Here is a 60,948-nt window from a genome sequence, read left to right on the forward strand (position 1 = left end):
TGGCATTTAAAAATTTGCACCAGCTGTTAAGCTGCTCTAAAACTGCTGTAAAGTTGCACCTGTGTTTCAACTACCGTTAAAACCCTGACATGCACATTTTAAAATGCCGAAAGTCTGCAGTGCCACAAGTCAAAATGCCAGAAGTTGCTACTTAGACAGAAGTTGAATTTCGTTGACTTTCGTCATTTCAAAACGCGCGCGCGTTTCGTGTTTTAGGCATGGTTAAGTGACTCTGCAGAAGTCACTTCGAAATTCTGACTTAATATCTGGAACCGCGTCGCGGTTCTCGATAAACGACAGAAGTTCTCAGTGACTTCAAGCAGAGTCACTTAATCATAACTTAAAAGGAGTGATGATTCAAACAGAAGTACTTGCTTAGCTTATAGTTGCAGATGCTGATAATATAGAGCCTCTGCTCGAAAAAGAAGAGTATAACGTAGCTGAGAGTCCCGAGCAGCAACTCAAGTCGAAACTCTATAATCTTCAGCAACCTTCCAGCCTAAAAAAAATCGACACGCACAACTCCATATCGTCGGAAAAATTTTTCGAGTTATTTTTATATACCACATCGAATTAAAGCCTAAAAGGAAATTACATAGCATTTTATGCCGCGGAATGTTTCGAAAAAAGCATTCAAGCTATCAACAGCAGTCTTTTCAACATAATTTTATGTCAAAGGCAATCTGATTAATCTTAGATCATCATTAGGGGCACCGCATGAAGGTTTCAGACCCTAAACAAGCCATAGTTACCAAAACAGAGCAATGCTAAACTATAATGAGATGAATAATTAAAACAACGCAACGCTGGAAGCTTCAACAATTGACTCTTATCAAAAGAGTCAAACAAGGAAGAGTGAGGAACGGGAAAACGAAACAAAAACAACCCATTTGCAGTACATAAGCAATAGAAGTCAGTCGAATGGGTTGTATGAATCTGTACTTGTGCTTCAATCACTGGCTGGCACGTCATTGATGAACAACAGAGACATTATTTCGAAATTTACTGTCTGGGATAATATCATATTCAGGAAAATCAGCTAGAAAATCAATCGATGGTTCAGGAGTTGTCTGTTTTTAGCAGCTACCACTACCCTCCTAAGGAGAAGAGGTAGAAGCAACCAAGGCGTGGTTCAGAACACCAGGGGAAAGTCAGGTCTAGAAGCCTGAGATGGGAAACAACCCTTGCAAAATAGTGGCAAGAGCTGGTCGTAGAAAAACAATGAGTTGAGTATCGATACTAGTAACTCGTCACCTGACAATCTGGTGATTTTTGCTCAAGCGCAGCTGTATAGAATATAAACAATTCCTCAATAACTACTCCCTCTTTTGAGGAAAAAAAGCTCACAAGACTATATTTTTGAATGATGATCATACAGGTCTCATCAGCGTGCAACCAACCAAATCCTAAATTAGGATTGTGTAAAAGAAAAGTTTTGTTAATGAACATAAGAGTGTGCCAGAATTTATGGTTCTAATTTTTATTGCTTAACTGATATTACACTTCAATTATCATTTTTCAGCTATTTTTTATTTGTTCAAAAACATAATGGTGTACTTTAAGTAGCGATCTTTTGTGATACTTTTATAATTCTAATTTGCAGCATAAATTTTTCAATGGCACAATTCTTCAATTTTTCAAAGGCAGGTCAAACTGGCAGATTAGTTGAAAAAAAATCAGTAAATATAATTAGTGTTTGGTTAAAACTAAAACAAATATATTTGATAAATAAGAGAACGGTCGAATTTAGTACTGAAATGTTAAGAAAACTTGAAACTCATATTTGATTTTTCACAATTAATCTTATCTTTTGACAGAAACAACTTTAATCCGATTCCGATTTTTGAGCCATAAAATAGTTTTATCTTTGTTAGGAACAATAAAAGTTTCGACTTCGTTGTATGATCATACTGTACAACATATAAAATGGGGAATAGACTTGGGTTTCTATTAGCAAAGATTAATTTCATTTGAAGTTTTACCCAACAAAATTAATTGAAAACACAACTGTCAACCAAAATCTCCACATTAAAACAATTAGACTCAATAATCAACCTACAGCAAAAAAATTTCCGATATCTACTTTGACCTCAATTTAGAAGCAAAATTTGACTCTTATATACTCTTATACTATTATACTTGTGACGTCTTGTGTTCACGCTTAAGCAGGAGCTACCTTAAATTTACTCTTCAACGTTCTCTTGCAAAACCCTCCGCAAAAAATTAACATCATTTTTATTGCAGGTTTTTATCATGGGAGCGCAACCATGAGTTCAAATTCAACTGGAAGTGTTTGATTGATTCTTTTTGTCAGGATTAAACTGTGAATAAGTTAAATGTCCTTATTTCTGCCTGAAAGTATATTCGGTTTAATTTTTTTGTTTTAGTATTAATTGACATCTTGTTTACAACTTCAAATAATTTTTGAAGTGGGCTTTCCCTTCATATTTTGATGTAATCAATCTTTCCAGGACTGTTAATTTTTTGAGCTTTACGGTGGTGTCTCCCTACCAATTTTCTCTGTCCTCTCTCACAATATCCTTAAAAAATGAGTCAAATTTTGTATATTACGATTTAAAAGAGCATCCAGTGTTTATTGCATACCTTACATATCTTTTTAGCGGCCGTTTGCAATGCAATTCTTGTGACTGGCTCAACTGAATTTGTAACAGCTTGATGTGTGCGTTTGACCGTCTTCAAGGTTTCTTTTATCCGTGCCGTTAACATCCGCATCACTTTAATTGAAATCAAACAGGAATGATCTATACACAGTTTTTTCCACTTTCCAACGCCTTAGGTAAAGATAGTAACGAAAAAGCTTGAAGGACCTAGTGAATCTACAGAACAGACTGTTTCCCAGAAATCTGAGCCGGGAGACAAAATCCTATCTCTTAAGGTTCCTGATTTCATTGCAATCATCGATGTATAAATTTAGTAACTTTAGAAAGACTTTTTGTAATTGGGGATCAAAGTTTTTTTTCTGCATAACAAAAAAAATTCGGGACAATTTTATTTGACAAATTATTGAGAAAATGTTGTAAAATTCTTTCTGAAATGGCAAATTTTTCAGGTTATTACTTCAGGCCTTTACAATGTTTTTGAAATTTTTTCTCCCAAGAAAAAATATTATCGAATGTTTTCATCAGATAAGCCACCGAAAAACTTTCGGAGAGAACTTTGATGGCCCTCCGAAAGCACGGTTGCTGCCACAAATTTTTCAACAAAATCTCTTGCAATTGAGTAGTTATTAGAGAGGCTTTGCTGCGTAATTTTGAGAAGTGAAGAATAAAACGCTATGAAAGTATCTTGCGGTTTCTTGCAGGCATTTACGACTTCAAATACATTTATGAAGGTGTCTTTTGTTTCTCGTTTTGTTGCAAAAATCCATAGCATGAATTTTAATGTTTCCCGGGTTTACTTGGCTCCCTACCATTTTCCGGCCTCCTCTCTTTTTTTTAGCAATTGTGTCAAATTCTGTATGTGACGATTTAAAAGAGCAGCCAGAGAATTAATTTTGTACCGGCCGTAACAAATGCAGAACTTCTGACTGCCTGCAGAGACGTTCTAACAGCCTTACTTGTGCAATTGACCGCCTTCTAGGTTTGCATCATCCATGTTGTTAATATCCTTTTCACTTAAACGAACCTCAAACGGGACCGCACTATACACAATTTTATCCTTTCTCCAACGCCTTAGTTAAAGATGACTTAAAAATTACGAACCTTGAAGGACCTAGTAAATCCGAGGCACACAATGTTTCACACAAACTCTGCGGGAAGAGAAAATCTTATCCACTAATACTCCATTTTTTTGCCAATTCATCTAAGTACAAAATGAGTAAACTTAAAAAAATTGAAATTGGAGAGCAAATTTCTTTCTGCCGAACGAAAACAATGTGGACAAATTTTTGTTGACTTTTTTGAGAAATTATTCAAACCCTATTCTGAAAAGGGCATACTTTGCAGGGCTATCATTTAAGTCCTTGACAATGTTTTTTGAAGATATCTCTGCCGTGAGAAAATGTCATCAATTGTTCCCATCAGACAAGCCATCAAAAAATTTTGCAAAGACATTTGGCTGCATACAACGGTTGCTGCCTCATATATTTCAAAGAGATCTCCTGCGTTGGAGCTTGCTGCGTATCAATGGGAAACGAAAAATAAAACTCTATGAAAACATTTTGCTGTTTCTTGGAGGCAAAAGCCGTCTCTGCCAAGGTCAAAAGACTTCGAATATGCTTAACATTCAATACGGACTGCTTTTGAGACTCCCAAAAATTAAGTAGCACTCCTAATAGAAGCCAAAAAGCAACCAAATTCTTCAATCAACATTTAGCTGCCCAGAAGTTGAAACCAGTTCGTCCAGCAGTAAGCTTTTGTGCTCAGAACTCATTCACAGTCACATCTGAATTTTTTGTAGCAAACACTTAGCGGCAGTCCCAAGAAGGAAAGCCAAGGAAATGAGTTCAAGTTTCCATGGTATATCCTTTTGCCGTCTGCGTTTTTAATACCTTATAAAAGCTCGAAAATGAAAATCGCTCTTTTAAAGTCAGGATATTGCGGTAATGTTTAGCATGAATCCATCTCAGCAATCACATTAAAAAAGTTTTCACATCTGCTTCAGATAGTTTAAAAAAATTCTCAGACGTCTCCTGAAAACAACTACCTGTGTTTCATGTTAGGTGATCAGCAAAGCTTATTTTTCTTGCTTAAACAACTCCAAACGTTTTAAACGTTTCCGTGAATGGATGAAAAAGTCTCTGAAAAAGATTGTCGCAATGGTTTTTTGGCTCGCAGGTGACCAGGAAGCATTCCAGTTGTATTTGCTACCAACCGCTGGGACGCTTTAGTATCATGGAGCCAACGGAAAACAAAACTCACCTATCTGCCTTGCTCGCTGCCATCGAGCCTCTTGGTAATGATAGTCTCCCAAATATTGACTTTATGCAGAACAAGATTAGGCAACACATACGGATTGCTTGACCATAGAGGAAAAAATCTCGCAAATAAAAAGTTCTACTTGCTTCACTTGAAGACAAAGGTCACGATCTTGGCTTGGCAAAAAAAGTTTTAAATTGCTCTTCAGATGACCCTGTACTCCTGTAGTTTGTTTTTTGACAAAACCAAATCGGCAATCGTTTTTGCATTTGGTACAATCTTGAGGAAAAAAGCCTTTAGACTGCCCTTGTGAGGAACGCTCACACTAACCCATGATCTCGACTGTGCAAAGAGGGGTTTATACCAAACTGAGGCACAAGTAAGTCGGAGACACGTTAGCAAACATTTTTCATAACGTACACTTTGTCACCGAAGCTGAGCAATCAATTCAGTTGCAAAAAGACAAAAATTATTACAATTAATTGTTACTGGATTTGAAGTGATTTCAAGAACTGGCCGTTCAGCCTTGTGTGTCGTTAGTCACAAGGCGTTTCAGTGGTTAATCTAACTACGTTGCTATAATGCTTCGTAGCTGGAGCTCACTTTTTGCTAAAACAGATATATATTATGGAACACGAAATCTCTAAATTGAAAAAAGATAATTATTGCTACGTCAATTATGGGATTCGATTTTGAATCTCAGCAGTTGAAATAATTTCGCGTTCGAATGATTAATTTTTGCTATGTGTGTGGCTCGATAGAAAACATATGTCCGATGAAAATAATAGGACAGATTAATTCTCCCGTAAAAACTGTCCGATGGAAATAATATGACTTATAGGCTCATATTTGTTGAAATACAATGTTATCACAATATTTTAACCGAGGCATACTTAAAATCATGGAACTTAGACGTTCGCGAAAATTAAGATATGATAGGATCTGTTTAGTAATTTAGAGTTGTTCTTAGAGTTGGATCTCAGGCATCAAAAGCATATAGGTCAAATATAGATAAAACTAGTGCCATATGTTGACGTTGGAATACGCGTATTCCTATAGAGATTTAGTTTCATAGTAAATATTAAGAGATTTGATGTGTTTCTTTTAACTTGCGAAATGAATTTATTTGATTCACAACTACCCAATTCCATATGCACCTTCCAGGTAAACTCAATCGCAGTGATTCCATGGTTCCTATAATGACGCCAAAATATTGACTTAAATTAGCAGTACCAATGATTATGGGTTAAAAAAGTGAAATCGCAGTGCGAAACAAATCTAAGAGTTGTTCTCAGATCACTGAGGACTCAATCTAGGTGTAACAAAATTCCAGACGATGAAATTGAATGGCACGATTTATCTCGAAGAAGCGAAGCAAAAAGTGTGAACGCTTGATGAAAACAAAAACTAGCAAATCAATAAAATCATACTTGAGACAAATATATACATGAAAAACAATGTATTTCCGGGGCAAACACAATCATGAACCAAATTATTGAAAATGAGATGCAGAGTGAATAAAATTAGTATAAACAATTTTTAATTTTCTGAAAGACTTGAAAAAAAAACAATTATTACAACTGTAATGAGTAGGTAACAATAGGGAAACGTTTACATAACAATAATGGCAGGTTATGATAACTAAAGAAGATTTTTTGCTGGTTATGTTAGCTAGAAAAAATTAATGACAAACAAATAAATAGTTTGACAACTGTGTGCAATTTTTAAGGTTTTTTTTTGAAATTCTGATTATCCCAGCCCTGTTGTCTTTCTCTTTTTTCGTAAAGATAATAACTCTGATTATGGTAGCCTAAATTTTGCAGCCTGGAATGCGTATGTGACACAATTTTGACTACCAAATCGATCTCATTTGGAAACCCTGCTGTAGCTTGTCTTGATCGGATTCAAATGAAAACCGATTAGTGGCTATGCCATGTTATGTTTCTGCCGTGTGGGAGGCGGTATCACAATCAGCAAAAAGAGTTTGCTGCGTTAAAAAGTTAAAGGATGTTTCGGTCCTTGCAATTGCTCATTAATTACGTCGTTTTTTTTCTGGCAATTTAAATGACGTTTAGTGCTTGAAGACTTGTCGTAACAGTTGTAAAAACTATGGAGCACTTATATGTTTTTGAAATCGAAACAATTGAATTGTGATAAACTGTTGACTGAGGAGCTTGTTGGGGATGTTGCCGAATTTTAGTTGTAGAAAATTGTGTTCCTTGCGGAATCTTTTCTTTTCATTGTTTTCTGGAACCTTGTACCTTTGAATTTGTTGGGGAATTTACTGATGTCGTCTAGATACTCTTGCAGCAAATTTTGTTTATGCCCTCCGTTTTTAATTTCAGATGTTTAATACGGTGAGCAATCTCCTCCTCCATTCGTTTTGTTCAAAAGGCAACATCTTCTTTTGAGCATATGTTCATATTGGTGAAAAAGACTCTGCGGCGGTGCCAGAAATAGTGAGATCTCTACTCAGAACCGTCCTTTCCTAATAACCACTGTGACGCCAGGTGCAAGGAACTGGACCAGCCTATCGAGCTTCTTCTTTAAGCGCTCCTTAGCATGGATCTTTCTGTTAATTTTGGCCAGCATTCAGTGGCCGGCATTCAGTTACGCTTGCTACATTGCGTTATCAATGTGCTCGCCACTACGCTCCAACCTTATCCGGCAATTATCACCCGGATATTTTTCTGCGGGTACTGTGTCTTAACCTATATAGTGCATAAAAATATTTGTATATTTTAGATTTGAGCTGCTTAGTGTCTTACTTAGTGTCTTGTTACTCAGTGGAATATGTGGATGCGTTCCAAAACGTGCCTCAAATGGGCTGTTTTTTGCAGTACGTACTTCTAACATCCGCATCGGATGACTTATCAATTCAATTGCAGGCTTGACATTAAAAACTATATCTTGCATAATAACTTTAATGCACAAAAGGCAAAGTTTAGCAGTCTCTACCATGCAAAAAAACAAACTAAAAAATTTTGCCGTTGTCAGGCGACTTGCAGTTGTCAATACTGTTTTGAAAACAAAAAAATAGTTGTTTCTCTGCGCGGAATACCATGAGTATGAACACAATTTCGAAAACCTTTCACTACCTTTTCAGAATAAACTCTCTCAGACACCTCAGCAGACGGGTTTTTAGAATATTGATCTAACAGAAAACCCAAGTTTTTATATGTAATTCATTAGGTTAAACCTCTTCTATACAAAAAAAACTATTTGTATAGATCAAAAAATTCAATTCCACTTCATTGGGTTTAGATCTCTTCATTAAATTGAACATAATTTTTATGAGGTTGCCATTTTCATGTTTGAAAAAGGGAGGCTAGATTCTTACCAAGGTGCTTGTTTGGTGTTGCGTGATTGCTTAAAGGAAGCGAACGTTCTTTCCCAAACTGGCAGTATGAGTGACCCCATGAGACTCTATTACAGCTTCGAGAACGACATAAAAAAAATGCGATGCAGTTGCAATGCGTCGTAACTAGCATGGTGCGCCAGAATTGGTTATTAAGGCTAAATGCCTTGCATTGGGCCTCAGTGTCTTTCACAACAGCATCATATACTTCATTCAAAACTGCATTCATAGAGGTCAAAATTGCCAGAAAAGTCTTGGTTAATAAATTTCAATTGCATTTAAATCGCTCCCATTAAACGAGGAGCGTGGGGCATTGCTCGGAACCATTTCCGGTGTTGACTGGAGTGTTACCTCTGGACAAGAATTCATTGAGATAGCATTGGTATCAGACATTTTGTTTTGATTTTATATTGCGACGCGAGTGTTGAAAACAAAATGAGCGACTTGTTTGCTGAGGAATTGAAGGCAGAAAACGAAATCGAATCGGCACTGTTGTTAAAACAATTTGAGTGAATGGGAATTGTTCGTTTGGAGCAATTTAGGGTACTTTTAATTTCTATTTTTTATTTGAGGCATCTAAAATTAACGGTTGACATGTTGATGCATGCGATGTAATAATGACATTTGAAATTAGGAGTGCAATTAAGTCACGAATGCGGGAACCGGTTGCTACAATTAATTCGCTGCCATATTTTTAGTCATAGTAGGTTTTATTTTTGGTTGCCCGGAAATACAACCTACAAGCTGCATTATGGCACAATGAAAGTTGTTCATTTGAGAGTCAAATGACACAAGCTTGTCAACCCAATGAGTAAATCTGCTACTGTTAGACTTATCTGATGTGTGTTCCTCCAATATTGATTAAATGATCAATGATCAGTGATAACAGTAGAGGATTTACCAAACAAATATCTAAAAGACTTGATGGACCGACATCATAACGTTCATTAACTCTATAACGTTCTCCATTTGAGATAAATGGCGAGTCAAATGCAATTGTTTTTCAGCCCTCGGCAGCTTTTTTTTTAAAGCGGCATTGAGACCAGCACGAGAAGCGTTGCATTTGAAATTTGTTTCCGAGTTTTGTTTTTATTGTTAATTCTGAGTGGTTTTTGCTATGTGTTGTTTCATTTGCTCAAAATTCAATTAATTTTCCGGGGACCAAATGAATTTATTTTCTTTTTTTAATAGTAGACAAAATGGATAAGACAAAGACGTTAAATTGGGAATAAACTTCTCTAAATGGTAGACAGAAACGAGAAAAGAACGTAATTTCTGTAGGTTTCATTTTGGTTTCAACGTCAAAGATGCAGTTGTTTTGGAATAAATCCCTGAGTAATATGATACCCTAGCCACTCAATCTCCGTTTTTGCAATGTTACATTGGCTAAATTGGTTCTAAGATTATCAGCAACTAACTCTCCCGAAAAATTAGAAGTTATGTTTTCCTCAACAGAGCCACAACTTAAGACAAAGTTATCATCCAATTAAAAGTGCCTGTTTCTGAGTCCAACCTGAGTGTTGTCTACGTATTTTTTGAATTCTGCAGGCATATGCATGAGGCCAATGAAAACAGTTTTGAATCAGTATGCACCAGCCAAATTCCAGCCAACTGTGTTGAAATTAGAATAGCGTTATTTTTAAGCAGGTACATTTAACTGTCCACAAGCGTATTGGAGATCCAGTGCGGTAAAATATGCTGTACGTGATGAGCCAAATTCATTTATTTTTGAAATATTGGGTCGAGTAAACTGTCGATGTTCGGCAGTTACGGTTTACTCTTGTGTATAGATTTAGTAAAAATTTCAATGAACAATTCTAACCTTGTGGATTGATCACGTTTAACGGTAAAAACGATTGAGATATAAAATTTTGGTCTGACCAGCTTTCTAAGGTTTTAAATGAACTTCGAAAATTTGAGTTTCGAGTATTTTTTTCTCTAGCAGATTCATAGGGATTATTTTTTCATTTTTAGTGAATAGGAGTGAACTGTTTCCTGAATTATGTGCAAACAAAGTGCAAAACTTTTCGGATTTTTCAATACAAGTTACAAGATGTGGATTTTTTTTTGGTCAACTTGGTTTTTCAAAAAAATCTCAATAATTGGTTCATCAACTTCCTTTACAGCAGTTTGTTGTATTGAAAATTTCAGTCAACCAAAAACATCTCTACCTACTAGAGGTTCCTGGCCATCTTTAACGTTCATTCCATATGTCAACGTGATTCGCTACTCGATAATTGACTGATATGGAAAATTGCAATTATTTGTAACGGCGTGTTAAAACAAGTTCGCAGTTTTTTTGTATTTTCGCCCGAAATCCAGAAAGAAATTTTGTCGGTAGCAACAGTAAGCTGAGCCAGGCCTTTTTTCTAGTTGTTTTTTCGCCCATAGAATATACAGTTACAACAGCTTTCACATTACCAAATGTCACCTTTTCGTTAAAATTTGTCTAAAATAAGTTTATGGCAACGCATTTATCATCCGAAGATCAGTAATTGAAATCACTTTGGGGAAATTCATTATAACCTTTATTATATTTATCTCAGTAGATTACGTGTCTTTTGTTTCCATATTGCTGACTTCGTTATTTCCTGATTTCTTTTGAATCTGAAATTTGGTTTTTCTGTACTCCTTTGCGAAGTGGGTTTGTATACCGCAGTTTGAGATCGTTTTATTTTGAACTGTGAACACTACTTTGCAATCAAAATTCCAATTTTGGCTTCAGTAAGAACATTTTAGAGCTGGTTTCTGATTGTATATATTCATGTCAGTAAAACTTTGCGTTTTCATTGCTGGTGTGCGTGAAAAAAAATTGAAGCGGAGCCGTTCCGCGAAGTGTTTTTAGCTTAAGATTTGATGTCTCAAAATTTGACTCGGTGTTACCGCACCGTCTCATAGGTAGTATCCAGCTCCTATGCTTTAGCCGGCTCCACTTTTTTTGCAAAATAATTGGCTCAGAAATTATTTATATAACATTTTTGTAAAAAAAACATCACTTTGTTCAGGATCACAATTATCTGCAAGTTCTTTGAATCCACTCAATGTTTTTTTCAATTTATTCGCCTTTCAATTGTCTCTTTGTAAGAAATTGATTCTGATGTTTCGGTTTCTTTGTATACGCCTCATCCATTGCATCAGAAAATTGTTTTTTGGCCATTTCAATTACTGTTTTACGTAGATCATTACTATTGAAAACGCAACGCCTTTCCACCAAAGACTGATAAAAGACAGTAAGGCAGCTTTATGCTCACACAATTACTATGGTTTATCATAACAAATTATGCCTTGAGCTTCCATCTTTTCTCATTTGTTTCTCCAAATTCTTTTCAATTGGGCGTCCCGAAGTTGCAATTTGTGTTTGGCATGAGCAATCAATTGTTCATATTTTTTTAAATACTTGTTCAACATGTAAGGTTGCTCTAATGTTGTTGGAGCCATTACATTGTCAAGCTAAAGGTCTTTTCTGTCGCTCCAGACACTGTGGTGGTCTCAAGTTTAAGGAGCAATTTGCTCAAATGGCGCCAGGCTGACTGCACCATATGATCAGGCCGTAACGTAGAATTATTAGTTTTGCATTGCGAATGGTTAATGAAATTACCAATGTGGAATTGCCGTTCGAAACCAAACAAATATTTGCTCACAGTTTACTGAAGACCCAATCAGGCAGAAAATGAGTTGATGAGTTGATATCATAAAGTCTAAATGTGCGACTTATCTTGAGGAAACAAAACAAGAAGAGTGATTACTTGATCAAATGAAAACAAATCAATAGAAAAATTTTTGAGAGAGCGGGAGAAAAAGATACAAGACAGCGGGACAAATAGATACATGAAACATAATGTTTTCGCGAGTCAAATAGCAGTTTACACCAAATAAATGCAAATGAAATGCAAAACTAACTCAAACAATGCATTTAATCTGGACTTAATGTTAAAGTTGGACTAGATTTTTTTTTGAAAATGAAGGTAATTTTGATTTTGTAACGCCAACGCAATTTTTAATCAAGATTTTGTTGAATTCCGTGTCCTTTTCTAAAATTTGCACTGCGCAATAATTTGAGATCTTCAGCAAACAAAAAGGATTTGGAGTTGAAATCAGTCTTCGGTAAGTCATTACGGAAAACAAGAAAAAGCTGGTGCTATGAGGTTTACCAGAGGTGACCAGAAGAATCCACATTTTCACGTATTTCAGATTGCCACAAAGGCAAACTTTCAAAATCTACAAACTCCTCTTATCACAATACCAAAAATTATTTGTCAGAGTAATCAATGATTAATTTGATCGATAGCTACGAAGAAGTTCCTAATTGTTCTCAGAACTGAATTTGCATATTTCATCTCCGTAGGTAATCATTTGAAGAATCACTGATGTCTTTTCACAAAAATTGTATTGTGAATCTGCCACTAATCTTTCGAAGAAACTGAGAATTGAGCAGTACATTAGTTTTTCTGTAACCAGAGAGAATGCATAACAGTGTTACAAGAGGTTAATATAACACTTACGATTTCGATCCGTTTTCTCTGAAAATTGAGGAAAAATTGTGATAGCTCTCTTGCACAGGTGCTGAAGAAAATTGCAGACAAACTATCTGGGCCACAGGATCACGTTACATCTAATGATCCCAAAATTTCAGCAACAGATTTCTCCTTTACAAAAAAATTGTTCAAATTTTTTTTTCACAGGGTTATTGAATACCAGTGACACAATAAAAACTGAACAGTGAAATTAAAAAAGTTTGAAGCTTTCTCAACATAGCCGTTGGTTGCACCTGTGTTCAATTTAAGTTGCGATGTAACTGAAGATCCCTTCAGTAAGATTTTTAGATAATTATACCTTGCTTGCGAATTCAGTAGGTTTTATTCATAGTATTTCTGATCTCAGTCCATTTTTTTGCCATATTGTTTCTCAACATTTTTGTATTATGTCCCAGTGATTCAATGATGGTTAATAATTTCCAATTTCTCTTAATAGTGTAAAGATTTTTCTTCAGATGTGACGTGGCAGGCGTGATGCACTGAAGCAATCTACTATATTTATGCTTACTACGTGTTAGCACAACTAATGTGATCGCTTCGCTTAACCAATGACACCATTCGCTGAATATTGATTAACAATTGCTTTAAAAGTTTAAAAAAGGATTTAGTCTAATCTTTTCTTCGAAGAAACGTAATCGCGTTTACAAAGGCTCAAAATGTTGCACCTTTCGGGTTCCTAATTTCTTGCAAGATTCAAGTTAAGGCCCAATAAAAAAGGTATGTTAGAAAAAAAACAGATATAATGAGCATACAATCGTTGCGTTTGACGTCGATAACAACACTATCAAAAATAAAAAAGAATTGATCTAATTCGTTCTTACCAAAAGCAGTGAAAAAACAACCGGAACAATTTTTGACAATCAAATGCATGAGGCATTTGCGTGTCATGTAAATAGGCCGACACTAATGTTTCCATTTGCAAGAAGAAATGTTAAAATTACCTACTGATTTGATTTTTTCCCTCTCTCAACTCATAAAATTTTAGGAAGCAAAAAAAGGCGAAGAATTTGTTTTTTGTATTTCGATTTTTGTTGTTAGAAGAAAAATTTTAAAACTACAAATAAAAATCTCATCACCAATGCAAATTTTCTTTGTCCGCATAATTTTAGGCGTGTCGATGTATCGTTAACAAAGCAACTAACTAAATTTTGTCGTCAATGTCTTTATGCGGCTGTTTCACGACGCTTTCCAATTAGCTCGTGAAAACTGGTTTTTGAATGATTTTTGGCACTTTAAGTATAACTGTTTAAAACAGACATCCAGTCTTGAAGCTGCACAAGTAAACATGGCAATTTTTTTGTGAAGCTTTGATTTCCCACGCATGGTTTTCTCTTGTTTCAGAGTTTTTTACAGAAAGACAGGAATATTGTAATTTGCCTGCTCGCCGGCTTCCGTATGATTGCATAAAGTTGTCGCCCTACCCAAACAGCTCAGAGTTACCAAAAACATTCTGGATTGCTTCCCATTTGAATTGAAATATATGTTAAAACTTCAGCACTGGCTCTTCGGTAAACTGAATCCAATTTTATTTTTGTAAATCGAACTCAATAAAAATTAAGCTCTTGTTTGATTCAGTCTGCTTTTTCAACGTTTTTGCTTTGATGCATCAACAGTTTTTAGATTTGACGTGGCAGGCAAGGTGCACGGGGACAATCTACTAGATTTATAATTGCTAAGTGTTTACATGACTTTTGTGATTGCCTCGGATAACCAATAACACTATTCGCTGAATATTTGATCATAAGTGCCTTAAAATTTAGAAAGGAAAAAATTCGGTCTGAAATTATCTTCAAACAAACGTAATCGCGTGTACAGAGACGCAGTATTTTGCATATTTTGGCACGCTTCAGATTAAGGTCCGATAATAGAGGTATGTTGGAAAATTCAAAGGTATTGAGCAGATACTCTTCGCATTTGATGTCGATAACAACAGTATCAATTAAAAAAAGAAGTGGTCTAAGGCATTCTTACCAAGACTAGAAAAAACCACTGGAACAAGTTTTGACTATGAAATTCATGACCCAATTGCGTCTCATGTAAATTAGTCGACACTAAATCTTCCATTTGCCACAAGAAATCTAGAATCACCTACTGATATGACTTCTATCTCTCTCCACACATCAAATTTTAGGAAGCAGACAAAATCGAATAAATTGTTAATTAAATTTCGATGTTTATTGTAAGTAAATATAATTATATAAATAGATTATCATCAGAAAAATCAATGATGTTTTTTCAAGATGAAACGTATAAAAAATTTTACACGGTTTCTTTGAAGAAACTAAGAACTGAGCTGTACAGTAATTTTCTAGAACAAGAGATATTGCATAACAGTGTTACGGGACGGTAAATTACCACTTTCAAGTTCGCAAGACCTTCTGTACAGTTTTAGAGGACATCTATAGGCAGATTATCTGGGCCACCCAACTACGATACGTATAATGATCCGAAAACATCATTAACTGATTCTTCCGTTATTTTCCAATTGTTCAAGTTTTCTATATGCATTGCAGTTGAAGTCCACCGATACAATGAAAATTGAACGAAATTTTTTTTAACATGGGAAGCATTTTTAGCATCCCTGTTGGCTACATCTTTGTAGCATTTAAATTGCGACAGATCTAAAGGTTCTTTCCGTAAGCTTTTTAGAAAATTGTACTCAATTTGAAATATGACGTGAATTGAAAGAATTTGGTTCCTAATTTTTCTGTTCTAGGTCTATGGATTTTGCTAGATTGTTTTTCGACATTTTATCTCATGTGTCAATGACTCAAAGTGGGCTGAAAAAATTTGGTTTCTTATAGTACTGTCAAGACTGTTCTTTTTGATGGGATGTGAGAAGCGTAACAACAGTTCCATCTTGATCTATGCTAACCCATGCTAGCATGCATTTGTGATCGTCTCTGATATCTAACGTCAACGTTTGCTGAAAATTAGATAACAATTGCAATAAATGTTGCGATTAAAAGTAATTAGTCTCAGATTTTCCTTCAAACCAACGTAATTTTATTCTTGGAAGCACAACGGTGTGCCCGTTTTGGTTTTTTTGGTTTTAGCAAGCTCCAGGTAACCACCCAATAAAGCATGTATATGGGAAAAACTGAAAATCTTCAGCAGAAATTCTTTGCATTTGGCGTCAATAACAATACCATCAACAACAACTAAAAATTGACTAGGTTGTTCCTACCACAAATTGGGATAAAACAACGGGAAATAAGTTTTGACCTTCAAATGCATCAATCAATTGCGTCTCGTGTAAATTGGCCGTAACTAATGCTTGCGATGGACAAAACAATTGAAATCTCCTACTGCTATGAATTTTATTTTCCCCATTCATCGAGGTTTAGGAAGCAGAAGAAAGCGAAGAATTTGTCTTTTGTCATTTGGTGTTTGTTCTGATTAAAAATTTCTATGATCACAAACTAAAATTTTATTTTATTAGGAATAATGAACAAATCTGAAAATGCAGACCCTATTTCTTAGTTCAGAAACTAAATATCGAAAGAAGTTGAAGTATATTAGTCTCTTATCACCTATCACCTAGCACACCTATCACTAGACCTCCTCCATGTTTGCTCTTGAGATATGTTTCTCTTTCGCTTTCTTAAAGCTGATAATTTTGCGGAACGAAATTCGCCACTGTTAATTTCAGTTGTCAATTAAGTTTCACTTAAAAGTATGATTAAGATTAGGCCTTGAGTTTCTGGACTCTTTGGGAGTAGCTGTTTACAACGAATATCTGATTTCGAACTTCAAATCTTGCTTTCTCAAAAAATATGCCCTGATATCTGAACAAAACCTGAATATTTGATCATAATTGTTTTAAAATTTAGAAAGGAAAAAATTCGGTCTGAAATTATCTTCAAACAAACGTAATCGCGTGTACAGAGATGCAGTATCTTGCACATTTGGGCACGCTTCAGATTAAGGTCCGATAATAGAGGTATATTGGAAAATTCAAAGATATTGAGAAGATACTCTTCGCATTTGATGTCGATAACAACAGTATCAATTAAAAAAAGAAGTGGTCTAAGGCATTTTTACCAAGACTAGAAAAAATTACCGGAACAAGTTCTGACTATGAAATTCATGACCCAATTGCGTCTCATGTAAATTAGCCCACACTAAATTTTCCATTTGCCACATAAAAGACTAGAATCACCTACTGATATGACTTTTATCTCTCTCCACACATCAAGTTCTAGGAAGCAGTCAAAGTCGAAGAAATCGTTAATCAAAGTTCGATGTTTGTTGTAAGTAAAAAAACTATTCAAAGCGCTTTTTTAGCTCATTAAAATCAGTTCTTGAAATTTTGACACTTTTGATATAGCTTTCTAAAACAGATATCCTGTTTTGATGCCCTGCAAGTTACTAAAGCACGTTCTTGAGAAGCATTAGTTTCTTTTTGTTTTAGAGATCTTTAAAAAAAACAAGAAATTTTTAATTGGCTGGCTTCCAGGCTTCCCGGCTTCCCTCTTTTTGCGATAGGTTTTCTCCCTATCCCAGCAGCAAACAGCTACCAACAACGTTCTGGATTGCTGTGGATTGCTCTCCAATTTGAAATGAAAATTTTTATTATAAAACAATTAGAGTTTGTCATCAAAGAGAGAGTTTTTGGGAGTTGAAAACACTTCCATGTAAGTGATTCAGAAGAAAAGAAGTAACAAACTCCTGGCATTAGAATACAAATCGATTTTAAGCCAGAGTTCTCATTGATCACCTAGGCCGGAAACCTTGAAGCACTCAAAGAAAAATTGGTCTTCTTCTTGATTTTTCACAGCACTGAGTTTGCACTTTTTAAATAAAGTTGATCATTTGAAGAATAAACGAAGTTATTTCACGGAAAACAGATTTTGATTTTGACTCAAATTTTTTGAAGAAACTGAGAATTGAATTGTTAAGTAATCTTTCTATAACTGGAGACTAGAAAGCGTTTTTGAACAAAGACTTTGGAGTTGAAAACAGTTGTTAGTGAAAGTCGTTAATGAATGTAAAAAATGAGGTCCGAGCAAGGAACCCTGGGGTACTAACTAAGTATATTTCAGATATCCCCGAAATGCAGCTCGCCAAGCAGTTAAATCTTCAACAAAAACCTTTTATTGGAATATCAATCGATTTTACGTCAGAGTATTCCGTGATCAACTTGGTCAAAAAATTTGAAGCAGTCAAAGAAAAAAAGTTTATTTGTTGATTTTTGCGTAGGTATATTTTACATAAATAGATTGTCATCAGAAGAATCAATGATGTATTTTCATGATGAAACGTATAAAAAATGTAACACGGTTTTTTTGAAGAAACTAAGAACTGAGCTGTATAGTAATTTTCTAAAACAAGAGATATTTCATAACAGTGTTACGGGACGGTAAAATATCACTTCCAATTTCGCAAGACCTTCTGTACAGTTTCAAAGGACAGTTTTAGGCAGATTATCTGGGCCACTCAACTACGATACGTATAATGATCCAAAAACATCATTAACTGATTCTTCCGTTATTTTCCAGTTGTTCAAGTTTTCTATATGCATTGCAGTTGAAGTCCACCGATCCAATAAAAATTGGACGAATTTTTTTTAACATGGGATGCATTTTTAGCATCCCTGTTGACTACATCTTTGTAGCATTTAACTTGCGACAGATCTAAAGGTTCTTTCCGTAAGCTTTTTAGAAAATTGTACTGAATTTGAAAATGACGTGAATTGAAAAAAACTGATTCATAATTTTTCTGTTCTAGGTCTACGGCTTTTGCTAGATTGTTTTTCGACATTTTATCTCAAGTGTCAATGACTAAAAGTGGGCTGAAAAATTTTGGAATCTCATATAACTGTCAAGACTGTTCTTTGATGGGATGTGAGAGGCGTAACAACAGTTCAATCTTGATCTATGCTAACCCATGCTAGCATGCATTTGTGATCGTCTCTGATCTCTAACGTCAACGTTTGCTGAAAATTAGATAACAATTGCGATAAATGTTGCGAACAGCAGTAATTAGACTCAGATTTTCCTTCAAACCAACGTAATTTTATTCTTGGAAACACAACGGTGTCCCCATTTTGGTTTTGTTGGTTTTAACAAGCTCCAGGTAACCACCCAACAAAGCATGTATATGGGAAAAACTGAAAATGTTCAGCAAAAACTCTTTGCATTTGGCGTCAATAACAATACGATCAACACCAAATGAAAATTGAACTAGTTTGTTCCTACCACAAGTTGGGATAAAACAACGAGAAATAGGTTTTGACCTGCAAATGCATCAATCAATTGCGTCTCGTGTAAATTGGGCGAAACTAATGCTTGCGATGGACAAAACAATTGAAATCTCCTACTGCTATAAATTTTATCTTTCCTCATTCATCGAGGTTTAGGAAGCAGAAGAAAGCGAAGAATTTGTCTTTTGTCCTTTGGTGTTTGTTCTGATTAAAAAGTTCTATGATCACAAACTAAAATTTTCTTTTATTAGGAATAATGAACAAATCTGAAAATGCAGACCCTATTTCTTAGTTCAGAAACTAAATATCGAAAGAAGTTGAAGTATTTTAATCTCTTATCACCTATCACCTAGCACACCTATCACTAGACCTCCTCCATGTTTGCTCTTGAGATATGTTTCTCTTTCACTTTCTTAAAGCTGATAATTTTGCGGAACGAAATTCGACACTGTTGACGATAAAAAACATTTGATAGAATGTGTTCCTAACAAAAGTGAAAAAAACATCCAAACACAATTATGGCAATAAAATGCATCAGCAAACTGCATCCAATTAAAAGTGGCCGGCAAAGCCAAAAAATCCGTCAGTTGTGATTCGGTGTTGTAAGTAAGAGGATTTTTACATAAACATAAGAAATATCTCCTCACAATTAACAATAATTGCTAAATCAAAAAAGTAATGGAAATAAATTAATTATGTGCCGACACGCCAATCATTATACCTGCACGTTTGCAATTGAGATATACTTTCTTGTCGCTACTATAAAGCTGACAGTTCTGCAAAAGAAATTCACTATTACTAATTTTTGTTGGTATACCTTTTAGTTGAAGGTATGATGTCATATATAGAAGCTTTTGTCGCCAATGCAAACATTTTTTGACCTCACACAATCAGGAGACTCCATGTATTATAAAGTAAACAACTAACTGAAACTTGTAGTCAGTTTTTTGATTAACCGGAAATTTCAAAGCATTTTTTGCCCGTTAAAACTAGGTCTTAAATGTTTGGACACTTTAGGTCTAGCAGTTTAATATGAATAACCAGTTTTTACGCCCGACAAATTACTATGGCACGCTTTTTGAGAAGCATTACTTTCTCAATTTTGATTTCTTCTTGATTTGAAGAATTTAATAGATCTCCTTTGACCCAAACAGCTCACAATTACTAAAAACGTTCTCGGCCACTTCCAATTTGATTTGTAATTCGTTAGTCTTCTGATGTTTTTCACATTTGTTTAATTGCTAAAAAATGATTGCAATCTGTGTGTTAGTAATCTGTGTGCTCTGTGCATTAAGCAGTTTTTCAGTCAACAATGTTTTGGCTTTACACCGCTGTTACAAATTTGATTTAACATTTGCGGATATTTTCTCCTGCAAAACTTATGTCTCTCGAGCAAACAGGGAGTTTTTGTTCAATTTTCCATAACCCCTCTCTGTTAAGGATTTTTTGTAGAGCTACTGGTTGGTTTTTGAGCAAATAGCCAAACGTTTTTTAATTACCTCATGTACGGTTTCTTTGATGTCATTGCCTTCATCTATTTGTTAGCAAGATATTGTGCTATTTTTGTTTTGGGTTAAAAAATCACGCAACAGAAAATGATCTAAATTTTTTGCATATTGTGTATATCTTTACTGAGTGTTCACGTCTTCTTTAATAATACAGCAATAATAAGATAGGAGTCCTTCAGTTGTGATTCAAATTTGTTTCGCCAGCTGGATCTGCATTGGACATATTTGCTTTTTCGTTCGAGAAAAAACGAGATTAGTTAGACAAACGAGAGGAAGTCAGGGAAATGGAGATGCTCTTTACTAACACCTACGTGACAACAAATTACCTATTTTAGGAGCCTTGCAAGATAAGAGTTCGAAAACTAACGTTCCTTGCTCTCGTCGGATTGCTCTTCGCTTAATTTCGTATTTATCGATTTTCTTAAGTGAAAGGAGATGAGAAATTCCTTGTTTCCACAGTTAGAATCTTTTAATAAGATTTTTTCAATAGATGTTAACTAGAATTAGATTAAAATTGCTACGTTGACAGCTAGCAAAAAGCGCTGAACCTCAGTTGCTTTCTGTTCCATGGTTGATGAGAGGGAGAAGGAAAGCAATTATCTGTTTCCCGTGATATTTTTGCAAATTTTACAACCATCGTCTTAAAAGTAACACCACATGACTTACACTGCTTTTTCATGTAAAGCAAAAGCAACATGGATCCTAAAGTGATTGACCTGTGGGAAATGCCAGTAGAAGGACCTAATTTGCTGGAGTTAACATCATCAGTCCAACACAACCACATTGCACAGAATAATTCACCATTTCAGAAGAACCAATGATGTTTTTTCATGATGAAAAGTATTAGGAATTTGACACGGTTTCTGAGAAACTGAGCTGTATAGTAATTTTCTAGAAAAAGAGACATTGCATAGCAGTGTTAGAGGACGGTAAAATACCACTTCCAATTTCGCAAGATCTGCACAGTTTCTGAGGACATCTACAGGCAGATTTTCTGGGCCACCCAACTACGAAACGTATAATGATCCGATACAACATGAAATGATTCTTCCGTTTTTTTCACATTGTTCAAGTTTTCTATTTGCATTGTAGTCCAACGATACAATAAAATGAACGAAAACTATTTATTGACATGGGAAACATTTTTAGCACCACCGTTGGCTACATGTTTGTTGCATTTAGCTTGCGACAAATCTGAAGGTTCCTTCCGTAGGCTTTTTAGTAAAATGTACTGAAGTTGAAAATTACGTGATTTGAAAAACTTTGATTCAAAATTTTTCTGTTCTAAGTCTATGTCTTCTGCGAGATTGTTTTTCGACATTTTATCTCATTTGTCAATGATCAAAGTGGGCTGAAAATATTTGGTTTCTCATAGTAGTGTCAAGACTGTTATTTTTGATTGGATGTGAGAGGCGTGACAACAGTTCAATCTTGATCTATGCCAACCCGTGCTAATATGCATTTTGTGATCGTCTCTGATATCTAACGTAAAGTTTCGCCGAAAATTAGCTGAAGCAGGCATGTGGGGAAAACTGAAAATTTTCCGCAGACGCACGTCGCGTTTGATGTCACAATGGCGTAGGTGCAGAAAGACTGCTGCACCACATTCAAATTGTTGATAAGCAGTCTCACTGCTAATAATCTACCGAATTCTCTAAAATAAAATGAATTAACAAAATCATGAATCAACAACAAAATCAACAAAATTATTATTTCTAGATTTTCGAATTTCCCCGGTAATTTGTTTTGATTTCCTGAAAAGGACTTTTACTTTCATTTTTATCTGATGTTATTCTTGACTTGTTGGGGTTGACAAAATATCGAACTAACTTGTACCAGACTTTTTTGTGAATTTCAAAAGTTTCTTTGATGCAATTTCAACTGTTTTACGAAGGTCGCTCCCTTTTTTCATTAGTTGTTCAACCGTGCGCCACGCATCAAATCTGTCCAATTTAATATTATGCACAGTATCATAGCTTTCAATGACGTGTTGTTCCATAGGGGAATCTTACCTTTGATGTTCCGAAATTCTAATGGTACTATGTAGGCTTGGTTTGGCCAGCATTAATGGAGTTCGATCCATTACATATAGCTTTAAATACCACAATCAATTTCAACTTTTTCTCAAAATTTTCTTATGGGATTGGAAAACAAGTTCTTAGTTTTTTTGGTTGTAAAAAGGATTTGAATAACACATATTTTGTTCTGTCTAATTTCAGAATTTGGAGTGATAATTCTTCTGAATTTAAACAAAAAAACATTGGTGATAAACTACATTTGGTTTGCAAGGGGCTGCGGTGACAAATAGCACAAAGCGGTATTCCGCAGTTGCCTTTAGTGCTGCCGAGGATGACGAGAAGAAACAAGGCAAAAAATGTTTTCTAGTGAAATTTATACTAGGAACCAGAGAACCTAGACTTGCCTAATCGGCCCCAAAAACCCGTTTCTCGCCGTTTCATAACAAAGTGTGTGGATGCAGAGAGTGATAGTCCGATCTTAGTTCTGCCGCGTAGAGGCGTTCATAATTGAAAGTCAACTGAGAACGGGAGGGATAATGTCTCCAGCTAAACATTAACCTGAATATGATGTGTAACAATGTTGACAACCACTATCTCAATTGCGAAATGGCACCACTTGAAATAAACTTCTATTTCAAATGAAGCAATATGATTAAGGACCTGAAAGTTACTGATGTATGGGGAAAACCCAGTAGACGCAGCTATTTGGTTGGACGTACTACCATCATTCCAAAATTTTCTCAATCTACTTGCAGAATTTTGAATGATGTTTGCTCTGTATTGAACAAAAACACAGAGGTGATAAATTAGATTTGGATTTTCCTGTTGAAACAATGACAAATAGCGGAAATCGACTGGCCTCAGTTGTTTTAATTGCCGCCAAGGATAAGGAGAACAAGCAGCGCAAGTATTTGATTCCCAGTGATATTAATACTAGAGAACAAAGAGATTGGTCTTAGCTGATCCCGCTGCAAAGACCCATTTCTCGCAGTCTGTTTGTCCGTTAACAAAATCCGTGGATCCGGGGAGGAGTTGTCTTTTCGTAGTTCTGTTGCATAGCGGCGTCCATAATTTAAAATCAACTGAGAACTTCCTACTGCCTCCTGCTACACACTTACACGGGTTCAATAAGTAACAATATTGACAACCACCGTCTCAAATGTGAAGTAGCACCACATTACCTCAACTAGTTTTTCAACTGAAATTATAACACCACGGGCCTGAAAAAGATAGAGCTGTGGGAAAAGCTAGTAGAGGTAGCTAACTGGCTGGACTTGTTACCATCAGTCCAACACGACCAACCTACACAGAATAATCTGCCGTCCTTATTCCTTTCCCCCCGACATTGACCATGCTCCTCCTGGCCCGCGTAGCCTGGGGAACGATTGTAATTCACCATAGCGTAAACACAGAAAGATCGCTGCACCACAAGAAAGTTGTGGTTAGACAGTCACGTTACTACTAATCTGAAAAATTCTACAAAATGAGTTAAAATGTTAATTTTTTTTTAATAATTGACAATGATTGTCCCATTTACATTTTTTTTACCTTCTGTTCTCACAAAGACCTTTCAAATTTTTGTTTTAAATTTTTTGAATTTCCCAGGAACATTTTTCAACTCTTAAAAAGGAGGTTTTACTTTCATTACTATCTGTTGGTATCATTTACTTGCTGTAGAAGAGCATTTTTTTTGAATTTTAAAATTCAATTTTTTTGCATTCGATCCAAACCTTCATTGTCAATTGCCGTCCGCTACAATTGTCACGAGTATTTACATATGGTTTCCACTTTTTTTGTTGGTTGCTTCTATTGCAATTAATTTGTCAACACTGCAACATGCATCAAGTATGTCGCATTCAATATTATGCGCTGTAACACCACATTCAACGAGGTGTTGTCCCAAATTCAATGAAGTCTTGTCCGGTATGTAAATTGCCTTGGCGTATATGCAAAAAGTTGGCTGCACCACAAGAAAAGTGGTTAGGGAATGACACTACTACTAATCAACCAAATGCTACGCATAGAGTTGAAATATTAACCATTTTTCAAATAATTTATAGTTATAGTTACATTTACAACATTTTTCTTAAAATTATTGCACCCAAAAAAATTCAATTCTTGTTTCAAAGTTTTGAAGTTTCCTGATAATTTTTCCAACTTTTAAAAGGGAGTTTTTTTTTCATTACTATCTGTTGTTATCCATTACATTTTGTAAAAGAGCATTTTTTTGAATTCAAAAGCAATTTTTTTTAAATTCGATCCAATAATTCATTGTCAACTCTCGCCCGTCGTCCTCCTCGCGAGTATTTAGATGCCAATGCAACCTTTTTTTAAATATGTTGCTTCAAAAATCCTTAGTTTGTCAACCCTGCAGCATGCATCGAATAGGTCCAATTCAATGTTATGAGTTGTACCTCAACATTGAATGAGGTGTTTTCCCACATAGAATGAGGTGCTGTCCTGCTTGTTGTGGCCAACATTGATGGAATTGGATCCCTTACATGAAACTTTTAATACCACAAGCGTTTTCAGATTTTTGATATTTCCTCTGTGTAAAATGAAAAACTTTGGTAACGAACTAGAATTGGATTTCATTTGCTAAAATGACAAATAGCACAAAGTTCTGGGTCGCAGTCGCCTTCAGTGCCATCGACAATATGGAGAAGAAGCAGAGCAAATGATTATTCCAAGCGAAATTTATACTGGGGATCAGCGAGACTGGCCATACCAGACGCCACTGCAAAACTCATTTCTTGCAGTCTGATTACAAATTGCATAGATCCGGGTAGTGGTTGTCCTCTCGAAGTTTTATTAGCGTAGAAGCTTCCATAATTGACTGGATTTGAACCATCAGTCCAATACAACAACACTGCACAGACAAATCTGCAGTCCCTCTGCCTTTCTACCGACATTCACGATGATCCTCCTGGCCCCCCTAACCTGGGGACCGCATGTAAATCACCATAGCGTAAACGCCGAAAGATCGCTGCACCACATGAAAGTTGTGGCTAGGCAGTCACATTACTACTAATCGAACAAGATCTAAGGAATGAGTTGAAATATTGACAAATTTTTCAAATCATTGACAGTTATTGTTCCATATACAATTTTTTTCTTACATTTACTAACCACACAAAATTTTCAATTTTTGTTCCAAGGTTTTGAAATTTTCAGGTATTTTTTTCGACTCATTGTCAAATGCCGCCTGCTATACTCGTCGCGCTTATTTAAATATGGTTTCAACATTTTTAAAATGGTTGCTTCTATTGTCTTTAATTTGTCAACCCTGCGACATGCATCAAGTGTGTCCCAATCCATATTATGCGTTGTACCACCACATTCTTTGAGGTGTTTTCCCACCTTCAATGAAGTGTTGTACCGCATGTAAATTGCCTTTGCGTATCTGCAGAAAGTTTGCCGCAAGAGAAGAAAAGTGGCTGTGAATCAAACTACTACTAATCAACCAAATTCTACGAAATGAGTTAAAATACTAACGGTATTTTAAAATATTTCGCAGTTATAGTAAAGTTTGAAACATTTTTCTTACATTCATCACACCCAAAAAAATTTCAATTTTTAATTCAAAGTTTTGATTTTGCCGGGTAATTTTTTCAACTCTTAAAAGGGAGCTTTTACTTTCGTTTTTATCTGTTGTTATCCTTTACTGGTTGTAGAAGAGCTTTTTGTAATTGGAAATTTTTTTGCATTCGACCCATTAATTCATTGTCACTTCTCACCTACTGTACTCGTCAGGCGTATTTAGATGCCGTTTCAATTTTTTTATATAGGTTGCTTCTATTGTCATTAGTTTGTCATCCCTGCATCATGCATTGAGTAGGTCCAATTCAAAAATATGCGCTTTACCACAACTCTTAATGAGGTGTTTTCCCATATACAATGAGGTGTTTCCCCGCTTGTTGTGGCCAACATTGATGGAATTGGATCCCTTACATGAAGTTCTTTATAACACAAGCAATTTGAGATTTTTATGAATGGATTATTTCAAGGTGGGCAAACAAAATTTTTATTTTCTTGATGTGAAAATGACTTGAATTATACACATTTTCTTCTGTCTACTTGCTTCACTTTGAATGATGTTTCCTCTGTGTTGAACAAAAAAAATTGATGACGAACTAGATTTGGATTTCAGTTGCTACAATGACATATAGCACAAAGCTCTGGGGCGCAGTCGCTTTCCTTGCCATCGCTAATAAGGAGAAAAAGCAGAACAAATGTTTGTTTCCAGTGATGTTTATACTGGGGATCAGCGAGACTTGTCTTATCAGACTCCAACACAAAAACTCATCTCTCGCAGTCTTTTAACAAATTGCGTGCTTCCGTGTAGTGGTTGTCGTCTCCAAATTCTTTCGCGTAGAGGCTTCCATAAATAACAGTCAACTGAAAACTTGATAATTTCTCCGGCTGAACAATTAATCGAGTTGGTTGTGTAGCAATGTTGAAAACCACCATCTCATATCTGAAGTAGCACCGTATCACTTTCACTACTTTTTCAACTGCACTAATAACACCGCAGACCTGAAAGTGATTGACCTGCGGAAGAGGCCAAAAGAGGTACCTTAGTGGCTGGAGTGAAAACCATCAGTCCAACACAACCAAAGTGCACAAAATAATCCGCTTTCCCTGTTTCTTGTTTCTTTCCACCGACTTTTACGATCATCCTTCTGCCCCCCCCCCTAACCTAGAGACTGCATGTCGTTTATCTTGGCGCGGATGCAGAAAATTTGCTGCACCACATTGGATTGGCAGTCACACTTCTACTCATCTACCGAATTCTACAAAAATAATTAAATTAACAGCGGATATCCGAAACTATTTACAGTTATAATCATATTTAAAACGTTTTTCTAACATTTTATACACTAAAAATTTTTCATTTTTTATCTAAATATTTTAGGTTCCGGCTTTTTTGTTTTCAGTTCCTCAAAAAGAGTTTTTAATTTCGTTTCTGCTTGTTGTTTTTTCTTTCCTGTTGGGGTTGACAGAATTTCGATTTAACGTGTAACAGAGTTTTTTTGATTTGCAGAAGCCAAATTTTTGGCAATTGAACTAATAATTGATTGTCAATTCCAGCCAGTACTTGCTGAGTTTATTTAGTAGCCGTTTCAGCTTTTGAGGTAGGTCGCTTCTTTTGTTATTACTTATTCAACCCTGCGACTTTTTCATTGACTTTGACCAATTCAAAACTCTGTGCATCACCACTACATTCAAGGAGGTGTTCTCCCACTGGGCAATCTTTTTTTTGATGCTCCTAAGTTCTTTCGCGTAAAAGCTTCCATAATTGACTGGATTTAAAACCATCAGTCCAATACAACAACACTGCACAGACAAATCTGCAGTCCCTCTGCCTTTCCACCGACATTCACGATGATCCTCCTGGCCCCCCTAACCTGGGGACCGCATGTAAATCACCATGGCGTAAACGCCGAAAGATCGCTGCACCACATGAAAGTTGTGGCTAGGCAGTCACATTACTACTAATCGAACAAGATCTAAGGAATGAGTTGAAATATTGACAAATTTTTCAAATCATTGACAGTTATTGTTCCATATACAATTTTTTTCTTACATTTACTAACCACACAAAATTTTCAATTTTTGTTCCAAGGTTTTGAAATTTTCGGGTATTTTTTTCGACTCATTGTCAAATGCCGCCTGCTATACTCGTCGCGCTTATTTAAATACTGTTTCAACATTTTTAAAATGGTTGCTTCTATTGTCTTTAATTTGTCAACCCTGCGACATGCATCAAGCGTGTCCCAATCCATATTATGCGTTGTACCACCACATTCTTTGAGGTGTTTTCCCACCTTCAATGAAGTGTTGTACCGCATGTAAATTGCCTTTGCGTATCTGCAGAAAGTTTGCCGCAAGAGAAGAAAAGTGGCTGTGAATCAAACTACTACTAATCAACCAAATTCTACGAAATGAGTTAAAATACTAACGGTATTTTAAAATATTTCGCAGTTATAGTAAAGTTTGAAACATTTTTCTTACATTCATCACACCCAAAAAAATTTCAATTTTTAATTCAAAGTTTTGATTTTGCCGGGTAATTTTTTCAACTCTTAAAAGGGAGCTTTTACTTTCGTTTTTATCTGTTGTTATCCTTTACTGGTTGTAGAAGAGCTTTTTGTAATTGGAAATTTTTTTGCATTCGACCCATTAATTCATTGTCACTTCTCACCTACTGTACTCGTCAGGCGTATTTAGATGCCGTTTCAATTTTTTTATAAAGGTTGCTTCTATTGTCATTAGTTTGTCATCCCTGCATCATGCATTGAGTAGGTCCAATTCAAAAATATGCGCTTTACCACAACTCTTAATGAGGTGTTTTCCCATATACAATGAGGTGTTTCCCCGCTTGTTGTGGCCAACATTGATGGAATTGGATCCCTTACATGAAGTTCTTTATAACACAAGCAATTTGAGATTTTTATGAATGGATTATTTCAAGGTGGGCAAACAAAATTTTTATTTTCTTGATGTGAAAATGACTTGAATTATACACATTTTCTTCTGTCTACTTGCTTCACTTTGAATGATGTTTCCTCTGTGTTGAACAAAAAAAATTGATGACGAACTAGATTTGGATTTCAGTTGCTACAATGACATATAGCACAAAGCTCTGGGGCGCAGTCGCTTTCCTTGCCATCGCTAATAAGGAGAAAAAGCAGAACAAATGTTTGTTTCCAGTGATGTTTATACTGGGGATCAGCGAGACTTGTCTTATCAGACTCCAACACAAAAACTCATCTCTCGCAGTCTTTTAACAAATTGCGTGCTTCCGTGTAGTGGTTGTCGTCTCGAAATTCTTTCGCGTAGAGGCTTCCATAAATAACAGTCAACTGAAAACTTGATAATTTCTCCGGCTGAACAATTAATCGAGTTGGTTGTGTAGCAATGTTGAAAACCACCATCTCATATCTGAAGTAGCACCGTATCACTTTCACTACTTTTTCAACTGCACTAATAACACCGCAGACCTGAAAGTGATTGACCTGCGGAAGAGGCCAAAAGATGTAGCTTAGTGGCTGGAGTGAAAACCATCAGTCCAACACAACCAAAGTGCACAAAATAATCCGCTTTCCCTGTTTCTTGTTTCTATCCACCGACTTTTACGATCATCCTTCTGCCCCCCCCCCCCTAACCCAGAGACTGCATGTCGTTTATCTTGGCGCGGATGCAGAAAATTTGCTGCACCACATTGGATTGGCAGTCACACTTCTACTCATCTACCGAATTCTACAAAAATAGTTAAATTAACAGCGGATATCCGAAACTATTTACAGTTATAATCATATTTAAAACGTTTTTCTAACATTTTATACACTAAAAATTTTTCATTTTTTATCTAAATATTTTAGGTTCCGGCTTTTTTGTTTTCAGTTCCTCAAAAAAAGTTTTTAATTTCGTTTCTGCTTGTTGTTTTTTTTACCTGTTGGGGTTGACAGAATTTCGATTTAACGTGTAACAGATTATTTTTTGATTTGCAGAAGCCAAATTTTTGGCAATTGAACTAATAATTGATTGTCAATTCCAGCCAGTACTTGCTGAGTTTATTTAGTAGCCGTTTCAGCTTTTGAGGTAGGTCGCTTCTTTTGTTATTACTTATTCAACCCTGCGACTTTTTCATTGAATTTGACCAATTCAAAACTCTGTGCATCACCACTACATTCAAGGAGGTGTTCTCCCACTGGGCAATCTTTCTTTTGATGCTCCGAAGTTCTTTCGCGTAAAAGCTTCCATAATTGACTGGATTTAAAACCATCAGTCCAATACAACAACACTGCACAGACAAATCTGCAGTCCCTCTGCCTTTCCACCGACATTCACGATGATCCTCCTGGCCCCCCTAACCTGGGGACCGCATGTAAATCACCATAGCGTAAACGCCGAAAGATCGCTGCACCCCAAGAAAGTTGTGGTTAGACAGTCACATTACTACTAATCGAACAAGATCGACGGAATGAGTTGAAATATTAAAAAAAAATTTCAAATGATTGACAGTTATTGTTCCATTTACGTTTTTTTCTTACATTTGTTACGCACATAAAATTTTCATTTTTTGTTCCAAAGTTTTGAACTTTTTGGGTATTTTTTTTTACTCATTGTCACATGCCGCCTGCTATACTTGTCGCGCTATTTTGAATATGGTTTCAACATTTTTAAAATGGTTGCTTCTCTTGTCTTTAATTTGTCAACCTTGCGACATGCATCAAGTGTGTCCCAATTCATATTATGCGTTGTACCACCACATTCTTTGAGGTGTTTTCCCACCTTCAATGAAGTGTTGTACCGCATGTTAATTGCCTTGGCGTATCTGCAGAAAGTTTGCTGCACCAGAAGAAAAGTGGCCGGGAATCACACTACTACTAATCATCCAAATGCTACGCACAGTTATAGTATCGTTTACAACATTTTTCTTACATTCATCACACCCAAAGAATTTCAATTTCTATTCCAAAGTTTTGATTTTCCCGAGTATTTTTTCAACTCTTAAAAAAGAGCTTTTACTTTCGTTCTTATCTGTTGTTATCCTTTACTGGTTGTAGAAGAGCTTTTTTTAATTAGAAAAGTCAAATTTTTTGCATTCGATCCAATAACTCATTGTCAATTGCTGCTCGCTATACTTGTCAGGTGTATTTAGATATGGGTTCAATTTTTCTGTTTTGGTTGCTTCCACTGTCATTATATTGTCATCTCTGCATCATGCATTGAGTAGGTCCAATTCATGGATATGCGCTTTACCACAACTCTAAATGATGTGTTTTCCCATAATCAATGAGGTGTTGTCCCGCTTGTTGTAGCCAACATTGACGGAATTGGATCCCTTACATGAAGCCCTTTATAACACAAGCAATTTGAGATTTTCATGAATGGATTATTTCAGGGTGGGCAAACAAAATTTTAAATTTCTTGTTGTGAAAATTATTTGAAAGATACACATTTTTTTCTGTCTACTTGCTTCACTTTGAATGATGCCTCCTCTGTGTTGAACAAGAAAAAATTGATGACGAACTAGATTTGGATTTCAGTTGCTACAATGACATATAGCACAAAGCTCTGGGGCGCAGTCGCTTTCTTTGCCATCGCTAATAAGGAGAAAAAGCAGAACAAATGTTTGTTTCCAGTGATGTTTATAGTGGGGATCAGCGAGGCTTTTCTTATCAGACTCCAACATAAAAACCCATATCTCGCAGTCTATGAACAAATTGCATGCATCCGTGTAGTGGTTGTCCTCTCGAAGTTCTTTCGCGTAGAGGCTTCCATAATTGAAAGTCAACTGAAAAGTTGATAATTTCCCCGGCTGAACAATTACTCGAGTTGGTTGTGTAGCAATGTTGAGAACCACCATCTTATATTTGGAGTAGCACCGTATCACTAACACTACTTTTTCAACTGCACTAATAACACTGCAGACCTTAAATTGATTGACCTGTGGAAGAAGACAAAAGAGGTAGCTTGGTGGCTGGAGTGGAAACCATCAGACCAACACGGCCACAATGCACAAAATAATCCGCTTTCCCTGTTTCCTGTTTCTTTCCACCTACTTTTACGATCATCCTTCTGCCCCCCCCTAACCCAGAGACTGCATGTTGTTTACCTTGGCGCGGATGCAGAAAATTCGCTGCACCACATTGGATTGGCAGTCGCACTTCTACTCATCTACCGAATTCTACAAAAATAGTTAAATTAACAGCGAATATATGAAATTATTTACAGTTATAATCCTATTTAAAACGTTTTTCTAACATTTTATACCCTAAAAATTTTTCATTTTTTATCTAATTTTTTTAAGTTCCCGGTTTTTTGTTTTCAATTCCTCAAAAAGAGATTTTAATTTCATTTCTGCTGGTTGTTTTTTCTTTCCTGTTGGGGTTGACAGAATTTCGATTTAACGTGTAACAGAGTTTTTTTGATTTGCAGAAGCCAAATTTCTGGCAATTGAACTAATTATTGATAGTCATTTCCAGCCAGTACTGGCTGAGTTTATTTAGTAGCGGTTTCAACTTTCGAGGTCGGTCGCTTCTTTTGTTAATACTTTTTCAACCCTGCGACATGCCTTGACTTTGCCCAATTCAAAACTCTGTGCGTTACCACTACATTCAAGGAGGTGTTCTCCCACAGGGCAATCTTTGTTTTGATGCTCCGAAGTTCTGGCGGTACCCTGTAGGCTTGTTTTGGCGAAAATTGATGAAGTTTCATTCCTTACATGCAAATTTATATGCCACATGCCATGTCAGTTTTTTTTATCAAAAGATTAATTTAGGGTGGGCAATCAAGTTCTTAATTTTTTCGTCGTGAAATTTTTTTGATTAACACACCTGTTTTTCAGTCTGCTTGCAGAATTTTGAGTGATGACACTTGTGCGTTCAACAAAAAACATTGATGATGAACTAGAATTGGATTCCATTTGCTAAGATTACAAATAGCACAAAACTCGGAATTGCAGTTGTCGTTATTGCCATTGATGATGAGGAGAAGCAAAAGGGTAAACTTTTGTTTACCAATAAAATTTATGCCAGGGACCAGAAAGCACGGTCTTGCCTGATCCCGCCACAAAAACTCATATCTTGCAGTCCGTAAACAAATTGTGTGGATCCGGGAATTGGTTGTCTTCTCGTAGATTTGGTACGTACAGGCTTCCATAATTGAAAATCAACTGAGAAAGGGATACGGTCGCCTGCTAAAAACTTACTCGATTTGGATGTGGAACAAAGTTGACAACCACTGTCTCAAATTTAAAGTAGCGCCACACGGCTCAACTTACGTTTTTAACTGAAGTAATAACACCAAAGACTGAAGGAGATTGACCTGAGGGAAAGGCCAGTACAGGTTGCTATTTGGCTGAACTTAATATCATCAGTCCTACAGCACCACACTGCACAGAATAATCCACCTTCCCTGTTTTCCCCCGAATTTGATGCTAATCCTCCTTGCCCCCTAACTCGGGGACTGCATGAAAATCACCATGACGTACATGTAGAAAGATTGCTGCACCATAATCAAATTTTCGTTAGTCAGTCACACTACTATTAGTCTACCAAATTCTACGCAATGAATTAAAACATTAACTAAATTTGCAAATAATTTTCAGTTGTAATTACGTTTATAACCTCTTTCTTACATTTATGACACCAAAAAAGGTTTAAATTTTTTTTCCAAATTTTTTAAATTCCAAAAAAGAGTTTTTACCTTTATTACTATCTGTTGTTATCTTTACTTGTTGTAGAAGAGCATTATTATTTAATTTCAAAAGTCAAATTTTCTGCATTCAATCCAATAACTCATTGTCAATTGCTGCTCGCTATACTTGTCGCGTGTATTTAGATATGGGTTCAATTTTTCTGTATTGGTTGCTTCCACTGTCATTATATTGTCAACCCCGCGACATGCATCGAGTATGTCCCATTCAATATTATGCTCTTTACCACAACATTCAATGAGGTGTTTTCTCATATTCAATGAGGTGTTGTCCCGCTTGTTGTAGCCAACATTGACGGAATTGAATCCCTTACATGAAGCCCTTTATAACACAAGCAATTTGCGATTTTTATGAATGGATTCTTTCAGGGTGGTCAAACAAAATTTTAATTTTTCTTGTTGTGAAAATGATTTGAATTATTCACATTTTTTTCTGTCTACTTGCTTCACTTTGAATGATGTCTCCTCTGTGTTGAACAAGAAAAATTGATGACGAACTAGTTTTGAATTTCAGTTGCTATAATGACATATAGCACAAAGCTCTGGGGCGCAGTCGCTTTCCTTGCCATCGCTAATAAGGAGAAAAGCAGAACAAATGTTTGTTTCCCAGTGATGTTTATACTGGGGATCAGCGAGGCTTGTATTATCAGACTCCAACACAAAAACTCATCTCTCGCAGTCTATTAACAAATTGCATGGATCCGGGGAGTGGTTGTCCTCTCAAAATTTTTTCGCGTAGATGCTTCCATAATTGATTGAATTTAATACCATCAGTCCAACATGACCAAACTACACAGAACAATCTATCGTATCTGTTGATTTTCCCAACATTGACAATGCTCCGCATGCTTCCCCCCTAAATTGGGGGCAGCATGTAATTCACCATAGCTTAAACGCAGAAAGATCGTTGCACCACAAGAAAATATGGTTAGACAGTCGAAATACTGCTAATCGATCAAATTCCACGGAATGAGTTAAAACATTAACGATTTTTTCAAAAAAGTGGCAGTTATTGTTCCATATACAATTTTTTTTCTCACATTTATTACACACATAAAATTATCAATTTTTGTTTAAAATTTTTGAAGTTCCCGGGTTTTTTTTTCTTCCCGAGTTTTTACTTTCATTACTACCTGTTGTTATCCTTTACTTGTTGTAGAGGAGCATTTTTTTACTTTCAAAAGTCAAATTTTTTGCATTCAATCTCCAATAATTCATTGTCAAATGCCACCTGCTATACTCTTTGCGCGTATATATATATATATGGTTTCATTTTTTTGTTTGCTTCTATTGTCATTATTTGTCAACCCTTCGATATGCATCGAATATGTCCCATTCAATATTATGCTCTGTACCACAACATTCAATTAGGTGCTGTCCCACATACAAGGAGATCCGCTTGTTGCGGTCAACGCTGATGGAGTTGGACAATAACATGAAGCTCTTCATACCACATACGATTTCAGATTTTTATGAAAGGATTCTTTCAGGGTGTGAAGACATTTTTTTAATTTTCTTTTTGTGGAATTGATTTAGATCACAAACATTTTTTTTCAGTCTAGTTGCTGAATTTTCAGTGATGTTATTCAAAAAAATACGAAGGCGATGAACTAGTTTTAGATTCCAGTTGTTTTATACATCAACAAATAGCAAAAAACGCTGCGCCTAGGATAATGAGAGGAAGCAGGGCAAAAATGTGTTTCCTAGTGAAATTTTTACTAGGGATCAGAAAACCTAGTCTTGCTTAGTTTCATGCCGTCTGTTTACAAATGCGTGGATGCCGGGAGTGGTTTTCCGCTCGTAACTCTGCCGCGTAAAAGCGTCCATAATTGAAAATCAACAGAACGGGATACTGCCACCAGTTAAACATTTACTTGAATAGGATGTGTAACAATGCTGACAACCACTATCTCAAATGCAAAGCAGCCACTATCTCAAATGCCACTTGAATTAAATTTCTATTTGAAATGAAGTAATAAGTCCCCGGACCTAAAAGTGATTGACGTATAGGAAAACCCAGTAGAGGTAGCTAACTGGCTGGACCGAATACCACCATTTCAACATTTTTTCAGTCTCCTTGCAGAATTTTGAGTGATGTTTGCTCTGTATTAAACAAAAACACAGAAGTGATGAACTAGATTTGGATTCTAGTTGGTCCAATGACAAATAGCTTAGAGCGCTTGCCCCAGTAATTTTAATTGCCGCCAAAAATGAGAAAAATGAGTGCAAATATTTGTTTCCCAATGAGAATTTTGTTAGGGAACGGAGAGACTGGTCTTACTTGATCCCGCCAAAAAAATCCATTTCCCGCATTATGTTAACCGATTTTGTGGATCCGTGGAGTAGTTGTCCACTCGTTGTTTTGCTGCGTAGAGGCGTCCATAATCAACTTCACAGAATAAACCGCCTTCCCTGTTACATGTTTCTTTGCCCGACGTTGAAGATGCGCCTCCTGCCCTCCCTTAACCGGGGATGGCATGTCATTCACCATGGCGTTGATGCCGAAAGGTCGTGGAATACAAGCAAGTGGTGAATAGGCAATCAAACTACTACTAATCTACCGAATTCTACCGAAGATCCAGACAATTTTCTGTTTTTCTCTTGCTCCTTGTCAGTAATGCCTCAGAAATTGTAATCAAAGTTTTAATTTGATTCGCACCCGACTCCTTTCCCCTCGTAAAGGAACGCGTCGGTTACAATCAATGCACATTACCAGCATGTCGGGAGTTTTGTTCTCCCTTCCCTTGTTTGGTTTCTGCAAGGATTGTTCAAAAGATTTCAACCACAATATTTCCAATATTACTGCCAGTGAAGCACCAATGGCCGAACCGTCCGATTGAGTGTACCACAGTTTATTACACTCAAATTGAACACTCGTTACGGCTAGTCTCAGAATGCTCTTCATAGCTGACCCCGGAATCTCAGGAACCTCGTCAATGAAGTACAAGCTAAAGCGCAATTTCAATTGCCTCAACCGGTACATAGGTGTACAAGCTTTTAACTTCGAGAGATACTATTAGATCATCTTATTTTAAATCTGTAGCCTCATAAGCCGCTTTGACATCCTTCGAGTTAATCTCAATATGTGTACCTAGTAACCTCTGGAAAAGAGAAACAAATTTGTTGAGAATCTGGCAACTGGTAGTGGGTACTGACAGAACAGGCGATTACCTGTGAATTGCAGCTCTGTGGGACAGCTACTGCAACAATAACAACCAGATTTGGATATCCTTCGCTTTGCAGGTGAATAATGGCATCAGTTTTAGCTTTGAGCTGCTCAATCAAATTGATCTTCTCGCTAGGGCTACAGGCTGTGTTGTTGCTCTTGTGCTTGTTGCCAGTGTTGATCACATATTTTCTTTTCTTAAACGGGGGTGTGATACACGGACGGAACAGTGAGCCACCACTATGAACCATCACAGCATCATATGTAAATTTTCCGCAAAATACATGCTCGTAGCATCGTCAAACACGGCACTCTAACTCTTTTAGAGCTGCGTCATTTAAGTTTATTTTAATATGAATCTAGTCTCCCCTCCCGCACTATGGCACTGCAAAAACTACCAATGTCAGTCGGCCGTTTGGATATGGAAAGACTTGAATTATAAATGTCATAATGGCTAACAAATTTCAAAATAACATGAAAGAAACAGAAAGAGCAAACTGTATGGCAATGACAGCGAGACGGTCGGGGTTAAGAGCAAGAGCACATAAAAAAAATTTATTGTGTGCGCAGCAGCAACAGCCATGAAAAGAATAAGTTATCTATGATATTGTTGTGGAGGTCAACTTGAGGTCATTTAGAGGTCGTTTTGGCATTGAATGCGAAGACAGTGTCTGTCATTAGAGGTCATATGGTTGCAGTTATTTAAAAATTTGGGATAATTAGGATCAGACTTCTACGTTGAAAGTTTCTATGCTGATGTCATCTGAAGTCATCATACGGCACCCTCTGAGGCATATGATTGCACTGAGCAGAAGAGCAAAACTTGTTCTCGTGCGTATGTACGTTATTGCGTCCGAGTATGATTCGTCCGAGTATTGCTGATCACATCGTGCCAGAGAATAATATCAAGCTTAAGACCAATTGATCCTCGTTTAATTAATAATAAAAACCTTAAAACTGACTTATTGCGGCTGGGTTAAGTTCGAGTTCGAGTATTCTGGTCTGTAGGTTTGTTGCCTCTGTCGACCAGCTCCTCCGTGTTGTCCCTTACCCTAGGACAATTCGCGGAACAACCTGTGTTGCCAGTGTCTGTCAAGTCGTGTCTTGAAGATATCCAAGCTTTCACTTGACACGACGTGTTCTGGTAACTCGTTCCAATCTTTAGGTCCATCAACTGAGAAAAACTTTTTCCTCAGCTCCAGTCGTGCTCTTCTGATGGAAAGTTGCTGCCCATGTTTCCTCGAGTTTCGTTCGATAAACTGAATTAGATTTCCCGTAGCAGATTCGTCGTACATTCCATTGATGATTTTGAAGATTTCTATCATCCGGCCTCTTTGTCTTCTGTATTCTGTGGTTGGTAGCTTGAGTTCCCTGAGCCGCTCTTCATAACTTAAACCTCGCAGGGATCCAACTAGCCTTGTGGCTCTTCTTTGAACATTTTCTATACTGGTCTTATGCTTTTTAAGATTTGGATACCAGATTTGGTTCGCGTACTCTAGGTGGGGTCTGATTAATGCTTTGTACAGTTGTAGAAATACTTGTTTGCTGATGTTAATAAAACTTCTGCGGATTAGGGCAAGAATAGAGTTCGCTTTCTTCAACTTCATACAGATGTGCTCTTCGAAACTAAGTTTGCTGTCGGTCATTATTCCCAGGTCTTTCTCTTTGTACACACTCTTAAGATTTTGGTCTTTGTTAAGATTGTACGTTCTCTCTGATGTGGTCTTCTTCTTTGATGTCAATGTCATCTTTACACATTTCTCTGCGTTGAACTCAAGGAGGCTCGTCTTCGACCATGTTCGGAGTTCTTCTAGGTCTTTCTGGAGGATTAGTTGATCTTCTACTGTTGAGATCTCTCTGTAGAGCTTTGCGTCGTCTGCGAACAGTAGGAGTGGGGACTGAACCACGTCTGTCATTGAGTTGATGTAGATGATGAACAAGACTGGTCCTAGTACCGATCCTTGCGGTATTCCGCTCAGTACTGGTTCCCATCTTGAAGGAATTTCGTTTACCATCACTCTTTGCTCTCTTCCATTGAGGAAGCTTCGGATCCAGTCGTGGGTTTTACCTCCAATTCCAAGTTGATGTAGTACTCTGAAGAGTCTCTGGTGAGGGACTGTGTCGAAGGCTTTTTTGAAGTCAAGGTAGATAATATCCACTTCGTTATTCTTATCTAGCGCTTCTGTCCAATCGTCCATTGCTCTTAAGAGCTGCAGTGTTGTCGACCTTCCAGTCATGAACCCATACTGTTTCTGACTAATCAGGTCGTTTGTCAGAATATGGTTCATGAGGTGTTTTCTTACAAACTTCTCCATAACTTTGCAGCATACGGATGTCAGGCTAACCGGTCTGTAGTTAGCTGCGTCTTTCTTTGGTCCTTTTTTGTAGATCGCTGAGATGTTGGCCCTTCTCCAGTCGTCCGGGACTGTACCTGTTCTCCAAGATTCGTAGAAAATTTCTGTGAGATATTGAGCTATTTTTTCTCTTGCTTCCAGCAGAACTCTAGCGTGGATTCCGTCATATCCTGGTGATTTCGTGTCGTCTAATTTTTTTAGTTGCTCTAAGACTTCACTTGTTGATATATTGATGTTGTCGTCGATTTGGTCTCGGTTTGTGACTGCAATGTCCCAGTCTGGTTCTTCTTCGTGGACAAACACAGATGCGAAGAACTTGGATAACGTTTCTGCTTTCTCATAGTCACAGCTTGTCGTGTTTCCATCCTCCCTCTCAAGGTCGGGGATGGTTTCCCTTGTTTTCGTTTTCTGGTTGACGAAAGACCAAAACGCTTTCGGGTTGCTCTTGCACACCGCTGCCACAGTTTGTTCTTTTTCATGTTGGCGTTTTCTAGTTAGCTTCCTGACCATGTTCCGTCTTCGTGCGTACTCTCGATATGACCAGTCCGAGTTCTCCTTGATGAACTGCTTCCATGTCTTCTTCTTTTGTTTGATGGCTTCTCTAGTTGTGGAGTCAAGTGGTAATCTACTTTTTTCTCCTCTTGTTATTTTTGTCAATGGAACGTGGTTCTCCACTGCGGTCTGGATCGTGTCCCGGAAGAGCTCCCATTTCTCGTTTACATTTTGGGTGACTGTGGAGTTGGTGTCTAATTTAGATTTCAGGTACTTTCTGATGGCTTTGAAGTTGGATTTCCTGTAGTTTCGTCGATACTTGATGTCAGTTCCTACAGTTAGAGCAAACGATGTTTTGGTCATTACATGATGGCCTTTTCCTAAGGGTGCACAATGGTCTATTCTCTTTGGTTCCAGGGAACTATGCGTCAGCATTAGATCTAGCAAAGATGGTCGGTTGTTTCTGGCACTTCGAGTTGGCGTCTTCACATGTTGTTCCATGAAAGAGTCCTTCACGGCTTCCAGGAATATCCATTCGTTGCTCTCTGCTTCACCAGTTGCACGTGCCACTTCCCAATCAATTTTTAATTATTAAAAAGCTCAGAGTGAAAATCTGGAAATATTTGGTCTGTTCTTGTGAACGGTTTTAAGACCGGTATTGAAATGCTATTCTATATTGGTGCCTGGACAATATTCGAAATCATTCACCCTTTTCTTTGCGACAAGTTTTCGACAATTGTAAATGCTGAGTTCTCGAACGCAGATTTACAATTGTCGAAAACTTGTCGCAAAGAAAAGGGTGAATGATTTCGAATATTGTCCAGGCACCAATATAGAATAGCATTTCAATACCGGTCTTAAAACCGTTCACAAGAACAGACCAAATATTTCCAGATTTTCACTGTGAGCTTTTTAATAATTAAAAATTGTCTTTCACCTTTTTTCTTTAAAAATTACGCTATTGTTTTCCGATGTGTCTTATTAATTACCTTAGTCTGTAGATTTTGTGGGAGATGCGATTTTTTAAACCTTGAGTGCAGTTTGACGAATTGAATGTGTTTGAGAACTGTCTCATTTAATGGAATTTCAGGTGTATGAACTTGGCAAGTTGGTTATAGCCTCTCTATAAAATGGAGTTAATACAGAATTTGGCGTTGTTTTGTGGGTTGATTTTGATAGTCAGAGCAGAAGATTTGGCAAAACGGTGCTCATTATTCATCAAGGAAATTCCAGATTGCATCCAGTGTAATGGTAAGTTCTACGGTGTCTAATAGTTGGGCAAACCGATTTCGACTGACTGCTATTAGAGTATTGGGCTTTGTTTAATAGATCAAAGGTGTTCTAACATTTGTTTCAATAAAATTTATCGTTTCATAATACGGATCTATTCTGTTCCGGCCCCCCAGTATTTTTTTATGACCCCCAGTTACAAATTATATATTGTTATATAGCACGTTACTATGTAAGAAAATAGCACGTGCGCCTGTTATACTCCTGCTTCTTACCACAGTACCCTATTGTCTATTTGTATCTATTCTGCCCCCCCCCGCTTAGAGAGCTTAAAACTTTTGGCTAACGTGGTATTTTTTACATAGTAACTACCATCGTTCTATTATAGCAAATTGGATCTTTTCCGTTTAAGTGCTTCTCTCATTCTTTCAAAATTATGGGATTTTTGTATTCCCCCACTGAACTGACATTCTCTCCTGAAGTGAAAAAACCGAAAAAAACCTGAACGAGAGCAACAAAACCGGAAAAGTCCTGAAAGCCTTGTTCAGACTTAGAAGAAATATTGCCAGCACAACGCTCCAGAATAAAAGAAACTGCTATGCATGCTTTGCACACGATCCAATTTACACGAGAAATCGTGTAAAATTATACGTTTCTCTCGGGCTTAAAATCAGGAGTTTTCGTGCGATTTGCATGATTAATCATGTGAAACTCGTGCAATTTTTCGTTTGTTTTGAACCAATTTGTGTGTTTCACACGAAAAATCGCGTGGTTTTTCACACGAAAAATCGGCAAAAACGCACGAGAAATTGCATGAATTCTGCATGACTTATCGTGTGAATAACACGAGAAATCCTGAGGTTGAGCACGAGAGAATCGTGTAATTTACACGATTTCTTGTGTAAATTGGCCTTTTATCGTGTCTCATTTCACGCTCCTCGCTTTGCAGGTGAATAATGGCAGCAATTTTAGCTTTGTAGTAATGGATGAGCCGACACAATCTTTCGGTGCTGGAAATGCAATCGATGTGACATAAATGAATTTCACGAAAGCGTTTGACAGCGTACCGCACAAGCGCTTATTGAACGTTATGATGCTATTGGTATTCAAAAGGCAATGACTAAAATGGATTAAAAGTTTAATAACATATAGACATCAACAAGTAACCATCAAAGGTATATACTCAAACTGGAACCTGTCTAGAGCAGAATTTGTCAAGTTTCAAGCTTCGGACCAATATTATTCAGTTTGTATCTGAATTTTCTTTAAAATCTTGTCAGATCTAACTTGTACCTAATCGAAGACGTCACAAAACTACAACGTAAGCATCAACCCGAATGTTGAAATTCAACTGCAAGAAGATCTGACAAACCTTCAGATATGGCCAGGCGTCAGTCCACTTACGTTTCAACACGAAAAATTGTTACAGTGCGAATCTCTCTAAAACATGGAAAGGAAGCACGAGATTCAAACTCCGCTTTAAAAATCTACTGAACATTTATAACTAAACGCTTTAAAAATCGACTGAACATTTATAACTAAAAGGACTTAAGCGTTTATACAGACTATGACCGGGCATTTGACGGACGTATCAGAACGAAATAGTCTTCCTTCAATTATATAAATTGCCGGTGCAACCACGTTTTGAATATCGGAATCAAATTTGTTGTCCATGTAACAACATCAGTTCATGATAGAAATTGTACAACCAAGAGCAGCTAATTTAGTCAGAAGTCTCTGAGAAATCTCACATACCATGAAAGACAGAAAACTCGAGTTACCATCACTTGAATATCGAATTCAAACTCAATCCATTCCACCGAATTTCGGGACCAGTTTTCAAGCTTCAGTGAAAGAGCTTATAGAAGTTATTCATATCAACTCAAAATCACGATTGGAAATTGGACGAATTTTTTTGCTGAAATTCTGGCATTCTGTGCGAGATACTGTAAGGACAATTACCACAAAATGGATCCGTGCGGATGCACAAACTGTAAAGATGCAAAGAAACTGAATTTTCAGTGACTTGATACCTCTACAGGCTTTCAAATTGGTATCGGAGAATGTCTCTGATTGGACCTCTGAAGACTGCTACTATTATAAATATTGTTATCTTCATTATATAACTACTCATCAATTGTGATCGAGAGGCAAAAAATACGGGGGGGGGGGGGGGGGAAGAAGAAATCCAAAATATGGCACGTGCTTATTGAGGGGGGAGGTGCTAATATGCACCCACTTGGCTGGGATTCACAGATGGAGAAGGTCCAACAAGTTATTTATAGCAAGGGGGATATAAAAAACGAGGATAGGTCCTCAGTTCCTTTCAGTTCTCGTTTTCACATTCTACCTGCTTATTACTTTCTTTACATACAGCGTTTCCTGACAGTCGGGTGGTAATGGACCTCTGAGAAATGAGTCAGGGACCTTTCCGTTATAGCCCCATTATGGTAAACTTACGGTAATGGGGGTATACGATATATGCCCACTAAGCTTGTGACTATAACGGAAGAACCCTATATTTAGCTCGAGTGTAGACCCTTGTTTTAATATTGGTTATCTGCTTATACCTTAGTTAGTTAATTGGTTTATTAGAAACTGACTTTTGGTTTTTGCACCCATCTTTTCGGAGTTCCTTCATGTTTTTGGGTCAGCTCTGTGTTTTTAATTGGTTGTTCTCACTACCTCTTCGTTAACCTGATTGTGCTGTTCTCTTCTATCCCTCTTCATCTCACATCAACAAAACGCGACATCATAAATTGTGTTAGTTAATCTTTCATAATTTTGTAATGACATTTGAAAATAACTCCATTTTTGAAACATGATTTTTTTCTTTTAGTCCAGGAAAGCTCGAAGGAGGAGTTTGATCTTCATTTCAAAAACGATTCATTCTACCATAACGACTGTCAGACCCAAATAAATGCCAGATTCTTTTCAATTGTCTTTGAAAACTCAACAAATCAATATTACGTAATTACTAGCTTGCACAGTGACCTTTCAACAATCCATCATACAAAGAAAATCTTGTTCCGAGTTAATTACGTTTCACAATCGAAAGGTTTACGAAACAGCTTCTATGCCGCAGATGTTTCCTTCGGTGGAAGTCACAAAGTTGATTTACCCAAGATGCGAATTTTCCTGCCGTTAGAAGATGTAGATCTAAGTAGACCCATTGACGTGAAATCGCACAGCAAGCTCGCCTGCGCTGGTCTGTACAGTGAGTTTAATTTAGAGTCACCAGTACGTGGTGGTATTTCTAATGTTCTTTTCAAACCTGAAGATTCGAAAGGATGCAAGCATTTGGCGATTGGAATTCTGGGAACAAAAACGTTTGCCACGAGCCTTGAAATTTCAAAAACAGAGTTAGAAAGATTTTCAGTGGGCAGTACAGAGAGTGTTGAGCCAATCAAGCCTTTAAGGAGTGCTAAGTCACCTTCATTCGGAAACGTATTGACTGGAATAGTTGCGGCTGTAGTGGTTGTCATTGTAGTGATTGTCTTAGTTATCGTCTTCGGTCCTGGAACCTGTCTGCGAAAGAAACCACAGCCGGCTGTTGAACCAAATCCGCCACCCCCACATGAAGATGGCCAAGTTGTGAAATACCTTGAGCGTGATCACTCCCCAGGTATAAATATCTCATATTGAAAAATATGGTCATTGAAATAATGCGCGGATTCAGTTTTGGCTGAATTGGCAGCTAAGAAAGCCCAGCAAGACTAATTTTTTCACTCCTTATCTTTTTCGGCTAAAATTTCATTTCGGTCGTCAAATGAGCATGAAGTTTTCAATTTTTAAATCTTATTTACGTTTGATGAATTTTAACGGTTAAGTTTGCGAGCGTGCTTTTGAATATTCAATAGAGAATCAATGTTTTATTTGCCTTAATAACGTAGACTGTTTACCTTTGTTCTCAGTGCCCTCTCATAATAGAGATATAAACAAACAGAGTTCCTTTTACGGCTTCTCTGAAACATTCCGAAGTTATTTCAAGGCGTTCGAAGACAGGAATAGTTATTCGAGCTACAAAAATGTATTTTCAAAGGTTGAAATAATATCTTTTGGAAATAATATCAGGGTTTGTCTCTATTTTTCATATTTTCAAGAAGGCAAAATATAGGCGAGACCAATTTTTAACTCGTTGAAATTTAAGTTTTCTCAGTAATTGCAGCAGAATAAGTAGAGTGAAATAGCTCTCTTCATGTGCACATCATCAGCGCTTCATCAGCACATCATAGCCGCATAGGGATAGCTGGGGCTATTATTGACCTTCTGGTTTTTTACTCCAAGAAAAGTATTGACGGGGTGTCTTTTTCAATGGATATTTTTTTGGTGTGCATATAAAAGTTAATGTAAAAGTCAATGCTGATCGTGAAAACTAAGTGTCGTGGTCAATCGGCTGAATGAATTCAACAGCAAAGAGAAGCGGAGCGGTTATTTGAGCATGCCGCATTTTTGAGAGCGGGAATAGTAGGTGTAATTTTTTTAAGAAGTGAGCAAAATTTTTCAGCACGTGCTGTTCAACTCAACCCTATTATTTTTTCCGCTATTTTCCACTTATACTTTTGGGACCAATTTTAACCTTATTAAAGTTTTTAGACCTCTAATAAGACCTCTATTAAAGTTCTTTTAACCATATTAAAGTTCTTAGACCATTAAAGTTTTAAGCTACTTATTTTCATTTTGCCATTTTTACGCTTTTTAGTGGTTTTCACATTTTCGGAAATGTTTTTATTATTGTAGATAACGATAGCCTTTTATTGGTTTTTGAAGCAATAATTGTGAACGTGTGTGTCTTTTTTATGAAAAGTTTTTGCTTGACCGTCTTGTTCTAGAAAGATCACTTTGAATTCACGTCTCTTAAGAGTGACTTTTTCACGCTTTACTTCTTGATTTGTTCGTGACTTTAATTGCACTTATTCAGAAGTTAAGTCTATTGCTAGAACAAAGTGATTGTAACATTAGCAATCACAAGGCCCTGTTAGCCGAATGTTTAAGGTTAATGCTTCTGTCTAGAACGGTCAAGAGCGCGGATCCGTTTGACAGAGGACGGGAAATTCCTTAAAAGGCCCCAGTGAAGAATTTGGTCGCAATAATGTCTGCTGTAAGGAGGACAATCTACTAAAGTCAACTGAATTGCTCGCTAACATTGGGTGTTCAATTTTAATAGCTTTATAGAAATGAGTTATGATGGTAGTTCTCCACCTTTTTCGATAACTCAAGTGGTTCAAAATGATGAATATATGTTTTTTTATGCCTTAAATGTTTTTTTGTTAAAACCGTTTAATATGCTTACTTGTCTGTCGGCGTAAGTTAGGTTTGTCGCTGGTTTGCTTGCAAAACCGTTTTGACTTTTAAATTATGAAGCTAGAGGGCAAGCTATGGGAAAACTTCAAATGCAAATTCTAAAGAGATATTTGGAGAAGAGCACAAATTTGGATTCCAAAATTGTGAGGAATTTTGTAGGTTATGAATTCAAGAGCATAAGTTCTTTGCCGAGACCTGCATATTTGAAAAACGCACTTTCTTTCCTTGGAAGCCAGTCAGACGAATGAAACCAAATTTTAAGTGAGTTAAGAGGAACTTAACCAATGTTCAAATTTTTGGGATCACTTGAAATTATAAGCTACTGCTGAAAGAAATATCAGGCTGCAGTTGATGCGACGTTTTGTACGCTTTTCCAAAACTAAACAATTCTACGGAAAAAGTTATAGAGCAATATTTTTTTATTTTCTGTTCTGTCAATTGAATGTTCGTTAGCTGTGTACAAACACAAATTTTTATATAATTTGAAAGAATTGCATTGAAAGATTATATAAATTGGAACAAAACTGATAAGAAACTGAGAAACAGGAAAATATTGCAGAGACATATATCAACAAGGAACATATATCATCAATAGGAACCAACAAGGAGGCTCAGTAATGTTCATTTGCACATAATTTTCCGAGCCTGCTTATCCACATTTCTGAATTAATTGACTACCAATTGAACTTACGCAAAAATTTAAAAAGTTCACATAATGTTAGAGAACAATAAGTGTTTGAGTGAAATGAAGCGTTACATACTCAAACTGCTCAATAAGTTAATTAATGCTATGTCGAGTTAGAGCGCAGATGAGACCCTTCAATAATAAGACTACGAGACAATATAAACAACAAAACAAACCAAGATTATTTGCTAAGTAGCGAGTCGACGAATTAAATAAAGGGGCAAAGTTCAAAAACCAATTGAAAAGAGATAACAATCATTATTTCAATTAAAAGCTAGATAGTTTTATATTTAACTCTTTGCCAAGTCATTGGTGCCTGTTGTTAGTGAGAGTAGGTCATAAGACTACACAATCACGACAAATACATGCAAAACAAAAGTTTACAAAAAACATTTTAACAAAACAAAAAAGCATTGAAGCCATAAAAAATCATGAGCTATTAAGCGAAAGGAGTATACACGTTCTCTTGGGTTGTATTTGAACATTAGTGGGATTTTTTTTATGAAAATGACTATGTGAAAAGACCACCTAAAGACCACAATTCTTGACTCAGTATCAAATAATCACTAGATTTTCATGGAAACTAGTGTCGAACTCGTAAAACATCACTTAAAACCTTCAACCAATAGAGATGTTCATGTTCGCTTTGCATAAAAATTGATCGGACATGTCTTTGACAACACTTAATTAGCAAGAAAAAGTTGACGAAAAGCAGAACAGAAAGGTTGAAGTTCAGAAATACATTTTGAGCACAAAAAATGATTAGAAATAAAGTTTGAAAAAGCCTTTGCTATCAAGTAAGAGCCTTAAATAGGTTTATTTGGAGTTCAATTAAACCTTTACTTAATCAAAGTAATTTTAAGACTACAAAAAAGAGAACAAAAACGGCATAAACAAAAGGTTTAATAAAGATGAAAAACGTGAACATCAGCTAGTCACTGAAATATTTTGTTCAAGTGGGCTTCTTATCAACGCAAAAAGCTGTTACTGTTATGAAAGGAATGCAAAAAAGACCACCAATTTGAAGCAGTGTCCTGAAAACAATTTTCTGACAGTCGAAATCATAAAAGAGCCGAACATATTAATTTTTGTTTCACTAGTAACTAGATGGGACCTGTCGTCAGTGAGGCCTAACTAGAAATTGAGAAATAAGATTTAAAATGAGCTCAAGTATGCCCTTATATTCTCAGAAAAACTATTTTCAAAGGCGTAACAGCAATCAGGCATGAACTCAAAGCGTTAGACAGCTTCGCTTGTTCTTTTTGAAAGCCAAATGCATTTTTAATGAGACTTCTGTTAACTAAAAATAGATTAACAAATGTACACAAAAATAAATAGTTCTTTAAAATTTTATCAAAACTATCAAAGCCGTAAAAACCATGAGCTATTCTCTGAAATTAAATTATGTCCACAGGGCCTCATTTGAATTCAAATGGCATCTCTCAGTAATGAAATTTTGTTATGAAAATTGACTTCTTGTAATTGACATCAAAGAAACAATATCCTGAAATTATTTTTAAATTGATTGCCCCAATACAATTGGAATCCGTTTTCCACGATAAGACGAATGGTAAACTTTCCATCGCTGGGCTTCAATTGAAAGCACGTAATCGAATCAACAATTAATGTCCTAGCGCGTACATTTAGCTTTCCAGAAATTTGGCCCATTTTAAGTTTTGTAGACTAGCAATTACCGGAGATTTATTCTTGATCCATTGTTAGTAGGCATTTTATTTTTCTCGTACGTATTAGTGTAAATTGACTAGTGATTTAATCATCAATTTTTTTTAAAAAAAAAAACGAAGAAGGTTGTTATCGATATTGTTGCTTTGAAATGTGATCTGTAACTGTCATTTGTGCTTAAAACCTTCAGAAAAGTATCTTAGCTCAGCGATTTGACCTTTTTATCATGATTTGTGTTGAAGTCTTGCACGAATCGTCTTCTGTTCATTTTGAGTTCAATTCTTTTCTAGTCTACAGGTTTTTGTTTATCGTTGCTACTTTATGATAGTTCAAACTAAACGACTTTTTATCATTGGCTAGAGATGTAATCAGTTAAATGTTTCAGAACGTTTTAACCCAGGAATGCTGCAGTTGAACAACGCAGCCGGAAACGGTAAGTTTCTACCAAAGGTGACTTTAACTATATTTGTATTTCGTAATGCAGTAACATTTACAATTATCACAATTTCTGGATATTATCAAATTTTCTGGTGTTCATTTTTTTCGATAGTCTTCGGATTGGACATGTACCCTTAGGCTTTCTGGGATTTAGCGAATGCTCCTGCTTACTCGAAAATGCTTCATTTTGGCTTTTGTAGGTGTTGCTCTTGAGAGAGGAGGTGTCCCTTTTGAACGGGGAGATGAACTTGTGTAGAACAGTGATGGAAATGCGAGGAATGAGAGCTACATTCTAGCAATACAATCCTAAGCGCAAACCATCAACAGGATGTTCCCTGGAATTGAACTAACTGGTTGTACTGACTCATCAAAGTTTTGTGCCTTCAAGGAAAAAATAATGTACAAATGGTTATTGAAACACCTAACTGCTCCGTACGAGCAATGTCACCCCAGATCTATCTCAATAATGAATGTAAAATTGATGAAATTCCTTATTTGAATTTGAGCTTCATATAACTGTAACGGTCATTGTTTGATAAATAACATATCAATCTAAAAGGCGTTGCTCATTTGGTCGACATTACTTTTTATCAGTGCTGAATTGACAGGATTTTGCTCTTACTCATAGTGGCACAACAATTTACAATGTGGCGAATTGAAGGTTTCCCAAACTGTTAGGCCTCCAAATGGTGCTCAGACGAGAATTTGTGATCATTAGATCTGTTTCCTAATCGATGTGAACAAGTTTTTAATAGCCGCACAGCGATAGCTGGGGCTATTATTGGCCTTCTCTTGGTTTTTTTTTTTATTTCGTCGTCATGATTTTTGTTACGACCATATGACGTCACAGCCACTTTTTGTTCATTCGTTCATGCAATTTCAACTGAATTGCATGTGTGACGTCATTTTTCGCTCTTAGTGGAGAGCGAGTTTTTTTGTTCATGCGCGTGATTAAATTTTTGGTCACACTTGACTTACCTCACTCTCAAAAATGACTTCCTCTCTTTGAAATTGACTTTTATTTACTTTAATTCAAAGAGATAAGGTCAAATGGGTGTGTGTCACTCTAAATGAAGGTTATTTGAGATCAGCTAATAGAGGCAGCAATAACTTATACAGATTTTTAATCAAAATATAACAGATCAGCCTTCAATGAAAAGACTAATTTTTTTGGTCTGTCTTTTTTACTGTTTTTTTAGACTACCGATCTACGAATCTATTGCGGCTATTTTCTGGCAATCTGCCAGCTATGTTCATTAACTGGCGTGAATTATCTAATGCGTATTTTTTCTGCAATTTTATCTAGCCTTGTTAGAATGTGGTGGACCGCTTTCTTTACAATCTATTAACAAATTAGTATGTTTTAGCACTAATAATAGTCCGCGTAGCCTTATAAGCGATGGGACTAGCCATTACAAGTTATATATACATATATATATATATATATATATATATATATATATATAAAATTATAGATGGTCATTTTTTACCGGGGTGGATTTAGGAAACAATTCGTTCACAATTTATACACCCAAACTGTTTGGAACTATTCAAATGTTTGTCGACCAATTGAAATTGACTGGCCATAACATCAATCTTCCTGTTGCTTTGTAAATAATCTTAGTTATGCGAAGTGTTTTATTTGAGAGTTCTGCTTATAGTAAATCAGTGATCAAATATTGCTCAACAGGTTACTAACGGACGTGATAACAATCATGACAATAATGAGCCTATTTATATGGTATTTAACACCAGGAGCTGAATTTTTACACTTTAGTAACTTTTTAACACAGGTAACTTTAAAACGAGGTAACTTTTCTCTGTTCTGCCTAACAACTTTTCTCTGCGGAAATTTATCAGGTATTTTTTTCAAAAACAGAACTCTGAAATGTGTGCAATCTATCAAAATCTTAATGCTGATTGTAAATATCTTGCTTATTTGAACTCAACCTAACCTATCCATATTTTTCTGTATTAATTTTTGACGTTTTGTAATTGTTTCAGTAAATTGTTCGAAAATTGTTGTTTTCAAAAGACTATTTTCTGCAAAAATTGCGAATGTGTAGGGTAGTGAAGTGTACAGACTTTATATAATATCAATAAAACTGAATGCAATTAGATTGGTTGTCAAAGTTTTTCGGAAACTCTTATTTGGAAAGGAAAATTGAGATTCCTGTGTTTGTTAAATTGATTCGTCACCCGCTAAAAATAAGTTGATGAGTTTAGTAACGTATCAATATGCGCCTGCGATATAATTTTCGCAGATTTGCTCTGGTAGGAATTTTCTTTCCTCTATTTTTTCCCGTCCCGAAAGTTCTGGCGACATTTGGAGACATCAAAAACCGAATGTTTTGCTGCTATTTTTCAATGCCGTAAAATTATTGAACACGGCAATGATTTTTAAATGATCAAAATATTGTCAAATTGTTTTCTGCGGTCTTCTGAATTTGAACCTTAACAACTTATTTATAGATAATGTTTTTTTAATTGAATATTACAAATGATTCATTTGTATTATGTAGCTACACGGGAAACTCACCCAAAAGAGATGTTAAAAATTGGTGACAACAGATACTATATGCCTCTTTTAAATTGCTCTCGAACAATTTGAAGCTATTTTTTTAAACGTTTGTATTTTGCTACAAATTTTTACTTGAGCGTTCGCTATAATGGTTATGGCTCGCTTTGTTCTTTGACATTTGGTCGAAAGAATTGAAATAAACTGGTAAAGCCCGAGCGCAATAAGTCTTTGAGCAGCTCTCTTCAGGGCTTTTCTAAACCTGATGTATGGTTCAGTGAAACATCCGAGCACTTTTAGGAGGATACGCATAGCTTATAGGGCGATCTTCCCCTAGGCCCCCGATTTTACCCCACTCGTCCGCTTTTATATTGAATAAGGGTACCCCCGTGTGCATAAGCTAACTACAATCAAAGTGAAAAACTGGGTTATCGTTCGAGAGGATTTCGGCCGACTTTTGTCGCTTATGTTTTCTTTTATGAAGCCCTGTTATTCCTTCGAAATTGTTTTTGTTGAATTGTGGCAAAAAATCGAAACAATCAGTGAATTCGCAAATACAAATTGAAATCAGGAAATTTGAGTGCCCAAAGTAGAGAACAAAAGTTTGTAACTCCACAGTTCTCAGCTTTCGGTCAAGAGCCCTTTTTTAAGTCAATTCCTTCAGTAAACATAAATTTGGGTAAATGCTTTGGCTAATTGCTTTGAATTCTAACTACTCTGAACAATTTTATGCAAGTTAACACAAAAGTTTTTTTTCCTTGAAGGTGTTAGTTAAGTGCGATATCTTAAAACTCACTTTAGGGTTAAAGAACTACCAGCTAACAATACTCTACCTGAAATTAACTAAAGCTTCAAAACAAATGAAGGTTCTTATATCTTGATTAACAATTGGAGACACAGTATTTGCTTAAAAAGGTTGTGCTCAGATGAATACATTAAATGTTGGTTGATAAATGCAGGGGTATTAAGTATTTTGAAAGTGCATCCATTCTTACTATCCGACATGAAAGCAAGGTTTAAATTTCTAAGCTACATCCCCTCTAAATTAGATTGCCCTCGCCTGCTGTTAGCCCTCCTATAGTTTGAGAGCGATTCATTCGACTCTAGTCGGTTTATTTTCATTTTTCTCTCAATTGAGTTGAATAGTTCAGTTTTTTTTAGCTCTCAATCGGATTCTCGGTTTACTCAACTTAAAAAAATGGGTTAAAAGAATCTTTGTGTCTGATTGAAACAAATTCTGGGAAGCTCGTAGAAAATCTCGATATTTTTTACGCATAATTTTTTAGAAGGGAAATTTTTGTTTTGCGTAAATTTAGTTGCTTTTTGGTATCTCTAAAAATAATTGAACGCTCATGAAATTAATTGAACGTTACCTAAAAAGAATCATTTAAATTTTTTCGATGTATTTTTGTTTAAACGAAATGAAAAACTGAATTATGGATTTGAATCAAATTCTCTGGGTGTCATTATACATTTTAAACAATTTTCTTTTCAATGCATGCTGAGAAGGTGCCATTTTTTAAGAAATCCTGTTAGAACTCCGTAGCATCCAAAAACTTAATTTTTATTGTTCAGAATAGCTCAAACTCATTTTTTTGTGTTTAGAATGGCAATAGGTTTTAAAACATTAGTACGTGATTGTTTTTCTAAATTAAAATCTTGAAGTAGAACCAATTTCGAGTATTCTTAATTTTTTGTCATCTTCATTAAATTTTCGTCTTGATTCGTCCGCCTCTTCAAAGCTGGTTATGACCCCTTTGTTTAAAAGTGATATTTGTGCCCCCCTTCCAAAGCTTAGTGGGTGCATATAACCCCCCCCCCAAAACTCACGTGCCATATTTTTACATAATGATTTACTATGTAATGGCACATGCTCTGTTACTGGGGGGAGCATAACGTACGGGGGGGGGGGGGGGGCACAAATGAGAGATCCTCAGATTATTATGATGTGCACATGGGCTCATGCAAGACATTTCTGATAAAGTTGTCGTTCTCTAAGGATAAATGTATTCAATTCAAACTCTGACTTATGATTTTAATAAAATTATTTTAGTCGAGTATAATACCCCAAGTGAGGATTTCTACCATCAGTTTCTGAACGAATCGTATAGTCATGAAGACTGTCAAGTACAGATCAACGCTTCATTCGATGAAGTTGTCATCAATTCTGAGACAGGTGCAAAATACATTCTTTTTATTTTGATCCCAGAGCTTAACGCCATTCACTCTGTCAACGCAGTTCTATTCAAGCTGAAATATTTCTCGAAAAGGATTCAAAGATACGTAGAAGCATTCCACTCGACAAGAACAGATTTCAGCGGACTTCACAAGCCCTACCTGGAGAATATGAAGATCCTTCTGCCTATAGAAGACGCTGACGACGCCAAACAAATTGAAGTATGGTCACACAGTCACAAGCCCTGTAAGGGGGCACACAATGGCTCCTTTCTAATTCCAGCAGTTTCTTTGCAAAGTCCAACAGAGGTACAATTGAGATCCAAATCCAAATCAGATTCGAGGACTCAATGCAGTTATTTGAATATTTCCAGAATCGGAAACAGAACACGCTTAACAAGTCCAAGTACAAATGAATATGAGAGAGATCGCTATATGGATGTCAAATCTGCATCCATGTCTAACGGTGCTTCGATAACCGAGCAAAACGACGGATCGGAAAATCAAGAAATGCAAAATTTTTTTTTGCCAGTTGTGCTGAGTTTAATTCTCTTTGTCATTTGCGCATTTCTGATTGATCTAGCCTGCAGGAAATTTATGCGTAATAATCGACTAGAACTGGTCACCTGGAAAATATTTTCGTGTTGCTTGCGAAGGCCTGATGACAATAATGAACAGAGAAATGTACCTACAGATAACGGTATAGAACTGCGGGAAGTTGAAAATATGGAGCAGTCTACGGACTTAACACCGTGGGCAATCAGAGAGGACGTCTATGCTCCTAGTAAGCTGAATTTAAGGTTTACTTTAAGAAAGGGTATTGTTACTGGGTTCAAGTTAGGGTTAAAGAAGAGAACTCTTATTTAGAAGCTTATACTTGCTTAATCGTAGTGAAAAATTTATTGATTAAAAAAATTTCACTAAAAGTATCTTGATAAAGTTATTGAAGAACACAAAAGAATAGAAAGGCAACACATTAATAGCGCTGCACATTATTGGCGGACCTAAGAGGGATATTTAGGCTTTTAAGTGAACTGAATCAGATTTTTGAGACCTGTAAATTAGCCGAGATGAGATTTAATAATATCTGGACAGATTTAGTATTGGTCTTCTGTTGGTTTTTGACACTCTAAGAGGAGTTTGATGAAGTGTCTTGTTTGACGACTCGAAGCTGCCTTATGGCTTTCTATTTTTTTAATTAGTCTGTGAATAAAGAAACAAAAGTTCAGGGATTGAATTAAGTTTAAGTTTGTGGAAAGTGGTTTCAGTGAACAAATTCGAGAGATGAAAGGTAATGGTTAATTTGTTCATACCCTCTTTAGAAAGAGCGAGAAATGTAGGTGTGAAAAATTTCCGTAAAGTGAGCAATTTCCGTAAAATGATCCAAACAAGTCTCAGTATTTTGGCTGGTGCGGGTTGGTTCAAGAAAACTTAATTCAAAACCATTTGATCTTAATGTTGATAGATCTGACGATGTCAATCGATTAGTATCTAGTGCGTTTCTGTTGAAGTCTTCACTGACAACTATTCTGTCATAACGATCGCTAAGGCTTTCTAATGTATTATCTAGTTCAAAGATAAAATTTTGCTAGTTTACTCTTGGAGGATTATACACTACTAACAAAGCGATCTTCAAAGCTCCAACTTTTAGATGAGCTAAAAGACTCATCCAAACCACAATTCAGCTCTTCAGTCAAGCTTACTTCGTCTCTTATTTGAATCATAATACAACCACCCCTGGTAACCCTTGATTTTGACAAGCAAGTATTATAGTTAGTTTCTTTGAATAAGTTTGGATCATCTTCAATTGTTAGCCAGGATTCTGATAAAAAGATTATGGTAGGCGGAGACTCAAAACGAGAGATCAGTGTCTCTAATTCTTCATAATGTTTTTTAATGGATCTAGTGTTTAAATGTAAAATTTTACAGGAATTTGATGCAGAAACGTTTTTGGTAGGTTTGATTAGACCATTGGCTGAATTTTTAGGTGACATAGTCTTCGCTTTCCTCTGCATCCCGAAACGGCTGCTCCTCAATACTATCCAGAAAAGTCTCTTTCGCATTAGGTGAATCACTTAAGATACCCATAACAAAGTCCAGCAACTCATCTTCATTTGCTCTCCTACTTTTAAGCTCCGCCAGAAGATTTTTTTCAAGGGATTCGCGCACACATTTGAGAGAAGGGACCTTAGTTGATAATGGGGTTACAGGCGTGAAATATGGTGGTGTCAATAACTTTGGAACAGGCGTGATGAAATTGTTTGCATTTATTTGCATTGAATTAGTATCCGTGCGGCTTGCTTGTCTTTGATTTAAGTTGGCATTCATTGAAAATCTGTTCAATGCTTGATCCATTTCCTTGGCAATCGTCTGTAACTCAGCAATATCTTTTGTCGAGTTAAGTTCAAGATAAAGAGTCGTCCCTTCGGACTGGATTTGAACAATTGGTGCCCAGTTCTTAGTGGTCACTTTCAATTGCTTGGCTTCAGCGTCCTCTTTCAATGCCAGATCGTATTTGCTCAACCTTTCATGTGTATACACTGGTTTTTCATTATTTGGATTTTGAAAAGCTCAAAATTCAAGAATTTTGCTATTATTGGATGTGGATTGAACGGCGATCATCTACCCAGTGGATGGCAAGCTTTAATGTCACTCTGTTCAATGTTGACATTCAGAACGTTCTGGATTAGGCAAATAAGATCTGATAGATAAGTACCATTTGGCAGATAAGTACTAAATGGCAGATTTTGAAATATTAAACAATCTTTGGATTGATATCTCTCAAGTTGACTCACTTTAATTTTTATTTGCGTCACCTCTGATTCTAATTGCGCAATTCGTGCATTTTTCCGGCGTTTTCTGTAATGAGAATTTTCAAAATTTCTTTTGATGTTTCGTCGAGACCCTCACTCTCATGCAATTTTTCCATCAGATCTCAATGCCTCGCTGGCTCATCTCTAAAACTATTTATGACAACAATTAGGCTTAATAATGGCTTTGCACGTTCTGGTTTGCACTAGGATTCATATTTAGGCTTTCTATCGGGTTTTTGTGCTCTTCTCTATGTTGTCTAAAGGATTACTGTGAACGAAAGCCATAATGAAATTTTTTGAGCTAAAAACGTAATTTTTTGAGCTATTTGTGATTTTATGCCTTATTTTTATAGCAGTTATTTGTAACTTAGTTGGACCCTATTGATTGTAAACATTTTCGATAAACATTTTCATAAATTTGTTGCGTTAGAAAGCAGCTTTTAAGGAAAAAATTAGTGAAAAAGCAGTTTTTGCGACAAAAATTTAAAAATTTTCTTGAGTTTTGATTTTTAAAAAAAGAGAAGAAACTCTACGAAGTAATACCAGTGACCTTGCTGTTATTTTTGCATAAGGGTGGATATTTAGGCTTTTAATTGAACTTAATCAGATGGTTCGCGACATTTAAATTAGTTGAGATGGCTTTTGTTTCTACCTGACAATAGCATTTTCTTCGTCTTTACGACTGGAAGTGTAGTAGGTGGAGCGCCTTTTTGTATGACTTGAAGACAAGTGAGCGATCAATCAAACTGGAGATTTGGAGTGCATATGTTTTGAGAAGTGAGCAAGCGAAGAAATTGAGGTTCGTTAAGTTTATGGCTTGCCTAATGTGAGAACATTTTCATGCTTGCGATTGCATGAAACAAATTTTCATGTATTTGATTGGCAAGTGTTTTTGTAACAAATTAAGTACTTTTGTTTTCTTTTTGCATTTTTTATTGTTGGTTTCTGTGGAGTGATGGTGATAAGCGATTGAGCTCAGAGGTCATCAGAATTTTTTATTGTAATTTTGGGATGGTAGCCCGGTGACAAGTTTTTTTTTTAAATTTCATCAGGTTTTCAGTTTTTCTCATTTTTGTCTGTGTATGTATGATTTTTTCCATTAAGTAGTTTGTTCTGGATTGAACAGAATTGGTATCAAAAGGTTTGTTCAGAATGAATGATATACAGTTGAAGGCTTGTCAAAAAACGGGGCTTGTTATAGATTTGTTATAGATTTGGGAAGCCTTCTTAGGATTTGGGATAGCCTTCTTAGGGGCTTGTTATAGATTTGTTTTTAGTTCGTTTTTACATTTTTCGAATTCGCCTGGTTGATGAAAAGATGGGTTATTTGAAAAGCTAGTTGGTTTTATGCCAAGGTCATTTTTCAGTTGTGTGGTTTCCGGAGTCTGCCCGATTTGTTTGTTTTCGTCATTAAGATTATATGATGTCACAGTCACTACAAATCGGCTTAATTCATTGGTGCAATTCCGAATGAATTGCGTGCGTGGAAGGAGTGTTTTCTTCATTCGCGTGATTACGTTTTTGATCAGACATGATTTACCTCACTCTCGAAAATGACTTTCCACATTTTCAAAATGACTTGTTTACTTTATTGAGATAAGATCAACTGAGAACATGGCATACTATTCAAAGGTTATTTGAGGGCAACTAATAGAAACAACACAACTTATCGTAGAAGATATTTGAAACAGTGTGCAGAAGACACGATATGTGACGTAAAAAATTGTCAAACCTTTAAACAATGATATGCTTTTTGTCATCGATTGAACGTTGTCTATTGCATTGTCAGTCACGTGTTTTTAGTTAGGCTTCAATTTTATCCAAGAGCTCCATTTGTTGTTTTTTTTTCATAATTTTAAAAATTGTTAGATTTATCTTTTGGAATGTGGTAAAGAGAGACGCTATTTTGCCTCCTTTACAAAATCAGCTCTGCAATTGTTTTTCCTTTACCGTTTTGCTTTTGACCGAAACCTCAATTTTGCAGGCACCAGTGCGTTGTTTTCCTTAACCATTTTGCTTTTGACAGAAACCTCAGTTTTGCTGGTACCAGTGCGATTTCTAGTTATTCATTTTGTATTCATATTGTAATGCCTGTTTACTGCAAATATGTAAGACCCAACAGTTTTTTTTCATGTCTGCATTCAAATTCATCTTTGATATTTTGTTTTGAACTATAGAATGAACTAGAATTCAAATATATCAATGGGATTTTGACCCGATAACGATCTTATATGATGCATATTTTTGTTTGATAGTGGAGTGCTACCGAACAGAAACTTCCTAGGAAAGTTATCTTCATTTTTTTAGTGCTGCAATTTGAAAAATGTTACACCAAGAATTTGAAATTTATTCAGTTTGCCTATTCAATTTTCGAATGTTCGTTTTTGCGCCTCTGTTATAGAAAATTCTCCTCTCTCAAGTGACTTTTTCACTTTTGACTTCTTAATTTTTACGTGATGTAAATTGATATAGTTCCGATATAAAGGCTGTTGCTAACATAAAGGCGATTGTAAGCCAGGAAGTAGCAAAGCCGGAATAGCTTAGTGTTTAGTGACGAAGACCGCTACCTGGTAGGTCGCGTGTTGGAACCCCTCTCTGTTCGGTAATTTTTAATCGTTTGAGAACAGTCACACGACTTCAATACGTTTGTTGCTTTCTAATTTTTTTTTATTTTGGGTTTATTTTATAAAGTTAGTTAATGGTATTCAATAAATTGAAAACAAGTTTTATTAGTGCAATCCATGGAACGGTTTTGTTTTTTTTCCGGCTCTGAGTTTGGAAGTAGGTCTTTTCCTTTGTGCTGACTAGCCTGTTCATCATTTTTCATCTTGTGCATTCTGTTCTTTGAATTTTTTTAAATCAAAATCTGTCATGCTCTTTCAAATGTCATCACGCTTTTTTGCTGATTTTGAGCTTTTGGAAGGGGATAACCAATAAAAACTCGAGGGATAAAATCTGGGATTGAGTATCTTTCTGATATTTGATTCGTCTTCCGTTTTACGTGATACTGTCGCGCTTGAATTTGCGACTATTTAACGGGAAATTCTGAAGAATGAGCAATCACATATTTTATTTCACAATTTTTTTTGAAAGAAAATTCAATTTTACTCTATGGAATAGAGCCTCCAACGTTCTTCTAATTGAGCTATTTTTCTCGACACGGAACACTAAGCACCAGTATATTGCAAAAAATGCGTAAAAATATTGGAAACCAGGAAAGGTTTTAATTTAAAAAGGACCATCGAAAAAATCTCTTTGAAAAAAATCTATTTGAATTGATGCTTAAAAAGAATCTGATGTAATTACATTAATTACTTAACCTTCAGATATCGTATATAAGAGATTGAAGAAGAATTTTCCGAAAAAATAACCAATACGGGCGAAACGATAATCAAATTTGTTTAGAACTTCTGCGAAGTTATAGCTGATTAAAATTATGCTCCAACTTCATTTTGTTCATGAACACTGTTGGAACTTTCTGTACTGCGCACAGACTCGAACGAGCCGTCCTGTTGTTTCTGTTTTAGATCGATTTGAGGATCCGATTGCAAGTTTTCAATCAGGCAGTGAGCCAGGAGACGAACCGGAGATACTGTCAGAAGGAGAGGTTTTATCTTAGCTTTATTTAATTAGTTAACCACGTCAAAACTACTTTCCAAGCATCAAACTTGGTTTCATATATTTGCCTTTCTATTTAGTTTTGCTTATTTCTGCCTTTATGTTAATGTGCTTTATTGCCTTCAAGTTGAGGACTGTTTAGACGATGATTGAAATTTCGAGGTTTAATTTACGCCTAGTGCAAATTTCCGGGTTATTACTGAATATTACTTCAATGTCTTCTTTTTTGAGATCTTGCCGATAATTGGTGCACACTTTTGCATTGCTGCTATGGAAGAAAAATATGAAGTATTAGAATATGAGAAAAGAATTTTATCAATTTTTCATAAACCGAGGCCGATAATTTTCAAAAGCTTTTATTATAAACTTAAGGCTTATTAACTCCAGAAATCAAATTCTTTTCTGTCGTGAGCTCATCGCTTAACGGCTAATAAGATGCTAATTTGAATAGCCTAATTCTTTATTGTCTGATTACTAATTGCTCTTGAACGTAGTTCATAGCAATTGTAAACGTGTGTCTTTTTATGCAAAATTTTCGCTTGACGGTTTTGACATTTCGAGTGACTTTTACGCCCTTGACTTTTTGCGTTTCGCGTGGTCTAAAATTCTCTCTCAATCACAATTTGAAGCAGGTGAACTCAATTGGCGGCAATTTAATACTAAAATTCAAATGAAAATTGCGCTGAAACTGGTGCCATTTTTCCACTTTAAATCTTAATAGTGGTAAACGTTAACCTTTAATGCT

General features: G+C 36.2%; 1 protein-coding gene across 2 annotated transcripts; it reads left to right on the forward strand.

Annotated features, from left to right (window-relative positions):
- Window positions 1-40,802: 40,802 nt before the first annotated feature.
- LOC142339062 (uncharacterized) lies at window positions 40,803-60,591 on the forward strand. 2 transcript variants are annotated; one of them, XM_075388723.1, is made up of 4 exons: window positions 40,806-40,990; window positions 43,809-44,594; window positions 49,027-49,074; window positions 49,280-49,736. In XM_075388723.1, exons 1-4 carry the CDS (start codon window positions 40,870-40,872, stop codon window positions 49,333-49,335), a joined length of 1,011 nt encoding a protein of 336 aa, XP_075244838.1. In that variant the 5' UTR covers window positions 40,806-40,869; the 3' UTR covers window positions 49,336-49,736. The 2 variants fall into 2 exon arrangements, with proteins under 2 accessions (XP_075244837.1, XP_075244838.1); XM_075388722.1 differs by lacking the exons at window positions 43,809-44,594; window positions 49,027-49,074; window positions 49,280-49,736 and adding exons at window positions 53,651-54,556; window positions 60,113-60,591 and having other exon boundaries at window positions 40,803-40,990.
- The last annotated feature ends 357 nt before the right edge of the window (window positions 60,592-60,948 follow it).

Source organism: Convolutriloba macropyga, chromosome 5, assembly GCF_964194025.1.
Source record: "Convolutriloba macropyga chromosome 5, txConMacr16.3, whole genome shotgun sequence".
NCBI lineage: Eukaryota > Metazoa > Xenacoelomorpha > Acoela > Convolutidae > Convolutriloba > Convolutriloba macropyga.

Excerpts from the sequence above, each read along its gene's own strand:
- LOC142339062 (XM_075388722.1), top strand. The coding sequence starts at position 40,870 with ATGGAGTTAATACAGAATTTGGCGTTGTTTTGTGGGTTGATTTTGATA. Across the intron at positions 40,991-53,650 it reads AGATTGCATCCAGTGTAATG|TCGAGTATAATACCCCAAGT; the intron begins GTAAGTTCTACG and ends AAATTATTTTAG. Across the intron at positions 54,557-60,112 it reads AGAGGACGTCTATGCTCCTA|ATCGATTTGAGGATCCGATT; the intron begins GTAAGCTGAATT and ends TTTCTGTTTTAG.